At 39.7% G+C, this 71,744-nt stretch overlaps 2 protein-coding genes across 11 annotated transcripts; one reads left to right on the plus strand and one right to left on the minus strand.

The window, feature by feature from the left end:
• The first annotated feature begins 5,638 nt into the window (after positions 1-5,638).
• ABCE1 (ATP binding cassette subfamily E member 1) lies at positions 5,639-16,542 on the plus strand. The gene is made up of 17 exons (XM_041412176.1): positions 5,639-5,803; positions 6,112-6,197; positions 6,705-6,802; positions 7,190-7,307; positions 9,143-9,280; positions 9,410-9,479; positions 10,551-10,647; positions 11,598-11,687; positions 12,273-12,394; positions 13,043-13,264; positions 13,679-13,738; positions 13,823-13,881; positions 14,053-14,163; positions 14,254-14,396; positions 14,493-14,615; positions 15,656-15,767; positions 16,011-16,542. The coding sequence occupies exons 1-17, from the start codon at positions 5,701-5,703 to the stop codon at positions 16,056-16,058; spliced, it is 1,800 nt and encodes a 599-aa protein (XP_041268110.1). The 5' UTR covers positions 5,639-5,700; the 3' UTR covers positions 16,059-16,542.
• Positions 16,543-19,086: 2,544 nt separating this feature from the next.
• Positions 19,087-46,675, minus strand: OTUD4 (OTU deubiquitinase 4). Of its 10 annotated transcripts, none has more exons than XM_041412172.1 (23): positions 46,501-46,675; positions 43,075-43,582; positions 41,455-41,538; positions 38,531-38,581; positions 38,177-38,223; positions 36,429-36,501; positions 35,879-35,960; positions 35,509-35,653; positions 33,571-33,628; positions 33,071-33,188; positions 32,778-32,842; positions 30,999-31,099; positions 29,549-29,673; positions 29,253-29,433; positions 28,522-28,687; positions 27,568-27,688; positions 25,841-25,896; positions 25,136-25,294; positions 24,488-24,626; positions 23,400-23,479; positions 23,210-23,306; positions 22,472-22,512; positions 19,087-20,812 (listed from the first exon to the last, which is right to left on the minus strand). In XM_041412172.1, exons 2-23 carry the CDS (start codon positions 43,237-43,239, stop codon positions 19,586-19,588), a joined length of 3,381 nt encoding a protein of 1,126 aa, XP_041268106.1. In that variant the 5' UTR covers positions 43,240-43,582; positions 46,501-46,675; the 3' UTR covers positions 19,087-19,585. The 10 variants fall into 10 exon arrangements, 9 of the variants coding, with proteins under 9 accessions (XP_041268106.1, XP_041268103.1, XP_041268107.1 ...); XM_041412169.1 differs by having other exon boundaries at positions 23,210-23,324; XM_041412173.1 differs by having other exon boundaries at positions 23,210-23,479; positions 25,136-25,183.
• Positions 46,676-71,744: the final 25,069 nt, after the last annotated feature.

Genomic DNA, 71,744 nt, shown 5'->3' on the forward strand with positions numbered 1-71,744 from the left:
TGAAAACAAAAGAAGTCGGCAGGCCTTTTCTCAAGGATCATGGTGGTGTTTCCTGCCTGGAATGCACTTGGATACTTCACCTGCAAATTCCTGTGACAGTTTTCACTCCCTAATTTAAGTTTCCCTGCTGTGGTTCCTTCCATAAACTGCAGTCCTAAACCAGTGATCATGAAATACTTTCATTAGTTTCATTAGATTGCTAATTTATGGGTTCGTTCTCACGCATTTCACTTCATGTTAAGGGGAAACGTTAAAGATTGAGCGATAATTAATACTGCTCAGCACAAGCTAAACACACCCACTCGTTCTGCAGCGTCAGTATACTTGACCATATGCTTTCATGTTAACATATTTTCTTATTCATGTCGTGTCTTATGAGTAACATAATGATTTAATACAGTAGGGAAATCTGGGGCATGTCTAAACTTCTTTTTTTACATTGCCTCAGTTTCTAAAACAAATGTGAAAACCTTAAGCATAGACTAGTTCTTGTATCATTTACTGTTGTTTCTGCTTTGATACTTACAGATGTAGTGATCTCCCATATGCAGTTTGAAAACCTGTTTTACCTTTAATTTCAATTTTCTTTGGTTATTCTAGTTCTTGGCTTTATGGTGTGACTGTATATAGTCCATTGGCAGTGGAATTGAGAGGCAATTCTTGAGCTTGTTTTAAATGACAGTTGGAAATGCTGCTCATCCTCACTTCTTTCCACAGCAGTTCTCTCTGAGGTTTGATGCAATGTAATTTTATAAAGTGTTCACTGGTTTTGTGCAAAGTAACTAAAGCATGGCACAGTTCTGAACCCAAACCTTGCCTTCACAACTTTCATTGAATGGTCTCTGGTGTTGTTTCAGTCCTCAATTACTTATAATGTTTAAATTTTTCTTTGTTTAAGCCTGAAAAATTCAGTGCAATTACAAATCCTTCTCAGTCATAATTGCCTTGACATGGTAAATTATCATTTAGCTCTAAAGCCTGTGAAAGAAATAAGTATTAATGCAAGCACATTGCACGTGTTCTACAGATTGTACATTGCTGTTGCCTTCTGTGACAGATAGCAAGGTTTGCATGTGAGCAGCTTTTTTTTTTTTTTTTTTTTTTTGTAATCTGGTGTGTCAGGGTGTGCAGCAGCTGTGTCAGACAGCCTAAGAATACTGACCTGGAATGCTTGTGATAACATGTTTGGTGTCTTATTTTTAGACATGTTTCATTTTTTGTATTAAATTACATAATTGGACGTAATGGGCAGCTTTTGGCGTTAATGAATGATACTGACAGGGTTTTTACAATATTTTCTTTTTTCTTTAGCCAGCAGATTTTAGTCATTCTCTCCTTCCTTCACCTGTATTGCCAGTCCATTCTGGGAAGATTTTCTCCTGCCACACCATCATCCTTCAATAACTCTAAACAGCTCTTTACCCTAGTAGCTAGTAGCAAATTAGTATTTTCATACTCTGTTTTTTATTCTGTTCTGCTTGATATGGAAAGGAGAAGCACAGTCATGAAGTCAAAAGCTTCTGAGTACCAGTTTCTCCTGCCCCTGAAGTGCTGACTGCGCTGCTCGGTTACTGGTGTGCTGTACTGTAACGTTGCTGATCTGTGTTCAGTCTCCTGAGAGTTCTACCTCTGTTCCTTGGAATCTGACCATCCTATTCCATATGTTAACTTAAATGCCACTCAGTAACTGGATGTAAATATGTAACTTGAGTTCACTCTGGTTTTGGACAGTTTATTTGTTTCTGAGTTCTAAGTAGATATTATTATTTTCTTTTGTGGCCAGTAGTCATTGTAGGTATCAGCACAGTCCTGGAAATATTACAGAAGTTCCAGGAGTCACAATTTTTATTTTTTTTTTCTGAAAATGGTTAAGACCAGTAGAGAGTTTTGAATAAACTGACACTTCTGTCACATAGATGGGAGCAGAGTGGGAGGAGTGTGTGTCTTCATGCTGCTTCATTGCTTCTTTCCCCCTCCACATACTCTAATAAATGCTTAGTGTACCTGCTTAATTCACTGACCCCTTCAAAACTATTCACCACAGATAGGGCATTTTCATGTAAGTTAGAATGTAACTTACATGGGCATTTTCCCAAGTAAGTTAGCGTTAGAAAAATACCCAAACTTGGGCTGTTTCATTGCTTACCAACCACAGTCTGATTCAGCAGTGAATGTAAACTTCAGTCTGATTATCCCGCCAAGACTGTGGAAAGCTTGCTGAGGAACTTGGCAAGAGTTGCTTGTTTCAAGCCATATTTGCCTTTGGTGTCTGAGAGCAGCCCTGTCCCACTCTCCTGCCGTGGAGCTTCAGGCTAAACCCCGGCTGGAAAGGTGGGTGGCTGAGGGGAGATGTCAGGGCTGAACTTGGAGCAGGGTTTGGGGGGCTGCAAGGGCAGCCTGCTTGAGGCACAGCTTCTGGGGCAACCCACAGAACCGGTTCAGTGCTGTCTGCAGCTCAGGTGGAAGATCCACAGTGCCTGTCTGTGCAGGGCTAGGAGAAAGGGCTGACCCATGTTAGGCCCTTCCCTTGGGAAAACAGAGAGGGTATGATTCACCCCCAAATACTCTCTGCACTGTACATGGCAGGATTTTAGTGAAAGGCACTGGGATGTCTTCCCAAAGAATGTATCTTTATTTGAAATAATGACAACATCCAGTATCTGTCCCCAAGAAAATTACCCTGAATAAAACACCTTTATAGTCTTCAAAAATATGGCTTTCAGTTTGTTGTTTCCTATTGTATTAAAGTGAGAACTGCAGACTCATTATTCCATGCCTGTTTGCCTGGTCTACGGATGCTATTTCAATGTTCAGCCCTGCTTTGTCAGTCTGGTCTGACAATACAGAAGTGTTGAATCTCTTTTAATTTTTTTTCTTATGTTTACTCATTTATTTGAAAACATCAGCTGTGTTAATAGGACTTTCTGGCTTAGGAAATTTAAAATAATAAAGGGAAAAAAAAATAAATGTAAGCAGAAACTGCCACAATATGGTTGGCTGGGTGAGTAATAGTTGCATTCATTTATAGGTGATGAAGAATATCTTTTGACATTAGTTTAAAAATACTTTGGAAACTGAAAAAAGAAATAAGACTACCAGTTTTTAAAGGAACCACTTGAAATATTTGTACCTATGTTAGTAATGGATTTAAGGATACAATAACATCAGCTTTTCTGATCTTTGCTGTTGGATGTTCATCTTCCAGATATTGCAGTAGTATCTGGAGGATTCCTTCCAACTGAATTTTATAGAAGGGTAAAATTTAACGTGATAAATGTGCCATACACCCATTTTATTCTTGCTTCCATCATGAGTCTGCAAGTCACAACCTTTCTTCACCCAATAGCCATATGTAGTAAATATAGTCTGTAGACCACTGCAGGATGCTTTTGTTTGGTGAAGCAAAGATGAGCTGGACATCTGAAAACAAACTTCCCTTCATTAGAAATGTTGGAATCCTTTGGATGCAGCTGCACCTTTGCACTTTGTGGAAATCTGGAGTATTTCCTAACACTATCCCAGTTATATCACTGAACTGCTGATACTGCATTGAAATGATTTTGAACATGCATCATCTGTAGAGCTGCCATCCCTTTATTTAGTGAGATGGAAATGCTTTGTGCTTTATGGCATTTATTTTTACAAAAAAAAAAAGTTATCTGCAATATCTTAAAATCTTCCAAGGGCCTCATAAGTCAGTTTGTCTTTGTTGTTCTGGAGCTGGAGGGAGTTGTCCTTAGGTGTGTCTTGTTCATAGGAAGATAAAAGTCATTACTATTGTTATTTTCATTATTATGAGTGAATATAGTAAACAAAATAGAAATGTACCTTAAAACACATTCCACCTTTTTTTGTCTATCAAGTCTTAAATTTAAAATTCCCTGCCCTTCCCTCCATTTGCTGCAGCTGTAGGAAGTCCCATTACAATCCAGTATTTGTCAATGTACATTACAAAGAGCAAAGAGGGGCTGCCTCCATTTGCTGCAGCTGTAGGAAGGCCAGTATTTGTCAATGTACATTACAAAGAGCAAAGAGGGGCTTAGAGAGAGGAGTACGAGTCATCATTTCACTTCTTAGCATGCATTTATTTGTGATTTCAGGAATATTTAATCATCTTGTACTCCACAGAATTTTAGCGTTTTTGAGGTTGGAAAAGACCTCCAAGATTATTGAGTCCAGCCATTAACCCAGTGCTGGCTCCTAGCCTGTGTCCTTGAGGGCCACATCTACATGTCTTTTAAATGCCTCTAGGAATGGTGACTCAGCCACTTCCCTGAGCTGTCTGTTGCAATGCTTGTCCACCTTTCAGCAAAGATTGTTTTCCTGACATCCAATCTAAACCTCCCCTGGTGAAATCTGAAGCTGTTTCCTCTTGTCCTGTCTCTTGTTATTTTGAAGTAGAGCCCCGTCCTTCTCCTTTCACACAGTTGTAGAGAGTGAGAAGGGCTCTCTTGAGCCTCCCTTTCTGGACTTGACATCTGCAGCTCCCCCAGCTGTTCCTCAGACCGGTGCTCCAGACCCTTCCCCAGCTCCACTGCCCTTCCTGGGCTCGCTGCAGCCCCTCAGTGACTTTCTTTAGCGAGGGGCCCAGAACGGGACACAGCACTCAAGGTGTGGCCTTACCAAGTCCAGGGGGACAATCCCTGCCCTGCTCCTGCTGGCCACACTATTGCTGATCCAGGCCAGGATGCCCTTGTCCTTCTTGGCCGCCTGGGCACAGCTGGCTCGCGTTCAGTCACTGTCACCAGCCACTCCCAGGTCCTTTTCCACCAGGCAATTTTCCTTACACTCTTCCCCAGCCTGTGGCACTGCCTGGGGTCGTTAGGACCCAGGAGCAGGACCCAGCACTTACCCTTACTGATCCTCATGATCCCCATTGATCCAGCTTGGCCAGATCTCTTTGCAGAGCCTTTCTATGTTCTTTATAAAGAATTTTACTTATTTTTGTTGAAACCTGTTATAGGTATTGATACCCTGTTAGGAGATGCAGAAGGTAACTGTAGTTATTCAGATACTAATGAAACTCAAGATTAAAGAATCGAACATCATCATGAATGTCTGCTCACATTGCCTGGTTTACTTTTTATACTCAGTTACTAATTTTCACTTTGAAAACTGGTTTACATTTTACACTGTTTTAATCTTTTACTACAGAATACTGGCATGCATTATAAAGATGTAATATTAGAATATACATCGTAAATGTATATTCTAATCAAATCCTTGGAGTAATAGTTGTAGTCAGAATTTGACAGTGTGAAAAAGGGTGCTTTATACCAGGCAACTTGTGAAACTAAAATTTGGAGTTTTCTAGATTCTTATGTTCTTACTACAGTGTGCTTTTTTGGAAACAAATCCATTTTCAGATAAATCACAATTTTATTTTTACTCTGGAAAAAGAGCAGTGGGATGGAAAGATGATGTTAAAAATTTGTGCAGTTATCTACATATCAGTACCCCTGTTATTTGTATCTCTAACTTTGCTGTTTGCCATGTTGCTGAAAGGAGGAAAAAAATGAAATAATTTTGCATTTTTCATCTCTGCACTCTGCTAGTAATAACTTAGGTTAGATATGTCTGTTCTCTGTGCTGTCAGTAACCTGGTCTCTTATGGTTTTTTGGTTTTTTTTCCTTGAAGGTTTGGAAGACTCCCACTACTCCTTCTAATTGGTGTATGCGTTTAACCCTAAATTGTGCATTATGGCAGACAAATTAACAAGAATTGCTATAGTCAACCATGACAAATGTAAGCCAAAGAAATGTCGTCAGGAATGCAAGAAGAGTTGTCCCGTGGTTCGAATGGGTAAGAGATACAATGTAACAAGGTGTTGAAGCAATTGGAGACCTTTTAAATCAGTTCTACTCGAAGGAATGAGCTTTTTATAACTGATAGATTTTTGTGTATCATTCAAGCTTTTTTTTTACAAAACCTTTAGAAATATCACTAAAAGCATGAACACTTTTTAGTAATAGTGACACTTTTCAAGCCTTTGGGTAATATGAAGCTTCAGTGAACGTTCATCAGTTACAAGTTCCTCTGTGGAATTTAGCAGGCAGGAATTCTGATTCACCAGAAACTTTACTGATCTTATCTTAATTTTTTTTCACCAGGAAAACTTTGCATAGAGGTCACATCACAGAGCAAAATAGCATGGATTTCAGAAACACTTTGTATTGGTTGTGGTATTTGCATCAAGGTAAAAATTAAACTGCTTTATTTAAAGTGCTAATTTTTCCTTATTTTTCTATTATATTTAGCAATGCATATTGTAACTTCAAAAAGCAGTTTTCTGTCCTTTACTAATCAGACCAAATTAACTTACTGATTATAGAAAGTGAAGAAATGTGTCACTTGACTGAACTGGTTGGGTTGCAAGGTGTGGGTTTTGTTTGTGGCTTTGTTTTTGCTTGGCTTTGTTTGGGTTTTTTGTTTGTGTCTGTAGACAATTAGCAGAAAGATTTCTTTGAGAAAGGTGGAGAATATATGCAGTGTGCCTTATTTGTGTTGTAGTCTTGACAGTCTAAATTGCAGACTACTAATTTGAAAAATGTGGTACAGAACTTCCTTGGTAGGTTGACCATGTAAAGGAAATTTGGTAGAGGTCCATTTAAAAATGTAAATGCACAGCTGGGTGCAGTACAAAACATAGACTTTTGTTAATAAAATGTGTGCACTAATAATCTATAATTTATTTCAATTCCAGAAATGTCCTTTTGGAGCCTTGTCAATTGTTAACTTACCTAGCAACCTGGAGAAAGAAACAACACATAGATACTGTGCCAATGCCTTCAAACTTCACAGGTATTTTATTTTTCTAATATCAAAGAGACAAAGAATCCAAGTTTTTGATACTATAAACATAGTGCACATCAAAGTGTTCTTAGTTCTTACCCAGTAGCTTCCTTTTAGAATGTTAATTACATTTTTCTTATTAAAAAGTATTATAATGAAATAAACTAGTGTTCGGATTATTTTACAGAATCCCTGTTTAAAAACAGACTACCCTTAGGTATTTCTTATGCTCTTCTATTTTTAAGAAATTTGATATGATTTGGGTTAGATATTTGCAAATTAACAGAGGCTGTAATAATCAAAAGGTCTGAAAATGGGTGGCAACATTTACTTGCCCAATAAATGCTGGTGTGTGGTGGCATAAATATAACACAAAGTTATCAATGTTTTGTACAGGTTGCCTATCCCTCGTCCAGGTGAAGTACTGGGATTGGTTGGAACCAATGGTATTGGAAAATCAACTGCCTTGAAAATTTTAGCAGGGAAACAGAAGCCAAATCTTGGAAAATATGATGTATGTATCAGCAATAAAATAGAGTTAGCATTTTAGATAGCTGTTTATTTTTTTTGACTGAATGTTTGTATCTGTGAATGTGATAGATTTGTGGGGATGTTGGCACTTTGACTATTGACAGCCAGTGGCCTACTCCACACAGGACCAGTAGTAGGTTATTGCTAACAAGGGCCTTCTTGCAAACTGTATATCTCTCAAGAAAGATAAGGGTACTAATTGTAATTGTAACTCACAAAAAATAAAAATCAGAGGTAGGTTTCTTGAAGTGACACTTACGGGCTTGGGGTGGTTTTAATACCAGTCTTTAAAAAATGTCATGTTTTTCTCCCTGCATAATTTACGTGTTCCCATCAGGGATTTCCATTGCCCAAGTATTGAAGTTTCTTATAAGTTATCTTTGTTTTTATCTGAACAGCTCAAATGCCTATGAGCACTTACCATGTATCCTTGGACTGTCTTGGGCATTTTTATCTTTGATTCTTTTGAGGATTTCTCATAAAGTATGTTGTTACTGTAAGTTGTGGTTGAAGGTATTTCCCACTGTACAATTGAATACTGAGCTCTGAAAAATGCTTAGTTTCTTCGTGTTGCTAGTTACTTGGCAATAAGACTTTTTGACAACCAGACTTAAAAAAACTAGTAATCTGCTGGTATTCATAATCCATTGTCCTATGTGTTTACTCCAAGTCAAACTGCAGCCAGTGAGCAAAATACTTTACAAGGGCTTCTTTACCTAGCACTACTCCAAAGAGTGAATACATTAGAGAAAAGGCATAAATAATAACTATTAGGACTCCTCTTATCAGTATTTCACATGTTACTTTCTTACCTTCAGATTGCACGGGGACAGTTGAATTCTGGTGCACATTTTTGTCCTTCAAGAAGCACTTGTAAGAACAAGTGTGTGGACACTTTCTTCAGCAGTTTCTTTGCCTGAAAGAGTAAAGTTTTAAAAAACTGTTTATTCATGGCTGCTAGCTAAAGCTGCAAAGAAATAGTCATTTCCCAGCTACATTTTACATTCTCTTTCAAGTTTTGTTTATATTATTTTGTGGACTTCTTGTTTCAGGTGGTAGTATTGCAGAAATAGCAAAACTTTTGACTTTCTGAATGTGTACTTAATTGAATTACCATGCTTCCAAAATCAGACTTTGCTGTGAAGGAGCCATATCAGTATGACCACAGAAACACGTGGTATGAATTGAATCTTCCATGTTGCTTCTGCTCCAAAACTGATGAAGCATTTCCTCTGTGTATTTGCTTGGTTTGGAAATATGACTGTGTCAGTCTGATTCCATACTGTTTATCATCAAAGTAATTAACTCAGCACCCCTCAGAGTAGTACAGTGTGCAAGGGGGGACTTTTTCCTGGGCGATTGCTCTGAACAGTTCTTTTTATTTTCAATTTGTCATTTTTCCTTTGGTTTTTTTTTTTTTCCCTTCTGTTTCCTTGGAAATGTTTGCTAGAAGCAGAGAAAATTACCAGATTTGTTGCATCTTCTGTGCTAGTTTGTGCTTTTATCATTCCAGTCCTTTTCCTTTGGATTAGCTGTATCAGATAGCTAATAAGTGGTTACACTAATCCATGCTGTCATTTTTCCCATGAAGTTGTTTCGGTTCAGTAGCTTCTTAGCTGTGCAAATTTTTTTTTGAAGGTTAGTGAAACCTGGAAAAAGGAGGTCTCTAAACTTTGTTTTTAGAATGCTTTTGTGGATTTTTTGGTGTGTTCTCTTTAAAGCATATTCTATTTGCCTTATTGATTGGAATTTGAAATTAGGGTTTCTTATTATGTTTTTAAATGGTATAAGTAAACCCAGGCTTTAATTTTGTCACAGGATCCACCTGACTGGCAAGAAATTTTGACTTACTTCCGAGGATCTGAATTACAGAATTATTTTACCAAGATCCTGGAAGATGACCTTAAAGCTATCATTAAACCTCAGTACGTGGACCAGATCCCTAAAGCTGCAAAGGTGAGACATTTCAGCTGGGAGCTTCTTCTGTAGTACTTCCTATGTGTTTAAAGGTTTTATTTAGCAACATAATTCAGAACTGTTTGAAATTTTTAATGTTGGTTGGGTTTTTTATTGTTTATCATGCAGGGAACAGTGGGATCAATTCTGGATAGAAAGGATGAAACTAAGACACAAACTGTTGTATGTCAGCAGCTTGGTAAGTAATTTTGTACAGTCAAATTTTAAAGCATTTGAGAAGCTCATATTTACTGAAACAATCAAATTACCATAATATGATAGAACCTGTAAATTATACCAACTCAAAGATACAAAAAGTAAAGGTGCTTTAGTGTAAAGCCCAGGCCATGCTGTAATATAAATAACACAAATAATACTTTCTGGTGGCAGACTAGTTGATGCCTTCTAGTTCACAGATTCTAATGCAGTTTCTATTTCATAGTAGAAAGTGCTTATTTTTAAATCTGGAAAAATTCCACTTAACATCTGCTGTTCTTGCTTGCTCACAAATGTGGCAAAATCTGAGCATCCCCCTTTTTACACTGCATGTAAAAAATGTTATCCTGATGTACCACACTCCCTCCAAAAGCTTGTATGTATCTAATTTTAGTGGGAATAACACTGACTCCTGAGATTAATACAATTAATAAGAACATCTGCATCGTCCAGCCCTAGTAATGTTTTGTAGGTGTTTTGTATTTAGTTGTTACTAAATTTAGTTGTTGCTAAATTCACAATGGGATTGTTTTTGGTAGAACTGGGTAGTGAAGGTGGGGCTGCCATTGTGTCACCAAGAATGTGGGCTTTGAGTCCCACTTAATTTATTAGTGACACAGCCTATTCTTGAAATGTGTTCATTAAGCTGCTTAGAAAATACCTGCTTCACCCATCTCCTGTAAGATTTGAGGAACTTGATTTTCCTGAAAATCAGAACTCTCCAGCCAAGTCTGACAAGAAGCACTTTCAGAACTAGTATGGTTTCTTTTTAGGGCCAGAAATCTCTACCAGAGTGGTGGAAGAAGAAATAGAAATGTAATCCTTTGTGATAAGAAGCAGCCATGCAGCTAATGCTGCAGAGAAGCCATAGCTTGCTATGACTTGGTATTAGCAGTATGAAACTGATGCTGTATAAAGTGAATACTTGTTCTCCTTCTGTTTTCTTTCCCTCTCTGTAGAATGTTTGCTATGTTTATACATGTTTCTGTAGGTAATAAAAATATGGATTGTTGTGTTGGTTATCACATACCTAAAATTAATCACTTATTTGCAGACTTAACACACCTGAAAGAAAGAAATGTTGAGGACCTTTCAGGAGGAGAACTTCAGAGATTTGCTTGTGCAGTTGTTTGCATTCAGAAGGCTGATATGTATGTTTAATTTACTTCTGTTACACATTGCTTCTAATAATCTGTCTCAGAATATGGTCCTCAAATTTACACTTATTCTTAACAATAATATTTTGTTTGAAATTTTGACGTATATTTAAAAATTATTTAATAATGTTAAAAATTATTTTTAAAAATATTGCCAGCTCGTCAGCTGAAAGCCATTTTTACTTCATGTGTTATCTCTGGATTCTGTATACTTCTATTTACCCAAGTGGAAATAGCTGATTTCAGAAGCCAGTGTTAGATATCAGCATCACAACCTCATAACCTCTCCCTAACCCCTCCTAAATGGATCCTGTTGGACAGCACACTTCCCTTAGCCTCTCTGAATGAGAAAGGTACAGCTGCTTCCCCACCTCTTAGGACTTGAGTCCCTCCTCTCCTGTCTTGCAAGCAGGAAATTACTGTCTAATCTTTGTTGTTTCCTGACTCCTTGGGACCAAGAAAGCAAGATCAGAAGAGTTACAGGGTTTTGGTTTTTCTTGCTTTCATGAATTTTTAATTGGTTGGTTTTGTTCTGCTTGGGCTGCTGTTTTTTGGTTGGTTAGTGTGAATTTCAAGTAGGTTTCCTTGTTCAGTTTTCTCTTTTTGGAAAATGTCCTTCCAGGCTTCTAAAGTATTTTTGCACTTTTTAGTTCATATTAAATTTAGGGTAACTCAGAGTGAGTGCATGGGAATCCTAACTGTTGATTCTTGTAACTTTTGATAACTTTGTCATAACTTTTGGGAAAGTAATACTTAACTCACTTTCAAGTGGCAGTCTACAGAGAACAAAAGCAGGTGTGCACAATTCTCAGTTTTTGTCTCCCTTTCTCGGTTTAATGATTATTTTTTATTTCCATGTACTTAATGATTGAAATGTTATTATTATGCTTGAATAAGTAGAAAGCTTGCATTCACTAAGACTTCACTCTTCCTTTTGGGATTAGCTTCATGTTTGATGAACCTTCCAGCTACTTGGATGTCAAGCAGCGCTTGAAGGCTGCCATTACTATTCGGTCCCTCATAAACCCTGACAGGTAAATACAAGCTTCAGATGATTTGCCAGACTGTAGTAATGCATGACTGCTTACAGAGGGAAGAAACATCCAGTCCATCCCCTCAGAAGAGTTCACTTCTCAGTATGGTACACTAACAGATGTTTCAGATATTCCAAATCAGTAATATTCTATTCTTTTGCATTTTGGAAACTTATTTCCTGTAGTTTCTTGTCCTGTTTCAGAATTTTGTAATAAGGATGGGAAAATATTCATGGTTATGTTTCACCTGAATATTGCTGTCTCATCCCTTTCTCACAAAGATTTTTATTTTCTTAAAATGTGCTAAATATTTTTCACTCAATCAACATCCTTCCACTAATGTACATAAAGAAGCTTCCAGTTCACACTGAAGATGGACTTTAAATTTATCATTCTGGAGTTTATTGACAGTTTAAAAAATGCCTGTGAAAGGTTTGAACTCTCTCCTTTTTTAGTATAAAGTGAAGAAACAATATTAACTAAAAATCATGTTGATAGCTCTTGTTTATGCAAGACTAGAGTAAGAAAAAAAGAAAGATGTTTTGCATTGAGGTAAAAAAGCATCTCTCTGGCTTTGTTTTTCAGGTACATTATTGTTGTAGAGCATGATCTAAGTGTGTTAGATTATCTCTCTGACTTTATCTGCTGCCTGTATGGTGTGCCAAGTGCTTATGGTGTTGTTACCATGCCTTTCAGCGTAAGAGAAGGTAATTCTTGCTATGCTTCTCTTCATAAAGTTCCCCAAAAAAGACAGGACAAAATGCCAGTTTTCTGCTATATAAACGTCCTCTTCCTGTTACAGTTCAGCAATGAAAGAACTTTGTTTTTTTGCAGAATTTCTGTATTACATGATACTTAATTTGTAACTCAACCCAAAAGCCTTCATTTTCACTCGCTATGGACATAATTTTGATACTTGCAGGTGTTTTGTAAACAGTGGAGTTACACAAACGACCCTGTAAGTAGTAGAGAAAGGGCAGGAGAGAGGTTGCACAGTACAGAGGTACGTAGTGTTCAACTGAATTGACCCCACTTGTAGTACTGAGACTCAGTAAAAACTGGCTTTGAGAGAGTGAGCCTAACAGCAGGAGTTCCTTTAAACTCCACACACATCACTAACTGTGGGTTTTCAGGAAGAGCTGCTCCAGCCATTCTGTAGTTTAGTAAGGCTCTTCTGAATGAAGATTCAATTTGCAGTGTGCCTTAAAAGAGGAGGTCTTGTTGCTTCTTTTAACATAGCATTAAAAATCCAGCATTCTCATTATCTGGAATGAATTTGCTGCCAGGAATTGAAATTCATCTTGTTTTACTTTGTTGCAGACCTATTTTAATGATCTTTTTTCCTCCCATCACAGGCATAAATATTTTCCTAGATGGCTATGTTCCAACAGAAAATCTAAGGTTTCGAGATGCATCTCTGGTATTTAAAGTAGCTGAGACAGCTAACGAAGAAGAGGTTAAAAAGATGTGTATGTACAAATATCCAGGAATGAAAAAAAAGATGGGAGAATTTGAACTATCCATAGTAGCTGGAGAATTCACTGATTCTGAAATTATGGTGATGTTAGGGGAAAATGGTAAGTGCAGTTTGTGTTGGAAACTGCTTCTCCAGCCCTGAATATGCTCCTAAAGCTCTTCTTCATTTTGGGAGCCCAGCTTCAAAATTACTATGTTTGAAACATGTTGAGCTGCTTGTTTCCTAGTGAAGATATCACAGCATGATTCCCCTGACTAGGAAGAATGTGAAGTTAATGAGTGTTAACAGTGCCACTGTGTTTGTTACCTACTGTTTTAAAACCTTAGGTGGCAGTTTTAAGATACCTCTTAGTGCTGCCTAGTGCTGGAAGATCATACAGGGATTCTCGAAACAGTCTAATTTTAAAATGTATTCTTTATTAAATAGTATTAGTTGTTGTTGTATCAGTGACTTGTTAGAGGTCTAAATTACTAAAAAGTGATTAATGTGTAACTTGTACTTTATTTTATTTTAGGAACTGGCAAAACAACATTTATCCGAATGCTTGCAGGAAGACTTACACCCGATGAAGGAGGTAATTTGTTACACCCAAGCTGAAACCTATTCTAAGGATACTGGAAATTCTCTTATTTACATTATTAATTTTGTCTTTTTATAGGTGAGGTCCCAGTCCTAAATGTCAGCTACAAACCACAGAAAATCAGCCCGAAATCTACGGTACGTTTCAGCCTTATTTATTAAGTATTGTGTTTGCTACAAAACACACAGATAGAAATTACTTTGTGCCTATTTTATATCTGTATCTATTTAGATTTTTTTTTTTAATTCTGTTTCTGCTCATTTTCTTGTGGAGCATAAAACTGAATGGCAACATTTTCCTTTTGCTAGGGAAGTGTCCGTCAGCTGCTGCATGAGAAGATCAGAGATGCCTATACACACCCCCAGTTTGTAACTGACGTGATGAAACCTCTTCAGATAGAAAACATCATTGACCAGGAGGTACTAATTGCTTGAATCAACATCCTCACTGTCTTAACTCTCAACCTGTACGTGAACTAAGCATGGCCTTGTTTCCCCCTGCCCCACCAGGTTCAGACACTGTCTGGTGGCGAGTTGCAGCGAGTGGCGTTAGCTCTTTGTCTGGGTAAACCTGCAGATGTGTATCTGATTGACGAGCCCTCAGCATATCTGGACTCTGAACAGCGTCTGATGGCTGCCAGAGTCATTAAACGGTGAGCGCACGTGCTGGGCAAGGAACTGAAATTTGCAGTAGTATTACACTGAATTCACATTACTCTCTCTTCTTTTCTTCTTTCCCCTCATTTCAGTTTCATTCTCCATGCTAAAAAAACAGCTTTTGTGGTAGAACATGATTTTATCATGGCTACATATCTTGCTGATCGTGTGATTGTTTTTGATGGCATTCCTTCCAAGAACACACTGGCAAACAGGTAAGAGGTTCGTTGGGATTACTAAGCAAGATTGTCATACCTGCCTGTGGAAATTAAAGCTGCATCCAGGACTGTCCTGAGGGTTCTGACTTTTTTTTTGAATCATGGAACAGAAAATGGGATTCATCCTTACCTACAGGCTGCCTAAACCAGAGTTGGGGCAAGTTTGAGGAACATAACCAAACCCTCAAAACAGACCAGCCTTAAGCAACTGCATGATGGCTAAATAACTATCAGAAGAGATCAAGGAATGAAAAAAGTACCAACTGTAAACTACCCTTCTGAAAATAACTTTCAGGTGCATTAGAAGAAAGCAGTATCTGTATGCAGATGTATGTATAGATATATATATATACACATATATATGTGTGTGTGTATATATATATATATGTGGTACCTCTGTGCAGATGTAGTGAAGGGCAAGTCTTGATGTCAGCATGCATTTTGCATTGTTTTATTCTTTCAGAGCTCTCCCTTTTGGTATCTACTTCTGTTCCTGTAAATAATTTCATGTAGATTACAGAGACTTTTTGATGAGCAGCCTTATCAGAAAACAGGCTTTTAGAACAGTGAGTACTTGGCACAAGCTAGATGAAGTAAACACATTGGTCTGCCATGGCAATCCCCTCCTACCCTGGTGGTATTCCTTCCAAGAACACATCTGTTGGAATTCAAAAACCACAATCATTCACGGATATTGAAAAAGTTATGTAATTATCTTTGTTAGGTTTTACTTGTGGTGCAAGTGTTGGGTCTTTGTTTTCTTGAATGTAAATAAGTGTGCCAGCACACACATGTAGATACAAAATAAAAATAAAGAAAAGGTCATAGCTGGAAGCCACAATGAGATACTACTCTCATCTTTCAGCAGCATTAGAGACAGGGATTGACTAAAAATGTAGCATGTTGTGCTATGTCAAATACAGCTCATATTTGCATTTCCAGACCTGAGTGAGCTCAGGATGGAGATAAGAGTTGCTTGTAATCATAGGATATAAAACTTCTGAAAATACAGCTAAAATATTTTTCTGTCTCAACAGTCCACAGACTCTTTTGGCTGGAATGAATAAGTTTTTATCTCAGCTTGAAATCACTTTTAGAAGAGACCCCAACAATTACAGACCAAGAATAAACAAACTCAATTCCATCAAGGTAAGAGAGGAGCACCTTTGCAGTACAGGAGCCATGACTGTTTGATACAAAACCAGATTTTAAAATATGGAACAAAAAGAAGATTAACAGGGTAGTTCTGCTGTGCTGGAAAAACAGCATGTGAAACTGGTAAGAGTAATAAGGGAAACAGAAAGGAGTTTAGATAAGTGTATTTTATTTCAGTTATGTTCAAGTCTGCCAAAGACTGCTTCAAGTAATGGCGACCTTTTTTCTTTTCCCAAGGATGTGGAACAAAAGAAGAGTGGAAACTACTTCTTCCTGGATGACTAAATATTGAGTCCCAGCATCTTTTAAACTGGCATCTAGACATGCATATTGGAATCTAAACAGCTGTGATGAAATGGCTCAGATCAGGTTTTAGAACAATGAATCTTTTGGAGCTTAAAATCTCTTGCTGCATTTAACATCTGAGATAGTAGCAGTAAACATCCTAGTCTGAGTAAAACTGCCACTTTCTATATTTTGGTGACACAGCCCTATTTTCAGTGTAATAATTTCAAAATAGACCACCTTGAAATTGTGCAAATGGGTCTCCTGATTTTTCAAAATTGAAGGGAGGTTTTCAGTTCAATATATCCTACTCATGTACCAAGTACTGACTGAACTTCCTCATTTTAAAATAAATCTTTGAAGCTGTTTTCTGTATAAGATGGAAGTTTACTAAGAATGTCATGCTACAAGAGCGACTCCTCTTTTAAAAAGGTTGACTCTCTGGCTGAGGGTTTCAAAAATAAAATACCAACCTAACTTGTGACACTGCAGAATTTCTTCAGTTACTAATTCAGAAGTGTGTATGTTTATATGATGTCACACACCCTTTTCCCACACTGAAGGTAGCTACACCTTTTTTTAATCATCTGTCCCTGTGCATGTTCTCAGACCTAGTGAGCTGAAAATAAGCAGTGAAATAATCCTAAAGAATATGAACATTCTTTCCATTTATCCAACTCACTCTTCCATTAAGTTTTTGTATGGCTAAGATGCAGGAATTACTTTTTCATAAAGTAAAAAGCTTTGATCCTTACTATGACAAAAAAAAAAAAAAATTAAAGAAACCTTTTAAAAACTTACTTCCCTTGACAATAAGGTCCTTCAGGGAACCAGAAGGAAAATTTAAATATTCCTGCTTACTTAAGCAGACACGTAAAAAACAACTTTCAGCTGTGTCTTAAAAGGAAGGAAGGGTATTTTCCATTCAACAGTTTTCTTCCTTCATTGGCATGTGAAAAACATGATGAGAAAACATGGCTTTGTTCCTTGTTTAAATTTTTGCCTCAGAAGCTACAGAAAGGAGTGGAGGTAATTTGTGGGTTTTTGCCATTCTGTGCGTTAGCAACATGGTTATTTCATGACCTTGGCAGTACTGAGCATTCCATACAGACTGCCTCCCTCTGTCTTGGGACAGCAATGCACCTGTACTACAGCAGCAGAGGGGCTCTCTGAAGAAGTGCAGGTGCTGAGTACAGCCTTACACAACTGCACTGGTCAGACAAAAACTTCCAAAGGCTGACTAAACTTGTTCTCCTCTGCACAGCGTAACTCCCTTTGCACTGGAGTTGTGCAGTCTTCTCTGAATCAGTTGTAATAAGGATAAAATAAAGATGTGGTTCAGCTGTGTCACAGATGATTCTGTGCTGGATATTACATATATTAACAAGAGGAGCCTGCAGTCTAAAACATCTTGCCACAGGCCAGAGATTGGGCCAATCAGTCTACTACTACTCCTTCAGCAGAGAGGAAACCAGACTTACTTGATCAGCATCAGAGAAGATACAGCTACACCTTCCCATCCTTCACTGTCCTCGAGTAGCAAGGCACTGTAGGCCCAGGTGAAAGAAGTTGTTTATAAATGCACATTCTAAAAGCATATCCCTCCCAGTTACAGCCATGCCTCTCTTCCCCAGTGTTTCCCAACAGATTTCTGTAAGGAAGTATTACTTCTGGCTTCATTCTTGCAACAAAACATGTGATGAACTACCTGCTCTAGGACAAAATGATAAGTCCAGTGACTGCTGCACAAATTTGGGATAGAGCTAGAGTTTAAAATTCACCAGTAAACTCAACAAGTGGCCTTCTATGATTTGAAATACACAGAGAATCACAATGGTAACAACTAAATCCTTCAGTGCTTGCTTCATTCCCAACCTGAAAAAGTGAAGATTGCCTCTTTTGAAATCCTGAATGAAAAAGTATTTAGATTAAAAAAAGAAAAATCAAAAAGCCTCCAGCATGACTCCTACCCCTATGAACAAAGACTCCAAATGGCTTCTTTTTGTTTGCTGCCTGCCATATGCTGTTCATCATTTGCTGCTTACTACAATTAGCCCTTTAAGAACAACATTTCATTTAATGCCATTGCAACAGGTTTAAATACATACATATAATTTAGAAAGCAAGTGAAAAGACAAAACATTTATTTCAATTAGGGTTTTATACATAGCATGCATCTGAAAACAAATTCTTTATCATATAACTATCACTCTGGTTTCTGCACCAAGGGTGTACAATCTCAGACACAATGAATGGGTACCGTCACCTACACTACTGTATACAGAGATATAAAAATATACACAACAGTTCAATTTTACAGAGCAACAGAGCTGAGTGAATACTGTGCACACTGCACTCTCCGAGCCTGGACAGCTGAACATCCAGACTGCAAAGGCAACAGGAACACTGCGGAGATCGTAACTGGGCTCAGAAGAAACAGCATCAGAACTCTGACACAGTGTAAAAATATAAGGCAGAAGCCACTTTCTTCTGAATTGTAGGGAAGAGCAGAGCACACTGAGACTCCATTCTTGCTTTTAAAAGTAGTTCCAGCAAGGAGTTGTACATGCAAAACATCAACAGTGCAACAACAAAAGAATACTGAACAGTAGCTCAATCGTACAAACTTAAAAAAATGTAACATGTACTTTATGCATCTCCTCACAAAATATCTAGGATTTGTCAGTGCATTAGTGTTAAAGTGGCATTAAAAAAACTTCTGCTATTATAACAGATGCAGAATTATTTTGGAAATGCATAGCATCTACATTTTTATTGTCTTTGTAATTATTCAGTTGGCATAGGCACCATTCTAGTCACACCAGCATTAAGAAGAACTCATGGTGGAAACAGCCATTCTTATCAGTTCATACACAGGTATTCTTGACTGCTTGATTTTGATTTCAACAAATAAATGCTTTTTAAAATTCAAAAATATACCCTATGATTATGAAAAGAACTATATACAACATACCTAAGACACAGGGTTAGCTGGCTGCCATACGTGTAACACACAAGAGAAACATTCAAGTTTGACAGATATTTTTTCTTTTTGAGATGAAAGGCCTTTGGGTTGGAAGCATATCAGAGACAACAGTGCAGTAGGCTGAGAATTCCTTTAGCTCAGTTCAGAACTAAGGCATTGTATGATAAAATATACATTTATATTTGGTGCAATGTTACTGTCAATTTTAGAATCTAGATCACATCAAATGCTGTCATTTGTCACTCTAGGAAACGCACATACCCATCTTCTATCACAAACGGAAACCTTTGTGGGGAAAAAAATTATCAAACACTAAGCCTATTTTTTTTTTCTAATTTGACATTGAAGAAAAACTGCTAAGCCAAACAAACTCTAGAATCCCCCCAAGAACCCTACGGTAGGACTTGACATCCTCCTAGTCTTTACTTGCCAAAAATTAGCCCAAAATTAAACATCATTGAACTTCACTAAAAAGAAATTATGATTTTAAACTGCTACTTCAAATAACTTTTTGCTTAAATTTTCCAATTATCCACTCATTTTATGCTTGCTGCCCCCTCTGATTATCTCCCAGTGTTGCCCTTCTCCTGTCGTTCCTATATGGCTGCCCTCTAAAGTTTCTCTGATACTGGTAGCCGTCATCTCTGCTTCTGCTGGGTGGTCCTTTCCAGGCCTCCTCATTTCTTTGGAACTGGTATCCTCCCCTGCTGGAATAACCCCTGTCAGGTCTGGGCCTTCTGCCTCCTCCATAAGTCTGGTTATAGAACTGCTTGGATCTACCGCTCCTCAGCATGTCGGAAACCTCAGTGTCATCTTCAGAGCTCTCCTCCCTCGTTCTCTGGGCCCTGCTTTCCGTCTGCACATTCCCCATGCCCTTGGACTCTCTCCCTTTAGGAGGCCTCTCCTTCCGGCTGGGAGTGCCGGGTTTCAGTTCGTTTTTGGGAGGTTCTGCCAGCAGTGGCTGCGTGCTGGGCCCTGCCGTCGGCCTCTCTGGGCCCTGTGTCTGTGGAGGGCGATGCTGCTGCCCGGCTGCTTTCTGCTTAGGAGCGGCCGAAGGACACGTTTGCTCCAGCTGAGGTGCCCTGGCCGAAGTGTCTTTCGGGGTCCCTGCAGCAGCCACTGGGAATGGGACGCTGTTGGAGCCGCCGCCGCTGTTGGTCTTCTGGAGCTGCTCCGCGCAGTTCACTCCAGGAACTGGAGGGCTGCATTCTTTGCCCACGTACATGCTGGCAGAGGTGCCAACTGCTGCCTCTTTGTCCTCAGGAGACAAGACAAGATTAGGTCTCGCTACTGAATTCTCAATGAAACCCTGAACTGGGTAGCCATACCAGAAGTGAGGAAAGAAAGGAGGTGCTATTGGAACAGCTCCTAGAAAGTGATTGTGTCCAAAGGGCGGCTGTGGGAACACGTTTTTCCCTCTCAGGGACTCCTCGTAGTTCGCATGAAGAGCTTGCGCTGGATTCTCCGGTTCGACACAGACCTGTCCTTGACTTTCCGTCACCTGAGCTGAAGGTATGATCAGAGGCAGTGATGGAGATCTGTCAACCTGTGGAATCTGACCATTGGACCTGGCCTCGGTCTGGACAGCAAAGTGCCTGTTTGGTCGTGCGGTTTCGTTTTCGTTCTGAGCAGGAGCAGCCTCCTGGAACCAGGGGTTGTGTGGATACACAGGAAGGGACACGTTTGGGTACATTCTACAAGCAGCTAAATAGGCCTGGTGCAGGGGGTACAGGTAAGAATGGGGTGCCCACATGGGACAACTGTATGCCTGCAAGACAGCAGGGAAAAAAAAATTTAAATCAGTTATTTGGTCTTTTCAGTGTTCAAAGAGACATAAAAGCACATCAGTCATTTACTATTTCAAAACAGTTAATTATAGGAGATAAAAATGAATTTTCTTTACAGTGACTGCCCTCAATTCTAAATCACACGACTCTAGGATGGTGTTCTTATTTTTTGTTTTCCTTCCAAATGCAGTTAAAATGGGCAACAGTTATGACCAGTAAGAAAACTTAGTAACGATTTCTATATGGTTAAAGACTTAAAGCTTGACTTAGTAAGTCATGCTCTAGCTATGTGTTTGAAGAGAAACATTTCAAACTAATTTTCCAGAATCACACTTACTAATTGGCAATTTCTTCTACTAGACCTCACTTTGCAAAGGCCACTACACTGAAGTTGTCCACCTCAGGTGTTCACCACCTCAGGTGACCCTTTCCCTTTTCTCTACCTCCACATTAATAAAGTGGACTGTGTAGAAACAGTTCCTGGAGAAAACCATCCTGGAAAACCTATGCAGACCTCTGCAGGAGCCCCTTCCCTCTTGATGTGCAGTGGAAGGGTGTGGGCAGGGCAGGGTTTGGAGCAGAGCAGCAGACAATGCAGAGGATATTTCCTGGGCCTGCTGTACCCTGTGACACCAGCAGAGCAGCACAGCCACTAGAACGTGGGCTGGGACCAGCAGATGGTGCTGAAGCACCAAACGACAGGCGAGAACCTGAATAACCCACAGCAGCAGTAAGGAGAGTCCCAAGCAGGTCAGCTGTTTAAATGCATTGTGGTGACGCTTGATAATTAATGACTTAGGGACTTCTTATTAAGCACAGAGACTTATATTAGGCAGAGGTATCAAATTTGCAGTGGAAACTGTGCTGAATATTCCCTCTTTCCATGCATAGAAATGAAAGAATATCATTGCTATGGCCAAAGTCCCATGAAATAAGCCCAAGAGCTCTCAGCACCTTGCCCCAAGTAGTTTGCCTGACAGAAGGAATAAGAAGGTATAAAAGGAACATTTTTTTTGTACAGAAGGGAGGAAGAAAGCAAACAACTTTGCCTTGCCAAGCAATGGAAGATGTTGGGATTTGGCTAAGCCTCTTCCCCAACCACACATGCAGAGTTGCACCCCATTTACACAAACACACTACTGTAATTACTGAAAAGGTAGAATACTATTATTATTAACCTGAGCAGAAAGAACAGACACGCAGGGTACTTAAGGGAATGTCCCCAGGGAAAGATTTTGGGATCTGCACTGCAGTGGCTTTGCCAGTACACAGCCAAGTTTGAAGTCTGAGGGCATTTTCTCATTCCCTATGCATGTCATCCAAAAAAACCATCTTCACATTCACAATTTAATCTGTGACTTTGTAAAACACAATTTGCTGGCTGTGCAGCCACAGTTGGAAGCCAATCGGTCTCACTATGCTACTGACACGAATTTGATTTCTGCTGACTTGAAGTGCACTGTGGACAACTGCTGGAATCCCAGTTAACAGAACAAAAAATAAGGAAGTATTTGAAAGTGAAAGATGGATTTGAAATCTGCAGCAACAAATTTTCTGCACTCTGAGTACCAACAATTATTTACAAGCGATTTTTGTAAAATCAAAACAAAATGAAAACATAAGGAAGTTTGAAGAGTTACCTTCACACCAAGATTGAAGAAAAATCTAAGAATATTCTTATCTAAAAAAAAAAAGAGGAAGAATATTTATAAGTACCTAAAATATTTCATCTGATTAAAAAACTGCATGAAGTTCCATTTCAGTAGACAACACCAGTATTAAGTTACTACTTGCATGTCTTCAATTGATTAGTTGGGGTTTTTTGCCACAGTAAGGTATCTAGAACACAACAGCAGTTTAAATTTCAGTTTTAACAGTCTGTGAACTTCTAGTTTTTAAAGAAACAGTTCACTAAACAAACGAACACCACTATGCAGTCAGACACGAGATGTTCTTTATGGACATACCTTACATTCATAGTATGCCAAAATCTATATTTTCCCAGATCAGTAAGGAAATGCTCAACAGCTTCCAAGCTTTTAAATGACATGAGCAAACCTATTACTCTGACAGGAGCAGTTCTCCAAAGGTAATTCTTTACATGCACAAAACTTCAAGTTATGATGGGGTAAGCTAAGAACTACAAAATGATCCTACCAGATTTCCAGGTGTAACCACTTGAAACAGTCACAATGTTGGCAATGCAAACTAGAGTTACAACTCTATTCAATATTCCCTCCCACATCTTAAATCACGGAATGACAACTATCGGATCCTTGGACAAAGAACGACAACGGGACCAAAAAAAGTTGTGTTTATCTACATTTTAAGAAAAGAAGAACTATGAGAAAAAATGGTGTCAAATGCAGACTTCTCACCTTTAGGTAAGTCTTCCCCAGTACCGCACAGGGAGTAAGGAGGTGCAACGGCTCTTTCTCCCTTTTCATTAAAAGGGAATCCAGGGTATAGTGGATCCTGGTAGGGATTCAGAGTCTGAGGCAAAGGCATTAAAGGCTGGTTAACTGCTTGTAGCCACACAGGAACTCCAGCACCTGAAGCAGATGTTACCTGAGCCTGTGATACAATAGAGTCAGGTCCTGTTGCTGGTCCTGGCATCAGGGAAGAAGCAGGTATTTGGGTTGGAATACCTAGAGGGAAAAAAACCCAAAATAGATACATATATATGTATAGAAATAGAACAGGTATCAATGCATGTCTATAGATATGTATATTTAGATAAATAATCACAAACCGAAAGACATCAGAAAATCAGGATTCAAAATGCAGAGAATAGTTTTCAGAAAGAATTAAACAATTTAGCTAAGTTTTCCAGAAATAGCTAAAGTGCTCCCGTGTTTCTTTTTTAAAATTATGAATGCCAGAAGGAAATAGGAAGGAGATAAAAATGGGGAAACTGAAACTTTCATGTGAATCCCTGGAGTTCTCATTCTGACTTGTCATTTAGAGTCAACTCTGAATCTGAGCTTCGATCAACTGGGCTGCACATCTTCTGTCACAGACACAGTCAAGTGAGACAGGATTGTGACTGTCTCATGTGAACAAAGCAGGCTGATCTGAAAGCTGGTTCTTGTACCGAAACAGCAGTTGAGAGAAAATGCAGCACCTGATCTAATGAGCATTACTGATTCTAAGCTAACTTCACAGACCACAAGATATGCACAGCACTCCAAAACCCATTACACTGGCTTTGCAGCTCAGGTCTAAATGGATCTCATTAGTTTCATGCATACAAGCCCCAAGCTGAGTCCTCAGGAGTCAACCAAGGAGCCTATTGTTACATGGGACACACAGCACAAACACTTACCAGGTTTCAACATGCTGACAATATGTTCTACCTTAAGCAGATCCTCAAAACTCAATGCTATCCCACTCAAGAGGAAAAACAGCCAATTAAGTACACAACACTCTTGTACCTTCAGGTTGGGAGTCAAGCAAACTGTACATACAAGCAATCAAAGATCTGTCAGAACTCTCACTAGCTTTCAGCAGTGAGAAACTACATTCCTATGAATGCCTGCCTTTGGAATGTGAAATTATACGAGAAATGTCTCCTGGGGGCATCTTCAACTTAGTAAGAGAGTTAAAGTGTTTTCCAGGTTTAGTAATTTCTGATTTATGTTAGTATTTCTGCAAACCTGCTGGTCCATATGTTGCTGGCTCACTTGGCCAAGCTGGCACAATGGCTGGTACAGAAGGCACTGCTGGAGGTAAATGCACCTCAGAGAAGACTGGAGAGGGTGTTGGAGTTACGCTCGGCAAGCACTCGGTCAGGTTCTGTAAAAACAAACAAATCTGAATCCCCTCATGGCTGGTGACCCTGCTGACTCAGCCTTATCCGGACTACCACCATCCCCACAGGGAAGTACTAACTAGGAACATACGCAAAGAGACCTCAGCTGCATCACTGTGTGGAGAGATCTGCTCTGAGCTCTGTCCAGCCATGCTGGTACCACAGAGCCACCAGTGCTGGAATCACCTCCTCAAGCTTTCATTTAACTATCTCCCACCCAAAATAAAAGCCACCCTCACAAGCAATTACCAATAACCTCAGAGAAACTTGAAAAGGAAAAGCTAAAGAATTTAAAGGGAAAAGCACAGTTACCTTGATAGAAAGATATGAAGTAACCCCTCTCTCAGAAAATAATAGATTTACTTTTCTATCAAAGTTTTCCTTTTACAATCTTTATGCTGGACATAACAGATTCCTAACTGTAAATATGAAATTTTAGCATTATCACCATAGAAATGACTGTGTAATTAAAAGCCAGTATTGTAATACATACGTGGCTGTGATGAAGCTCCCCTTTGTCTGAAGTCTCCTGACTGGAAAACTTTGAAATCAAACAAACATTTCTTACTTGCTCAGCAAGAATCGGAGAATCTGTTTTAACTTGTTCCAAAGGAGATGAAGCTTTTGGATAACTCTCATCTTGACTATTCTTCTAAAGCAAAGTTAGAAACAACATACACAGCTAGTCTAATAGTAAGATTAACTTTACAAAGAGTTATTCACAAACAGTAAACCACACTCATACAAAGTGGGCTAAGCACCCATCACATATTATACTAGTGTGACATTTTGCTCATTGAAAGGACAGCAAAGGTTAAAAGCCAACAAGAGGCCATAAATCTTCACCGAACTTCAGAGCTCATGGTCTGTTAGCACAACAGCTATTGGCAAACATCACATCTTCTGTGGTCCCATTATACTGGAAGTACAGACTGTACTAAGCAATTACAAATCCAGATTTGTAAGTGCTCTCAATAGCCCAGGTTTGAGGACTCTGATTGCAGAGAAAGACTAAGTATAGGTTACAGGGCTGAGGAAAGCTGACAGAAATACAAGCCTCCAGCCTTAGGAGTATTTCACTAAAAGCTGTAAAGCAGCAGCAGCAATCACAGCTCTAAAGGCAGCTATTGCTCTGCTAATCATGTATCAGAGAAGCAATAACATTTAAAACAAAATTTGGTCTTTTCTTTAAGATTACCTCAGATGAATTTGGCTCAAGCTTCTGACTTAAGTGGATCTGCCTGGAATTTGACTCTGCAACACCAAGACATAACCTAGTAAATGAACCATTACACCACTTATGGCTATCACAACTTAAGCCAGTTAGTTTGTCTTTCCAAAATTAAACTTTCAAAACTAAACCTATACCTTAGTAGATATTACTTCAGAAAACTTAAATTTCCATTTTTACCAAAGATCAAAGCATCCTAAAACAAACAGTTATTCAGGCAGTAACAGAGCAGCTACTTCAACCTGGGTTCTGCAAGGTCTACAGGAGCTCTTTACTGATGTTTGGAAATCATTTCAGTGATGCCTGGGGAAAGCAGGAATGAAATGCAGCTGTCCCTTTACATATATTCATCCTAAATTGCTCCTAATGAAACAAAAGCTTGTACTTTGCTTAAAGGGAAAGTGCTCTGCTTGGCATTTTCATATTCAAGTATTAAGGTAAAAGAAGCTCAAAGTCTTGTCTACTTTTGACTGATTAAAAAAAAAGTTTAGAATGTTGCAGTGGATTAAAAGATCTAAAAAAGTTTTCAGACTGCTGCACAAAGTTTCATTCCTCAAGCACCAGCAAACACTTTGGTGGGGAAGACAGTGTTAAAAAACAGTCGTGACATAAAAAGATCTGAAAAAGTTCTTCACATTCTGGCTTATGTTCAGACCTGGCTACCACTGCTTGTCAATCACACTCATGCCCAGATTATCAGTAGTAGATACAGACTTTTTAAATGCCTGTTATATACTCTGTCACAACTAGACAGCACTATAAATGGAAACAGTATTGATTTTGAGAACTACTGCCAAATCCTCAAGCAGCAATAGGAATCCCTAAACACTCAGAAGGAAGTATACTTGATTCCCACAGGATTGTTAACCTAGTTTCACAAGAGGCAATGCAAATCTGAGTGTCACAAAAAGCAGAGAAAGCTGGACGTGCCATGCCCTTCAGCCAAATTCAGCATGACAGTGGAGCCTTCACTTTCTCTCCAGCTTTCTCTACGTGAACATTCCTTAAAAAACGTGAACATGCCTTAAAAATTCCTTTGCAATTAGCAGAGATTTAGGAACTACCTCCTCCTGGCACCTACAGCTTTCTTCTATTACTGCCATGTTCCACTTCCTCACAGAGGAGGAAAAGCTTTAAGTCCATGAAGAGAAGCTGAAGTGTTGTAACCGACTAGGGGGAGAGAGAAAACCCAAACAAAATTTTGACCATGTGACAAAGCTTTCTACTGTAAACAGGTTTGTTTTTCCAACCCTTCTGTACCCTTCTTTTCCCCTTCCTGTACCATGGCATGCTAATTCCTAACCATGCCACACTGAATACTTTTACCTGCTTCATAAATTACTCTTAAGGCTCCTCCCACTGGCGCGTTCTACCATACACTCTAGAATTTCAAAAAGGATCTAATTTAGGGTAGCTCTGATAAAGTCTTTTAGTTCTTCTCATTTCTCTTCCCATTTACTACAAAAATTCCAGCCAGGAGTCTACTCTCTCAGTACATTTCCCTGCTTTGTGAATGTGGCTTTCTTCACATACCACATCCTTGCTACCTCCAGCCCAGTTTAGTTTGGCATTGCTACTTAGGATAACTTTCCCCTCATTGCCTAAACAGATGCCCCATCTTGAATAAATTCAGATGCTGAATTTAATGAGCAAATAAAAAAAACCAGCCACTATCTAAACCCATTTAGTTTTACCTTTCTCCTTCTGATCTTCCACCTCTGCTGTCCACTTGCTGTTTCTTCTTTCACTATTTGATAACTTTTTCTGGTTTACATTATCCACAGTCTGTGTAGCAGCCTGACAGACTAACTGGTTCTGAAGAAGTTGACAAAAGCAGAAATATCACTTTATGTAATCAGTCCAGTGACACTTTAGCATCATCTGCTGTGATACTATTATGCATTCATGACAAATAATATTTATGTCTGTGACAGGCAGAAAGGGGAAGGGGGGGGGAGTCTGGCTCAGTATCCTGCAGATTCAACCCCTCTTTCTCATTCATTGCTAAGTTTTGCCTAGTGCCCTTTAAGAGCATTCATGTCACTAGCTGATGTGACAAAATCTATTTAACTCAGACATTAAATCACATCCTCCTCCTGCAGGTGAGCAAACACAGCAAACTGTTACTGCTCAGGAGAGAACAACCTCTGTCCCTTAGGCTTCAGACTTTCTCCTAATCATTCTTCCCAACCTTGTTCTTGTTTCTCTTTGCCCTAGGATTTAAACCCAAAAAGCCCCACACATCTCTAGAACAAACCTGTGTGGAGAATAGCTCTTTACCCACAGGATCTGCTCACTTCCCTGGATGTGCTGGGACTCCCACCCACTTTCATTAAAGTTGCATCAATAGAATGATCTCTCCAAAATCCCACAAATACAGATGCTCATGTGTCTCCCATATTTACACACCTAAAGCACTGTGTGGTGGACATTCAATTATTCCCAGGATAAACTACTACATGTATTTTCTTATCTTTAACATATAAAGCATTGGAGATACCTGTACTTCTAATTACAAAGCGAGTACAAAATTAATATCCCTGATTTTTGAATTGCAGTGTGATTCAAGGACAGCAAACCAATGGCTAATGAAAGGCTCACAGACAAGTATGGAAAGTGCACTGCTAATTACAAGGAATCCAGCATACATTGCAAAGAGCAGGAAAAGCTTGTTCATCCCGCTGCTGGATCTCATACAGGGAACGAGACTCCTCTATGGCCTGCTTCTCCCTGCGCTCCTCTGGAGACAGCCCAAAGTAGTTACAGTCCCTGCTGCCGTGGCTCTGCTCCTCGCTTCGCTCGCGCTCCGCTTTCCTGCGCACCGAAAAAGGAAGAGGATCGCTCGTTCTAAGAAATCTGCATCAAACCCAACACAAACTCGTGGCTTTCAGGAGAAAGGAAGATGTAAGTATGGAAACAGAAACTCTGCTGCAGCAGGCCAAGGAATCAGAAAGTCACTACCGACAAATGCAGGCAAAACACTCTTTTAATACTCCTTTCAAATGTTAAGTCAGAACACAAAGTAGTCCCCTATGACAGGTTCAGCAGAAGCTGAGGGAAGATCTTAGCCATGCCCAAGAAGCACTTGCAGCATTATTTCAGCCCCAACCAAAAAGAAAAACAACTACAACATAATCCACACTAACATCCACTTCCCAAGAAAAAAAAGTGGCTTCGTAGGCAGATTCTGCCATGGACAAAGAAAAAAAAAAAATACTTCCCATGCTTGTGTGTATTCTTTAGGACTTGGGACAATTCCTAAGCATTCAATGGCAATGTATTTCAAAAGAGTATGCTGGAAGCATCTGAAGCAGGTAGCTGGGCTTCCAGAAGCTCAGTTAAGAGTTCAAGCCAGGGAAAATGCTGTTTGCAGTTTTACCTTGCAGACTGGGAAGGATTCCTGCCCGGAGCTTTTTGCTCAGTTGAGGTCTGATGAGGTTGGGGCCCAGAACACAAGAACTGGTGCTGCCTGGTTCCCACAGTATGCTGAAGTCGAGGAGGTAGTGCTGACTGGGGTTTGATTGACTTGCTCTGATTCTTTGGCCCTCTGCACTCTGCATCTGTGAAAACAACGTGAAAACAGGTAAGACTTTTGCTTTACTCATTTTTTAAGCTCTTTGGGACAAAACATCTCACAAAGAAGATTCTACCACACAAACACAGGTACAGTCCTACCAGGCTGAGCATTCTGCCCCCATGTTGGGTAAAACTTCTTTATCTTCTTCCCTGGCACAGTGTTCCAGCCCTCCATAGGAGAGGTCTGTGGAAGAGGTTTAAGGCTCTTCAGTGAGACAGCATGCCTACAAAACAAGGAATTATGGAGGGAATAATCTCTTAAAAGACCAGACTGGGGCTTGCATAAATTAATACCACATGTTCACTAATACTGACAGATCTTTCCACTTTTGAGAACATTGTTTTCAATGGTCTTTGCCTTTATGATTACACTCAAGCAATGTGTAGAACAGCAAACCATTTTTTATTCCTTTTTACGTGAAACTAGTAAGATGACACAAACTTATCCAGTAAAGAACGATCAGCCATTTGTGAAGTGCCTTCAGGGCAAACAGAAAAAGAAAATGATCCCAAAAAGCAATATACTTAGATAAAAGCAATACTTAAATAAATTTATTATCAATGCTGCAATAGGTGCCAAGATTGAAAGATGTTACATTGATGGTGTATATCCCAGAACAAATACTGCCTTTTTAATTGAGGATGCTAGAGATGGTCCAAGCAACTGTTTACATTATTTGAAAGGTTATTTATATATTTATTCTATAGTAATATAATATTATAATACAGAACTATAATAATGTATCTGTTCTATATTAATAAAATAATGTAAATATATAACTAGTATAATATATTATATATTTACATTATTCAAACAGATTAAATTCCAATTTAAAAAGGGTTCAAACTGCAAGATACTCCTCAGATCTCATCATTCTTTTTAATGGTGATCAAATGAGATAAATGGGCATCTTTCTCATTTGCCTTGACTGAAAGTGTTCCTTCTTCCCGAACTACAATCAGTGTGGGGTTTTTTCACCCAGAAGTCACAGGACTTCTCAAACTGCTCTCTCCAACAAACAAAAAACCCCACCCCACACAACCAAAACCATCAAATCCACAAACCAACATCAAACACTTTTTTGTCCCAGATAGGGCAAAGATGATGCTGAGCTAAAGAGCAACTTGGCACTCTCTGTATGAAATCAGGCAGAGCTACTCAAGCTCCAGAGGAGCTCAGTGCTTTAGTGTACCTTTCAACACAAAAAGTTTGTCACAAATCTAGCATCTATTAAGTCCAAGCAACACCTTATTAGCCCGGTGTCAATCTGTTTAGGAATGAATCTTGTGCACAAAAATTAAAACACTACTGATGTAATTACTATTCCACTCTGCATCTAATACCCAGACTACTTGGGACTACAGAAAGAAATGTGAAATGATAATCAATTTCTCCTTTTTTAAATAGTATGATGCTTTTTTAACAAATTTGTGGTAGTACTGCTCCAAGTAAAGAAACAGATACATTTCAGGGACTGAAGTTAACTCTGAACCAAAGTAATGCCTTCTTCAGTTTGGTGCTCCCTTCCAAAAGAGATTAAGCACTCACTTTGCTCCAAGCTCTTCTACAAATACAACAACTGGCCCATTCTCTGAAAAAACTTCTTGAATATGGGCATTATAAAATTTCCCATTATGGTCTAAGCGCACCTGTAAAGAACAAGAGTAAGAAAAAAAAGTGGATTAGCTACAAAGATGACTGTGAGAGGAGCTAACTCTTTAAAATATCGACAATTAGAAAGAGAAATTTTCCTCTGGGCAACAGAAGACCTGAGAAATATACATCACAATTTAATAAATCAATCAAAAGCCAGTCTTTAATCCCTATTTCTTCTTCAAAATGAAATAAAAATACTATTAGAACAAACACTCACACAACACTAAACAAACAGCTTGCTGAGGAACCCTACTTAATGAAATATGCTTTTCAAAACCACATGAGAAAGTTAAAAGCAACGAGTGCAGCCAGGCTTTTCAGCTTTACTGAAAACACTCTGTCTCACAATAAAACTCAAAGCTTTTCCCTATTAAAATCCACTTCACTTCAGTGAAACGCAGTCTAATTAGGAACATAATGAACACCAATTACTTCAGGAGTTATTCTTCAGAAGGCTTTTTTAAGAACAATCAAAAAAAGTTGTTTAGACATGACATTAGTGTTAGTTGTCTGACTGACATTCTATGTTCTTAAAATTCTTCTACTGAATAAAAAAATGAATTTCTTAATGTTTCACGACAGTATTCGGCTTTACAGTTGTATTAATTTGGTCTAACTCTAATTTTCACTATTCACTTCATGTTTTCTTCCCATGGTTTTATACTATATATTTACTGTATTGCCACATACAGAGAAAATTTGACAGATAGAGTATGTAATTACCAGAACGTTTTCTTCTAATAATATCTGTAAACAAATACTACACAAGACAGCCTTAGGGTCTTAAATGCACATTTTAAGTCTGTACTATTAAGCAACAAATAATCAACTTGGCATTAGGTTGGTTTGGTTTGGGGGCCAGGGGGTCGAGGGCTTGTGGCTTTGTAGAGTATTTTGTTGCTGGGGGTTTTTTTAGGTTTGGAGACATGTTTTCCCTGCAGTTTAGTCACTATGGTTGATTCCATTGCACAAATAAAAAAGTACAAACTGAAAGAGCCCCTGTGCTGCATGATTAACCCAACTGAATATTTTGCCATTAATATTAATAACTTTAATAGATGGTCAAATGTCCTAGAAAGAAACACGTTTAGCCTAGTACCGCCGGTTTAATTAACACACTTAAGGAGACTGATCTGCAAATTCAGAATTTAATGGCAAACCTTGATTCTTCGTAAGCAGCAACACTTAATACAAATCTTAACAGAATTTGAAGACCAATTGTGTAACATGCTTGCAACACCCTGAGAGGAAGAACTTCCCAACACTTTGGGACCTGCAGTAACTAAAGCAAGCTGTACTTCATTACTTGGAAGTACTGGGATTTTTATCAAAGCTAATATACAAAGTGTAATCACTATTTCCAGTGTCAAACACAAACACATGGATATACAGTTCCATGCCTAACATTGAGGCTTCCAGTCATCTTACCACATACACTCTTGGAGTTAACCTTGTGAATTTTTAATGGAGCAAAATTGCACTGATCAGTTGTAAGTTATGCTGTAAGTCATGAACACTGTCAACAATTAAAGAACAAGTACATCCTCAGCTGAAGACACAAGCCCAGGGTATTTATAAAGCAGCAATATCAAAATAGTTAACAAGGAGGGAAAATGGACATCTTGAGCAAAATGTTAATGTGTCTATAAACTGCAATTCAATATTACTTACTTTACATTTATCTCCAATGGAGTATTGCATGCCAGCAGCAATAGAAAAATCTTGTTTTTGCTGATCTGTAAATACAGAAGCAGTAATATACTGTTAGTTTAAATATACCACAAGAATTACTTTCTTGATGCAGTAAAAATGCAAACCAGGTGTTCAGGCCCCAAATCTACCCACTGACCCACGTGAGGAAAACCAAACTAAAAACCCAAGCTGCCACTTGCATCAGTTCTTCAGGAGGGCTTCACTTCACACAACTTGCAAAAGCTGCACCTTTGAAGCATTCTGTTACTCACCCCATTTGGATCGGAGCCAAACATCATATTCAACGTTTCTGTAAACCAAGGGATCAAGTGATTTCAGAACCTTTTTAGGCAACACCAACGAGGTGGGATTCCCATTGCTCTCAAGGTGCTGCATGGAACAGAACAAAGTACTAAAAGGTCAACCACACAGACACGTCCAGCTTTGCATATTTCAAGCACATTGTTCAAGCCTTGTACTGAAACACAGAAATGTTGAAAATACATAGAGAATAAAGAGCTTTGAAAAAAAAATTAAATTGTGTTCTTTTAACCATGTCAGAACAAATCTAAGAACTAAGCAGCACTAAAAAGGACACTTATCCACCTCTGAGCACATCAAAAATATACATTACTTTCCAAAGAAATAGATAATTTTTAGGATATTACATGTTAGGAAAGCTATTAACTCAAGAGTCTCTCATGAACATTAAAATGAAAGATATAGCCAATACAATTTATTAGAAAGAAAATAAATCTCAATGGATAAATACCTTGTTGCCAGAAAGAGACTTCATTCCATTCATATCACTAACTGTTGTAGCTTTACTTCTGTAATAGGACAGAGGCAAGTTATGTTTTCATAATGAATTACATCATTACTAAGCCCTGAAAATCAGGTAAGACACATATAAAGAGGACAAAAATAGTGATACTGCCATTCTCTATATATTTTCCTGACAACAAGCATATCACAGAATATCTTCAACTTTTGAAGTGAAAAAGATGCCTAAAACAAAAACTGTAGTTTTCTTTGATAAAGAAGTAAAAATTTGGGTTTAAGTACAAATTTTAGGAAGTCCATCTTATGTGTGCTTTGTTGTAATTTAGAGGGGGGGGGGGAAAAAGCAAGGGGTGGAAGATCAGGCAAACAAAAGTCCTCTTAAAATTTTTGCAACTACTTGAGGAAAACCTTACAAAGGAAGACATAAAAAAAACCCTCAAAACCAAAACCTACTCCGTTAGTTAAGTTCCATCAGGCATTATAATTTACTCTTATTTTCTACACCTGACATCACCAGAAAAAAACTTTCCACAGACAAAGTTCCAAGTATTTTTCCTACAACAGTTGTAGGCAACTGTCAGCATTAACTTCTCCTAAAACTATTGCACTTAATAACAACATAATTCAAAAGTTTATATTCAAAAAATGAAAAGAATCTTCTGGAAAACTAGCTTATGAAACATGCTGAAAACAACTTTAGGACAAGCAAAGGATTTAGGACTTCATAAACTCAGCAAAGTGTCTGTAATTTGTGTTAACTGGGTCAAGAGTCACATACACACAGGCCAGCCCCTGCATTACAGGACATATGGTTTAAATCAAAAACATTGAGTTCCACAGTCTCCAGTGAGCACATGACCTTATTTCCAAAGGTGCTAAGGAGGTTAGCAGGATATTTTCTTAGGAATCCCAAAGATACAGGGTAAGGCTACTGCATTTGAATCCCAGGAAAGCTCCAAGAACAGAAAGGAATAAAGATTTCCATTAGCTGACATTTAGCTATAATAATTGTTTCCTCAGGCAGAAATATTTTGTATTGTAATTGGCAACATTCCCTAGCATTTTTTTTCCAAACACGAAAATAAGCTAATCCCTTTCCCAGAACTTTTTTTTTTTCTGAGATGATTTCCATTATCTTTCTTTCTGTTGTTTTCAACCTGTGGGAGAAACCAGCTCCCAACAGCTCAAAGAACTTCTGCCACATGCCACACAGCAGAGCCCTAGGGAAGGACAATCAGTGGGAGGAGGGGACATGATCCACTGATGCAGCATCAACTCTGCAGTTCCAGTGGAATTTCATAATTTCATCCAAGCCAGTTAAGAAGCCTATTAAACAGAAGAAAAACTGCCAATATGTAAGTGCAAAAACAGCACTGTGAATGACTGACTGTGCAAAAGGAGTCGGGTCAAAATCTCAAAGCTTGATGGAGCATCCAGCAAAAAGAATATAAACCCACTTCTTTATGATCCAGATCAAAATGGAGCATGTACGTCTCCATCAGCTTCATCTCAAGCAGGTATTCCAGGCCCCAGATGTGGAAGCCACACAAGTTGGATCAGATTCCTGTAACTCTACTCAGCTGCAGAGTAAGCCAAGTCATTCTCACAGACTGGCACACTGACAGCTCTCCCAGGGAATTCTGTTACTCTAAACAGGAAGAGGCACACGTTGCAATGGCAATAATCCATTATGTAAAGAGACTCAAAGATAGACTGCAGGAGGAACAGAGGAAGGCCAGAAACCTGTTCTTAGGTAAGTGAAGATAACATACTTCATTCTTCCACACTTCTAACTCTACCTCTTTGTCCTTCTTTCCTTAGTAATTTTTAAATGTTTTCAACACTGACTATTGGATTCTACTACCCACCAGAAATTCAGAAAATTCATTTAACACGTGTTCACAGGCAACTTTTCCATTTCACTTACCTGTAGTTGTCATCTTCCGAATCCGAAGCAGACACTTCACTGCTCCCGTTACTTTCGTCTGTCACACCAACAGCACTAAGTTCTGCCATGATTTTCTTTACATCCATATCAAACACCTTCTCATAGAGCAACTCATACAGCAGAGCTGGGGGAGAGAAGGAGAAAGAGCAAAATCAGTTACCAGCTAAATCAGTTTTTATTCCACCATTTCAGATGGTAATCATACAGTCATTGACAACTCAAACTGAAAACCAAGCTACTGAAAATTACTAAAATAAACTTCCATACAGAGCCTTTTCCTGAAACCTAACAATGACAGCTTCAATATTTTTGGTAAAAACATGTTTTTAACTAACAGCTTGATACTTACACTGGCACAGAGCAGCCTTCTCTGCATACTCTATGGGATACACAATATCATAGTGGTTTCCATTTGAGAAGCACAGCAATACCTATCAAAAAAAATCACACGGATGTTTTCAGCTTAGCATCTCAATTTTTTGTATGCACTGCCTTTAATTCAATTTAAGGCACCCATGTGCTTTGTTATCTTTCAGGATCTCAATGTATCAATAAAACAATCAAAATGTTTGGTGGATGCCCTTTAAATGAAACTGAATTTGAACAAAAGCCAAAAGAAAATTTAAGACAGAGATTGGTGCCTTGAAAATTGATTTTTACGCAATTTTATATTAGTAGGAAGATATGCCACACCCTAAATACATCCCATCTATTTAAAAAGAAGTGTTACATGTATTAACAGCACAACTACCTTAAACATGTACAAAATAAACTGCTAAAACTGAATTCTCAGAACATTTCATTGGGTTGAATAATCAAAGTCACACGCAACTACTTGCTGTTTATAAAGTAGTCTTACTTCAGCCTGTCACAACAGCCATGACTTTTTTTTTTTTTACCTTATCAGAAAAGCCATTTTCAGTTACACGTGAAGGAGAAGCATTTGGCTCCTGGTATATTATGAAATCTTTCCTGGAAAAAAAAATAAAAAAGTAACAGTGAAGAATTTATTTTAAAACTAGTATCAATAAAAATTTGAGCATTGAAGTCAAATTCAAGGGAGAAATATAACCACAGAAAACACCTAGTGGTTTCTCTGCTATAATCAATCTCTATTGTGATTTTAAACTTAAATATTTTCTCTCCCTCCCTTTCATCCATGATGTTCTCTTAGAGTTCTTTGTTTAACAGCCTGTCACCTCCTTCAAATTCTTTCCCACATAGGCAATAATGTTATCAGTAAACTCTGTACAACTACTCAGAAAAAGCAATTCTGAAAGGAAAAGAAGACCCACCCACTTCAGGGAGCAAAGAAAAATTTACTAGATAACCAACCTATACTTGTGAGAGGTCTGAGGAGTGAAAGGGAAATCAAACCTATTTGTACTGGATTTCTATCCTATGCCTGAAAAGTCTAAAAGCCACTTACTGGAACAGAACAGGAAATTCTTACTTCCCTTAAGTCTGCCAGCACACAGGAGAGGGAACAGCTCTTTTCCCCTACCTCCACCACTACTCCTACTTTCCCTGACTCTAAATTGCCTTTTCAATAGAAGCCTGTCTTCCCAAAACAAGCACAGCAGTAACTACTCTTGTGTGCTCACCTCTGCAGTGAAATTCTACATAAGAGTTGCATCTGTGCCACAAAACCCTCCTGATGCTTTCAATGGACATTTAAAAAACCCACTGTTATTAACCAGGATTTGTCTCTATTCATTTATCAGCTGTGGCCCTGGATAACAGTGTGGCACGACTGCAAAATAAACTCCTCCTGCTTAAGAGAATACATTTCTCATGGCCAGAAATACAACAGATCATGACCATCCAGTTTCTGATGTGATTAAGCACCCAATTCTGCTGACTTAAATTGAGTTATATCCCTCTACAGCCTGGCTCAGTGTAACCATCAGACCTTCTCACTAAGCCTCTTGAGCCAAGCTTTGCTCTGATTTTCAGCTGAGTCGCCCCCATCCATACAGGACATGCAACTCTGAGCTGGCCCATTCATGCCACAAAATAAAAAGATAGAATTCCATATAATTTCCCACAAGTAGCACTCCAAGTGCCCAAAGGTAATATTTGACTAGTCTGAGTCTTTCCTCTTATCAGCTGTCTCATCAATAGACAAAGCCATTAATTTACAGTAAACATTTTGAAATCCTGAATTTTTAATGAGTTTATAAACAGCAGACAGTGAAGATGCTGTGGATTACTCACTCCCTTGCACAATAATTAGAAAGCAGTTATAAATACTCAGCACATTGTTTCTCACTACTTTGTGAAGAAAGATTTAGTATATAGGAAATGGGTACAGCTCACATATGAGCAACAGGGCTAGTACTAAAGCCTTGGTGAGTACCAGGAAGAAAAGCAATTTTAACAGAAAAACTAGGATATTAAAATTAACAAAGTACAAACTGTATGAGATTACCCACTACTAGCTGTGCAGATGACATACATGGCATTCTTGCAAACCCACTTTTCTATTTTTATTTAATCTACTGACAGTTGCAATTCTCAAATATATTTATAATTTTACAGAGGATTATGATATGGTATAACGTAATTCTATCTTTGATGTTCCAACTGATTTACTAACAAAACAACAGAAATTATCTCAGTAAACCATACTGAAAGGTTTTCTTACTTGTACATAAGAGAAAGGGCACTTATTTCTACTTGTCCAACCCATTCCTGTATTGAAAACAAAAGAAAATTAAGTTCAAACCAATACACAATTATACCTCCTCATAAGCAGATCAAGAGATGCAAGAAATCGTTGTTGAAAATAAATATATGAACACTGAATCTGGAGTTCAGCAACACATAAAAACACAATTCCCCAAATCATTTTACAGTAGAGAGTACATACATAAAACTATATATTCACGTAATTCAAAGACGTAAGCTCAATCAAAAACACTTCAGAGGAAAAAAATCCAATTAGCCATCAGCTTCAACAAAAGTACTTGCTTTCTATCATAAATCAGGTCTAACATACCTGTGGATTTTCCAAACTTTTTAAATAATCTTCAAATGGCCCCTCTATGAACTGTATTAAAAAAAAAAAAAAAAAACAGCAGTAATTAGTCATTTTTACTAGTGCAGCATATGGAATCCCCAACCTGTGACCCTCTGTACCAATGGGCACGTACCACTGGAAATGGAAATCTCCCCTGCCCTCACAAAGCTCACAATGTAAATACAAAGGGATGTCGAGATGAAGGAACGAACAAACACACAGAAAATAACCACATGAACAGCTTTCAAAATCATTACACAAGTAAAAGAAACTAAACAACACCCCCACCCCCCCAAAAAAAGAAAAGAAACTCAGCAGCCAAATGGGGAATCTGGAAGAAAGCAGAGATGATGTGATGTACATGTTTATGGGCAATTTATCTAAGGCATGCAGAGCATCACTGAAGAGAGAATTGTGGACTTGAACTCAAACATCTTGTTAAATAAACAGCAATGGACAATCAGAAACAGGAGTCCCATTTCTGTAGCACAGAAGCAGTGGTAAGATCTAGTACAGCCAACTCACACAGCACTTTTTCCTCTGTTCTGTATCACCTCAAACTGTTTTTACTTTCAGCAAAGGATGCAAACAATCAGATTACACTTCAAGTGCCAGCCCAAGAAAGTGATCCTTCAACTGCACTCCCTAACACACGAGGGGGCCAAACTCACATTTGCCAAGAGGAGAGAAAGATGCTGCAGTAGCTGAGACATCTTAACTTTGAAGTGTTTCAGCCATACAGCCCACAGAGAGGCTGCTTTTAAAAATTGCTCTTTAGTCACTATCTGCTTGATTTACTTGAGATAAAGGTCCACAGAGGTGCAAACCAAGAAGGAAATCTCTTCATGAACTTGAGCGACAAGCTAGATGGCCTCTTTACCCACAGTGATTGAGAAACAAGATAATAAGGAGAACTGAGTGGAGTAGTGTGATTACAAGTTCTGCTTTAGCCATTTGGAAGTGAGAAGAACTATCAAGCCTGACTCAAATTTTTAGTTTACATAGAAGTAATCAGGTATGAAGTTAAAAAAGGTGGATCACCCAAATCTGATCACAGACAGCAGTTACTTTTTGTGTCAAAATTAAATGACATGAAGATAATGCACAGAGGAAGAAAGGAAGGACACCACGAAGTTCTCATAGGAAACTGTAGAGTTAGAGAATGAATGTAACACAGCAGCAATTCAAGATAACACAGCAGCAATTCAAGATAACACTGCAAGAGAGGCTGAGGATGGAAATGAAGATGGTGGCTACACTCCTGAAGTCTTGGTTATAACAGTATCAGCGGAAAGAAAGACACAAATTTAAGCTGAAATTATAACAATAGGCAGAGAGAAGAGGAACTCCAGGAAGCACCACCATGTCAATAGAGCATGAGGAGGCAGCAAGTAAACAGCTGAACCAGAAGATTAGGGAAAGAGGCATTTGTTGTTTATGCTGTTTGGGTTTTTTGAAGAGAGACAACTGGTATATTCCAGATAGAAAACACAAAGCAGGGTGAGAGGCAGCAAAGGAGATCAGCAGAGCTGAAGCAAAGTACCCGTGGGAGGAAGAACACTGGGAAATGAGAACAAATATGAAACACCTACTCTCACAAGGAAATTTCAAAAAGACTTTTCAGAAGGACAGCAAAGATGGACAGAGGACAGGTCATACCTTGGGATAATGTCTGAGAGGGGGAAAAAAACACTGGGACCTGGAGTCTGGGTGAGGGAGACCAATACAATACTAAAACCAGCTAGGGCTAATAGAGCAGTGATGGGAAACAGCAATATGGGTAACAACACACACTTAAGAGTCAAAAAGGGCATGGAACTTCAAAACATTACACAATGGAAAAAGAGAACAGAAGTGGAGAAGCAGATATTGGAATGAGTGGGGTAATTCTGGAAAGAAATGGATTAAAAAGTCAGTAGTGAAAAAATCAAGTAAGAAGAGAGGCATCCAAGAGTTAGAAACAACCAGAAGGAGTCAAGTCAGAGCAGCACTGTCCCAGAGAGATCTGCTGTATTTTTTATCATTAATTTCTGGTAACTTCCACATTTACGTGATCACTCACATTAGAGCTGAGGGTACTACGTCAGAAATTACAGCACAAAGACACACCCTTACTCCTGCTTTCTTTCTCTTCCCTATGCCAGCGCATACCAAAAACAGTCTTTGTATTTTGGGTCTGGGTAAATTTAGAACAGAAAAAGAGAAAAATAATCTTCTAGTAGCAAATCCTTACACACACTCACACCCCTTCTGTCTGTCCTGGAAATCAGAACAGTATATAGACTAGAACCCATATAAACAGAAGCACCATTATTAATAAATGATCTATTTGAAAGGAAGAAAAAAAAGGAATTTGTAATGTTAACACCCACAGCACTGACCAAGTATAATGAATATCAAAATATTTTACATCTATGGTTGATGAAAAGCTTAGTTACAGATGCTTTGGGAAAAATAAACCTACAGTGCCAATGCATAATAAACTGCAGACCCTGAAAAAAAAAATCACTAATCTGATCAGTCAAATCCCTTACATACTGGAAAAGCAATTAATTAGCACAAGAACATTTTACAACTTTTATTAAAGTAGGTATTATACTAAACTAAAATCCTGATTATAGTAGCTTCACTACAGACTATTGAAGATTAAGTTTGCTTTTCTTTCTTCCTTCATGAGCATTAAAAACTTCTCGGCCACCACATCAGTCCAAGGAATACACAAGTCTCTCCAGGCTTATGAAAATGAGTTACTACCACATATGTGCTAATTAACTTAAATAGCACCAACTGGCATTTAGCTATGATGAAAATTACCACAAACATAGGGAAGTGCAGAATATACCAAAGTGGAAGGAATAAAGTAACTTTTCTTAAATACTGGCCAAGAAAACAAAAATACTTACTGCTTCAAATTTCTCCCTATTTTTCCGAAGATAGTCTACACAAGCCATCCTAACATCAATGTGCCGAGACTGAGAGTGCAACACCTACAAAGGGAGAAAAGGAACAAGGTGACATTGGATCTCAGGAGTTTTGATGACAGGCCACAAATAATTAATGACTGCTGTCTAAATACAGGCTTGGAAATACTCTAGTTTTATTTTAAAGAGTATTTAATATGCATACTCATTCAGCAGCAACATCTTCAGGCAAGTCAAACCTCAATTACTTAATAAAAAATTAAGTAACTGCAGAATTCACAGGTTTGCTAAATTCAAACCTTCAATTTTATGAGGATCTATGAAGCAAATGAAAATCATTTATTGTTAATCTTTAACTGCCTTCTTTGTAAAACACTTCAGTTAAAACACTTCACTTCATCCATTCAGCAGGAATGGATGAGGAAGCCACCTACCAACATGCATTCATCCAAACGAAATCCATCTAAGTCCCACAGTGCATGTTTACCTTCTCTTCAAGAGGCCTGCTGGCCAAACACTTTTTTAGAAGACAGGAATTCAGTCCCTAAATGACACCTGCATTCTACCTCCTGTTCAAATCTTTACTGGAAAACTATTACTCTCATCACATGTTACAACCTATCTCAGTACAAGGTAGGGAAGTTCCAGACAATTTAAGCTGCAGTGTCTCTTGCAGTCCTTACAAACCACCCTAAAAATAAATCACTTTCAAATTCAATTTTTCTGAATGAAGAGTACACAGATGAGACCAAATTTGCAGATAAACACTTATTAACTCTGAATTAGACCTTACTTTCTTAAAAGTCATTTCTAACCTAAATGATTCCATAACAAGAATGGGATGCTAAAAACATAATACCTGAAAAAAAGTTCTATCAACCCTGAAGTGTAAGAGAAACTTCCTGTGTATTCATTAAAAAGTGTCAGAATCGCAATATATATTATGTAGATATCTATTTCCTTGAGGTAAAAAAAAACACCCACCACAATCAACAGTGTTTGCCTGCCTGAACTTATCAATTCAGTGGGGAAAAGAATTTTTTTTAGAAAAGTAATCTGTGTATAATTAGCACAGGAATCTGGGTTCCCACAATCAGAAGCACCAGAGCTCCCACTGCTGTTTGCTTGTACTTAAGACAAGATGACGCTGTCGCTTTTTTCCTTTAACACTAACACTGGAATGGGGGAGGGGAATTCAACAGGAAGAACAGAAAAAAAATTACTCACTTTCTCTAATTTTACAGTCAACTAATTAACAAAACTAAGAACATGGCTTTTCGGCTCTAAATTCTTTTTCCTAGACAATCTCATACCCAGCAGCTGTATTTCGATGTTGAGATCTCACACTGCAAAAAGCTCTGAGGAGGCAGTGGAAGGTCAGAACAGATAAGGATTTCTTGGTGGCAGGAGGCAGCTGAGCACACAGAACTTCTCTCACCTCGCGAGGTGGACATTATTTTTTTAAAGTCACGTTTTTCACTGGCACACGACTGCATAAGCTTAACCTATACCTGTCTGCGTTTTAACACTAATTACCACCCACTAATGAGATCCACTTCCCATGCTTTCGTGAGAAGGAGCTTTGTTTATGTAACCAGTTACCTGCTCGGCCACAGCCCTGAAAAGGCAGGAGCCATCCTTGGCCACTTTCTTCCTGTACAAGCCCTGAGATCGCAGGTAGCGGTCCATGGACGTGTCCCCGGGGGCGTCCCTGCCGCTGCCGGGATGGCTCTGCTCCCCTCCGCCGGCCCTGCCCGCCGCATCCATGTTCACCGCGGAGAACGCCGCACCCCTCCTAGTCCCACATGGCGAGGAGAAGCCGCGGCGCAGCTCCGGGGCCGGGCACAGGTGCAGCAGCCGGAGCGGGGGGCAGCGCTGGCCCGCCGGCAGCCGCAGGAGCAGGAACGGGAGCGGCAGGAACAGCAGCAGCCGGCTTCACGTTGTCCACTCGCATGTGGGGAGCGCCGAGGGAAGCGGCAAAGTTTCCTGCGCAGCCCGGACTCGCAGCTCCGTCACTGCCGCGTTTCCCCGGCTGCTGCGGAGGGCCGGGGGCAGCTCCGGCGGCTCCCGGTGCCGGGGGGAGCGGGCGCGTCCCGGGCGCGCAGCCGGCCTGCGGGCGGAAAACAAAAGGGAAAGGAAGGACACGTGCGGCCCGCCGGGAGGGAGAGGCGGAGGGCGCAAACAGGAGCGTAACCTGGCGCTTATTTTCACTTTCAGCCCGGGCGCTGCTGGGAGCCGTAGTCCCGGAGGAGGAGGAGGAAGCAGGAGGAGGCGGACACGGCGCCCGGGGCCGGGCTGTCAGCCTTGCTCCCGGCCAGGATCATTCCATTGCTTCTCAGTTTAAAACCAGCACCGGGGGGGGCGGGTGGTGAAAAACAGCATTAACCCGGTAGTGTGCGCTAGCAGCCCACAAAGCCAGATGTATCCTGGGCTGAATCCAAAGCAGCGTGGGCAGCAGGGCAAGGGGGGGATTGTCTCCCCCTTTATTCCCCTCCGCTGAAACCCCACCAGGAATATTGTGTCCAGCTCTGGTGCTCCCAGCATAAGGAGAACACGGAACTGTTGGAGCAAGTCCAGAGGAGGCCACGAAGTTGATAATGGGACTGGGGCACCTCCCCTACAAAGACAGGCTGAGAAAGTTTGGGCTGCTCAGCCTGGAGAAGGCTGCATGGAAATCATACAACAAACTTCCAGTATCTGAAGGAGACCTAACAGGAAGCAGAAGAGGGTCTTGGAACTGTAGTGATGGGACAAGAAACAACAGGTTCAAACTCAGAGGGTGGAAATTTAGGTTAGATATCAGGAAGAAATTCTCACTGTGAGAGTGGTGAGACACTGGAGCAGGTTGCCCTGGGAAGCTGTGAATGCCCCATCCCTAGAAGTGTCCAAGGGCAGGTTGGATAAGGCCTTGGACAACCTGGTCTAGTGGGAGGTAACCCTACACAGGGAAGTGGAGTTGGGACTAGATGATCTTTAAGGTCCATTCCAACCCCTTCATGTTCTATGATTTTGTCTGAAACCTAATCCACAGTATGTGGGCTATGTGTGTTTAGTTAGGCTTTGTTTGGTTTGGGGTTTCCCCTCAACAAATGAGATTGTAAGATTATTTTTTAACTCTATACATTTGCAGGAAAGAAGATGAAAATAAAACAGAGATAGTAAAAGAGGGCTTGATTGAAAAGGAGATTTTTAAAAGCCACAGCCATTCAATACTTTTAATGCATTACTTTTCTTGTATGCCACTCCTAGTTTTAAGAAGCCCAAACATTAGAATCACAATTGCATGATTAAATTTTGCTCGGCATTGTAAATGGGGCTTAGAAGGTTTTGATGCACAAAATGTGACAAGAAAGGATGCTCTTCAAACTTGTAAGGCAACTTGAATGGAAATGCTGATTTTTACTTTCAGCTGACAGTAATAAGCCTAAGGAGGGTGCTGACTTGAGATCCCTAAGTAATAATAGTAAGTAACTTATTAAACAAACACAAGTTTACAAGCCAGCCCAAGTCTAGTGCTCCACCAGCATCACACCATCTTTCCTAACAGAAAGGTTTGCCAGAAAGGAGTAAGAAACAAATGCCAGTTCCTGATATCTTTGTATCTGTAGACAAGGAGAACAGAAAGTGAAAGAAGTGAAAGCAAAGCTCTACCCGCAGCCAAGCCTCCAAGACACAGTGAGGCAGCACGGGGATGGATGTTTTAGACAAGGTAGGGGATAAAAATACCAGCAAGAGGCTGGAGGGAAAGCTCCAACTTCTCCCCAGAATATGGAAAACCTAACAAGACTGAACTATAAACAGTTGCTGCCACTGACTCAGCTACCACATTCACTCAAGGAACTCAGGGTAGCAGAGGCCTGCATGTGAGAGCTGCTTCTTCTGTAGATAAAAGTAATTTGGAAAGATGCTTTTGAGACCTATCAAACTGGTGACCAGTCACAGACTTTCTCAGGAATACCCTAAGAAAGGATATTTTTTTACTTACTCTATTTATCATGTTTAGAGACAATACTATGCTCTAATATTTAACAAATCTGTCTTCTCACATATTTCAGCCTTTTGTCATTGTGATTCTATAGGCTGGTGAGGGGAAAGGCAAATGCCTTTCATCACATCTGTTAGACTCAAGAATGCCTATACACACCAGGCCATTCAGTATGTGACAGGATGTAAATGTGGTTCTGGTAAGTGAATACACAGAAAATTAGAGCATTAAAGTTGTCTAGTTGTCAGTGTGCTAAAATCCTGCTCTTCCTCAGCCCCTAAGCTGATCAAATGATGATGACCCACAGAGTTTTTTGCAAGTGCTGCTATACAAGAATCAATGCATTTCTAAAGGGATTTAGCTCTCGATGAAGAAAGCTACTCCGTACACATATTTGCTAAGATTCAAGGAGACATGCACCCACCCAAAGGCACCTGAAACACCTCAGCACTAAAATAAATGCTCCTTCAAGATAAGAATGACCAAATTGTAACTCACGAGTTATTACAGATGTTCTAACTAGAGTTCCTGCAGATGCTCTAATTAGAGTTAATACAGATGTTCTAATTAGCCGGCAGCGTTATTAACACTTTCGACCCGCACTTGCACCACGTGCATCAGCTCCAGCCACGAGTTTCTCCTCTCACTGCCCCTACCCTGAATCAGCCCAGGAAGCTGACTCAAGCTGAAAAAATTTTTTCAGGAGAAAAAATAAAAAATCTAACTTTATCTTTAGACCAAGATTGGTTTTGTGATCCAGGTCACGGCCTGCCTGTCCCAACATCTGGGCCAGCAACCTCGGCGAGAGCAGCCCGGCGTTCCCCCGCCTCGCGCGCCCTTTCCCGGTTCGCCACGCGCCTTCTCCCACCCGCAGCTCGGGCACGGGCGGCTCGGCGGGGCAGGCCGGGGACAGACACCGGGGCAGGGGTGGACCCCCGGCCTCCCGGAGCCGCGGCCGCTGCCCCGCCGTGCCCTGCCCGCCCCCCCCCGGCACCGCCGCCGCCGGGGCCGCACTCCCGCTGCCGCCAGCCCATGGCACTTACCGGCCTCCTATTCTCCTCCCCACGGGAGACGCTGGCAGTGGCGGCAACGCCTCACGCTCCTCGCCCCGCCGCGGCCCCGGCACTTCAATCTCCCGCGGCGGCCGCTCCGCCCGCTTCGCTCCCGGTGATGCGCCCGCTGCCAGCCCCGTCCCGTCCCGCCCTCCCGCCGCGCCGATTCCCCCCCCCGCCCGCTGTTGGTTTGTCCCGCCGGCCACACCTGCGGCTCGCACCATTCGCCGCGCGGGGGGCCGCCGAAGGGGGGAAGAGGAGGGTGGGGAGAGCGCCCGGGCCCCGGGGCAGCGAGCGGGATGTATCGCTGGGATGCTGGGCTGGGATCCGGCCCTGTTCGGCTCGGGAGAGCCGGATGGTGCCGAGGCGAGCGGCAGTCGCCTCATGTCGTCCTCACCCGCAAGGCGCGCAGTGGTACAGCCTAGGAACCTTTCCTTCCCCTCACCCAGCAGGTCCCAGCGAGGGGCGGGAAGTGCCATGTGCCAGCGCTTCCCTGCGCTGTGCGGCCCGGCCGGAGCGCCCCGCTCCACCTGCGGGGCGCCGCACGAAACGTTTCTAAGCGGGTTCCTGGTGGATCCATTTGTTTCTTAGTGAGGTAGCAGCCCGAGGAATAGGTGTGGGAAAGGACAGGGGACACCGGCGTCACGCTGGCCTCAGGGATCACGCCACAGCCACACGGTTTGGAGGGACATCCCAAGCCTTGCTGCTTGGAGGAATCGCCCCTCAGCCACACGGAGGGATCACCCCACGGCCACACAGGTTGGAGGGGACACCCCACGGCCACACAGTTTGGGGGAATCACCCCTCAGCCACACGGTTGGAGGGCACATCCCACAGCTGGTTGTGCTGCCAGGAGGAGAAGCTGGTGCCCTCGGTACGTGTGTGCTGGCGCAGTAATTGCGTATACTTCTGGAATGTGACCCATATAGAAAGTGTATTCTCATATTCTGTTGGTATTCCTCGGAAATGGTCTAGCAGTCATGAAGAAATATGTGAAATCCTTGTAAAGAAATAGTGGGAAGGTTCTGTGTAGAGTAAGCAAGTGTGTAGCAAATTCAAATTCGATTTCTTTTTCCCCTGACTAAAAAGCTTATTCAGGCTGGAAGCTCAAAAGCAGCATGGCCAGCAGGGCAAGGGAGGGAATGCTGCCCCTCTGCTCTGGTGAGAACCCACCTGCAGTGCTGCATCAGCTCTGGGGTCCCCAGCATTAAAAGGGTGTGGAATTGTTGGAGCGAGTCCAGAGGAGGACCGTGGACAAGCTCAGAGGATTGGAGCACCTCTCCTATCAAGACAGGCTGAGAGGATTGGGTTTTTCAGCCCAGAGAAGGTTCTGGGAAGACCTTACCTGCAGCCATTCAGTACCTAGAAGGTGCTACAAGAGACCTGCATAGGGTTTTTTTTACACGGGCCTGTAGCAATAGAACAAGGGGACATGGCTTTAAACTGAAAGAGGGTAGGTTTATATTAGACACTAGGAAGAAATTCTTTACTCTGGGGATGATGAGGCACTGGCAGAAGTTCCCCAGAGAAGATGTGGATGCCCCATCCCTGGAATTGTTCAAGGCCATGTTTGGTGGGACTCCAAACAACCTGATCCAGTGGAAGGTGTCCCTGCCTGTGGCAGAGGTGCTGGAACTAGAACCCCTTCCAACCCAAACTGTTCTATGATTCTGTGAGTCAGCTGTCCTGGCCAAGCTCCCTCCCAGCTTTCCATGCACTTCCTCACTGGCAGAGCATGAGACACTGAAAAGTCCTTGACTAAGGGTAAGCACTACTTAGCAACAACCAAAACATCAGAGTATTTTTCTCATACTGTATCCAAAACAGAGCACTGTACCAACTACTTTAAAAAAAAATTAAATCTATCCCAGCCAAAACCAGGACATCATGGCAGAGGTGTTGGAAGTAGGTGATCTTCAAGGTCACTTTCAACCCAAACCATTCCATGATTCTGTGATTCTCTGACTAGCACTCAAACACATGATCAAGCCAAAGAGTTTAGGGGGCATTAATAAATAAATACTTCAAGCTAGCTAGCATGAATATTAATAGTGGTGATAAAGCCTAATACTTAAGGGAAGACAGTTTAAAAAAATAATAAGAGGGTGATCTGGTTATAAAACAATATTTTAAGTTGCCTATTTGCTTAGTAGTCCATGGTGAAATTTGTGTCCTGTCAAACCCCAGCCTGAGAGACAAAGAATGTTGGAGTTTGAGTTGTCCCAACCCCTTCTGAACTGAATCTGAACAGCCTGTTAAAAGTTTTAGTTTAATTCTTCCATGATACCATTTTATTTATGGATATCTGTGTGTGGACAAACTTGGATTTAATTCTGCTGATGAAGACTAGGCCTGGATTTCATGTCCCTCAGGCAGAATAGAGGTTCAGTTATAGCAGAATATAGTAATGGTTGCATTATTCCTGCATGCTATTTATAGCTGCCTGCATCTTTGTGCTTTATGTGTGAGCCAAAGGTTGGACACTCCCAGGATCTGCATTCCTTCAGTGTGTTTCAGGGAACTACAAAAAATGCAGTCTGCTTGACTTTGAAATAATCATCCCTTAAAAATTTAGTAATCAAGTAACATTTTTCCTTCTGGAGAGCTCTGGTCAAGGCCAGAATTTTAAAAGATTTAATGCCACATCAGATTCAAGGTGCTCAACATTCAGCTGGGCAGCACCCAAAAAATGATGGGCTGATGGCATGGGCAGCAGCTTAGTATCTCTGCACAACACAGCAAGCAAAAGAAGGGCTGGTATGAGTTTGTGGAATGAATTCCTGTGGGAACAACTAATTAATGCTGTCCCACATAGAATGAAAAAGGATAAAAGGGCTGCATGTGACACGAGGGTCACACTTCTTAGTTATACCAGAAGTACTATTTATGCTGCTGTGAAAGGTCTGTCTTCAGATTCTGGGCAGAATATCCCATTGCAGTCTCTAATTTGGGGAAGAACATTTTCCTTGGTTGGATTTCTTTTTTTTTTTTTTTTTTTAGACAAATGGTTACCATTCAGTATAACACAAATGACAAAAAGCATGTTGTGGTAAAAGCTGTTCCTTTCACCCTTGAGGGAACGCTTCATAAACTCTCTTGAAGATGTTGGTCTGAAGATTTGTAAAGTCAAGAGCTGCTGAGAGTTGAGGCAAGAAGGTATTTGAGATAAACTGAGGCTTTTAAAAGCTTTCAGAACTCATGAATGGTGGTACTATAAGCACAGAAGGAAGATGGCAGAACCATATCAATTTAAAACAGCATTTTTAGTGGTGTAAAGATAGAACATGAGTAGCTGGCTGTGAACTGGGGGCTATCACTTTAGGTAATGTGAACGGGTGGTACATTCTACTAAAAAAGTACTATTTTCACAGTTTCTTTATGCTGCCAGAGCTTTGTGTAGGGTCTGCGTGGCAAGGTTTTGGCAGAGGAGGCCCACAGGGGTGGCTTCTGCAAGAGGCTGCCAGGAGCTTCCCACACGTCCACGGGAACCAATGCCATAACCCTGTTTACAGAAGTAACTGTGTGACTGCAGCTAGAAAAAGCCAGGAGTCTGGCAGCAGTGTTTGCAGAAAAAATATTTCCTGTAGCTTGGAATGAGTAAACAGTAATACTTTGGAGGAGTGCTTTAAATCACTCGCCATGAAAATTAGTCCTAAGCCAGTGAACAGAAAAGTTTGATTTAAGTGGTTGTTTATATTAAATTACAGTTGTATTGTGTCTTAAAGACTGATTTTTCACTGTTTAGTAACCATTAAAATGTGCTGATTATGGTCTTCATGCATAATTTACCATTTCTTTTTGCTAGCAAAGAGGATGTGGTATAGTTACATACACCTGAGACATTTCAGATTTTAACATAACATCTTAATTTGTACATACATTTCACTGTTTGGGCAGATGAGGACTGTTTAATTTCTTTTTTTTTTCTCTTAGGTAGTTGTTACACATTTACTTGTGGTTCATCCCAAACTCCTAGTGGATAAATATAGGATTTGAAAGAAAATAATGAAGAAAAAACCCCTCTTTATAGTTGCTTTTAGTTGAATAAAATAAATGTATTTGATCCTTCTTCTTAAGAAGATTCACTAAATATGTTTTGCATTGAAAAAGCTTTAAGTAAAAAATGGAAGTATACTTGCAGGAAGAGCACGTGATTTGTTTGATCTCTCAGTCATTCTAGTGTGTAGAACTAGTAGAGATCATCCTGCATCTCTTTATGTATTTATGGATGGAAATAATGAAAAAAAAATCAGCAGAGGTAATCCATTTAAGTGAGCTGGTTGAATGAACAGAGGTGCTTGCAGAAAAAGACACTTGTCAGAAACTGGTTCAACACTTCAGCAAACCAAGGTTAATCCTTCAGCAGCTTGAACAGAAAGTCCATACTGATTGATTTTATTTTTATTATTTTATTTTAGAGACCCAGAGAAGTTACCAGGGAAGAACCATTTTTTTGCCTTACATTTAAATCAGGCACAAAATCAGAATCTTCCAGAATCCAGGTACTTTTCTTCATGTGTATGGAGGCAGTATGTGATTGGAGGACCCTGTCTTTTAACAAGGCAGGAAAAAATATCATTCAAATATATAAATCTCTAATATTGCAGCAGAATATTTATACTTTGAAGTGTTTTGGAAGGGGCAGCAATTCATAGCACTATCAACTTTGTTTAAAATAAGTGCAAGTGCGTGAAATTATATCCATTAATAAAATCAGCATAAGTCATGTTAGTAATAGACCTCTAGCGGTAAATAGAAAAAAAATACAAAGAGATGGACTTTGTAGGAGTCGATCTTGCTGAGTAATAAGATTTTTTTTTTTTTTTTTGGCATTCCAGCTCTAACCTTCTGTCGCCTCTGCCGTTTTTAGCCCCAGAACAAGTGAAAACGTGTGGCGTGCAGGGGCGGTGCTTTTCCTGTGGCTGACAAGCCGGGGTTGTAGTTCAGCCTTCGGTCGTTAGATGCCGGCAGCTCCCCGGGCATGTCGGGCTCTGGGTTTTCTGACGCGTTCAAGCGTCAGGAGACAGCACAGCAGGCACTCCGGACTGGTGTTTTGGAACACAGGCAGTGCACTCCATGCATGCTGTCCGACTTCAAAAAAACCCAAACCCAATCTCCCTCCCACTCTCCAAAAATCTCCAACAAAACAAACCAAAACCACACCACAACAGAAAAAAGGGGGTTTTGACTGAAAATGAAGGGTGCAGCCCGGCTCTGGAACACAGGGCTAAATAAAATAATGTCCATTTCTCTGAGCTCAGTCTGTCCCCAGCCATTGTGCTACAACAACTCTGAGGTGTAAATAAAGCAGCAGGGGTTTGCCAGGTTGTTCTCCCATTTGTTCTGCCTCTGCCAGCTGAGCACAGGCACAGAAATGCACTCTTTTGTTGGCTTGATGCCACGACAGGCTCTTTGTATGCTTTAGTGGCTCCCTGTGCTGTGGCAAGGTCAAGTCCTACTGCTGATGCGTGCAGGGCCAGAACTGCAGTATCTGCTTGTGATTAGGATTATGCAAAGGAGTGCCACTGACAGCACACTGCTTTGCTGAAAATACCTCTATGATCCTAGGTTCTGTCAGTGACTGCCAGCAATGCTCTTTGAAACTGTAGGTTTCCCACATGCTGTGTTGCATTTCAGTGGGATGCAGGCCTTCTGCACGTGAATGTTTCCAAGTGCAACATTCACATGCATTTTGTGTAAGAGTATTAATTCAGCTGATGGTGACACTTAGGGGCATTTAAACTGTGTAAGCCTCTACTGCAGAATGTTTTCAGTGATAAGCCAAATTAACTAATAATGCATTAACTGAAAAGGAAAACAATTAAGTAAGGCTGCCATAGTTAACAATGTGCAGTTCCTCCTTAACTGCAGACCTTTTAAGCCATTTTTTCATCTCAGTCTCAAAGCACAGAACCTTTTGAACAAGAGCTTCCCTATCCATTTTGTAGATGAGGAAACTGGAACAACAAAGTTTGATGATATGTACATGATCATGCAGGAAGTGTCTGATACATCTGGAAATGAAACCTGGGTGGGTTCCCGATCTCTATTCTCGTGCCTTCACTGCCACATTGATTTTTCCATTTGCTGTACAGCTTTTTATGGTAATAGTGATGTTGCCGTTTTTCACAAGACAGTCTGAGCTGGTGTCCAGACTAGAACAATGGCCGTGACAACTGTTTTCTCTTTGATAAAGTACCATAAAATGCACAGTGCTTTCAGGCAAGCGCATGTGTCAGCAAAGAATGCAATGCCTGTTCCTTGACTTAAAAGTTTCTTTTTTGAGCATGGAGTTCAGACTTCACAGGATGCTACTCCATGGACTTCCATTGTTTTTTTCTGAAGTCAGTGAGGCTGTAGTGAAGTCTGAATAAGTGAAGTCTGAATTTTGCCTTCTAGTTTCAAAGTAAGCATTTAATAATCAAGTAGACATCAGAGTGTATTTTATGCTGGCTTTTAACTCAATGATATGCAGCACTGCAGCTGAGAAGGCTTTCATTGCAGCTATGTCTCAGCTTGACTTGTAAGGTTGCTAAAGGAATGTCTTGTTCTCGTGCCATATTTGTCTTGCTCTTTTTCTTTTTTTTTTTTTTTTTTTTTTTTTTTCTTTTTAATTTGTTTGCTTTAGAGAACAGAACCAGACATAAGCATCTGTTTCTGAATTAGGTTGGGTATTTTGGGGGGGATTTGGGGGTGTTTTCACCCACTGTTACAGATGGTTTCACTAAAGAACATAACAGTTAACTGAGAAGCCCAAGGTGATTCAGTGAATTTACAGAACAGAACCAGACATAAGCATCTGTTTCTGAATTAGGTTGGGTATTTTGGGGTGTTTTCACCCACTGTTACAGATGGTTTCACTAAAGAACATAACAGTTAACTGAGAAGCCCAAGGTGATTCAGTGAACTGATCAAACTCCCTGAAAATGTTAAACTCTTCTGGCTCCTTGTCTTTGAAACTTGTCTAGCCACTAAATCATATTGGCTCCCAAATGAAACGAAACTTTGGGAACTGGAAGTCACTTTTCATGCTGTTTAATTGCCATTCTTATGTGGGAAAATTAGTGTAAAAAATCCTGCCTGGGAATGCTAGCAAAATTGTTTTCATAATGTTAAACAAACTCTTTGCATCAAATAATTTATTATCTGTTGACAGTAATTCACACAGGGTATACGCAGAAGTTGAGCATGTTTTACTGGACCAGAGCAGGAGTGTGTGAGGTGATGTTGTGTTGATCTGCCCAGCAGAAAACAGATGCTGTTTTAGAAAAAGACAACAGTTTCTGCCAGTGTAAAAACAAAGGGGAAGAATTCTCTCAGAAAGCATCTTTTCTTGTATAATGATTTTAAAAGACAAATATTTCCAGTTACTCTAAATTTTTCTTTCTCTCTATGCTTTTTTCCTTTCCCATTCTTTCTGTTCCAGTTTGGAAAGCGTTATGATGACCATGACAATTTGAGGCAGTAAGTGAGGAAAGGTGTGTGAGGAGAATCGGCTATTAGACTGATAGATGGTAAAAAATGACCATACTTTAAGGCACGGTGTGATCTGAGGAAAGATTTGTTTGTTCAGTATCTTATCTGTGTTTGTTACTGTGTCACCTGATGTAACAACAGGAAAAAAACTCAAAACCTTGACTTTTTTTTTCCATTTTTCTGTCCAATTTCTCTGCCCGTCCTCTGTTTTCAACTCCAAAAACAAATGGTGAAAACAAGTGGAGACAAAATATGGAGAAATTTGAAGAGAAAGGGAATGCTAAAACTTTTTTCTTATTTATTCACAGGGGGAGGGGCTTGTTTCCTTTTGGGAGAGGGAGATGATTTCTAATAGCAAAACATTACTTAAAAACAAATTAAAAAATGCTACTGCATTAATGAATTTTGCATATAAATTTATGTAAGACAAAACCCATTAACTGAAAATATATATCTCAGTTTAAAGCTGAACTTGCATCTTTGTGTCTTTTGGAAAATACCATTTTATTTTGCACACCAACTTTTAAAACAAATTATATGTCCTTCAGTTATGTGGCTTACAATGTAGTATTAGCTACTGATGTGAAGGTATTTACCCTCATTTCTTTATATTTCTTTTCAGTTTCTTAAAATACAAACTGTTTTATGTAAATGCTTCTCTAAAATGCTCTAAATGCTTCTTCTTTATGAAAATGTTTCCTGATTTGCTAAAAAAGGGAAGATAAAGAGATATACTCCAAGATGGAATGACGTAGCTATTGCATAATCAACTATTCCAGGATAACGATTCTTGCTTGGATAGGCTTTTCCAGAAGAAAAAATCGGTTTACTCCAAAATAATAAATATTTTTCCAAAGTAGAATTACTCTTCACTGATTAGGTTCCTATGTGCTGAAATAAACTACTTACCTGAGAATAGGTGTATACAAACAACCCCTTTGTAACAAATATTTTAGTTCGTTTTTCTGGGGCAGCTGAGGTAAGATGTCGGCATCCCAAGGTTTTCAAACAAGGGGAAATTATGTAAGTTTTGACTGAAACAAGTACCTACCTAGCTCATTGTATCATTCCTAACTCACTGAGACATGCAGTATGGAATTTCAGAAGAACAATAATTGGGAGATATTTCTTTACAACAAAATATTATGGTTCAGGTAGAGATTGCTTGACTTTTTGTTCAGTAACATTCACATTCCATTCTCTTCAACACAATCTTATTTACTCTAACAACAAACTCAGCTGATGTGTTTGGCTGGTACTGTTCACTTCTGCTCTGAGTCTTGGCCACTGGAATTTTTAACATTTCCAAAGGGATTTCCAGGGGTTACAGACTCAGGGCCCTTCCTGCTGACCAGCAGACCATCATCTCATCCAGATATTAGTCCAGTGCTCAGGCAGCAGAGTGGTGACTGGGAGGGAGACAGATAGTGTCTTCTCCTGCTAGATTAATCACATAATTGTCTGTCAAATTACTCAACTTTCCTCCACTGACACTGGAACTGAGACTGTCTCTATTTCTGCCAAAGAGTATTCCCCTATCTTTGGCTGTATTTTAAGCTTTTCCAATTTGTGCAGGCTATCTCTGCCTATTATTTTTCTGACATCATACATTTTGCTGTCAGTAATCCTGCAACACACAAATAATTTGTTTTTTATGTCTGTAATTTATGCTCCAGAGTTGAGTAAATTGCTGCAGTTCAGACCCAATCCAAAGTCTAATTAAGTCATTGGAAACATTCCAGTTGACTTCACTAGGCTTTACATCAGGCCCATAAGTAGTACTTGCCTGCCACTGAGTCAGAACTTATAAAAGACAAACAAAGCAGATCACTTTTTTACCATTCTTAGTCAGAAAATGCCAAGGTAAGAAAAAACAGTAAAAAAGAATCAGACTGTAGTTTAAATTGCAACTCTTTCAGCTGCTAGTCCTAAATAGTGTTTCATTCAATTAAAAAAAAAATAAACGCTATTTAAGCATCACTACATTAAAGGATTTTTGAAAAAGTTTCTTTTATTTATTTCTGGGTTTTTTTCTTGTATTTTAATTGCCTATTTAGTGGATTCTACATCATGCTAACATGAGTAGAGCTCTTGTGATTGCTAAATGTTACTTTTATTTTCAAAGTCTCATTTTATATGTTGTGGGCATCAAAGTGCTGCAGGTAACACCAAATGTGTGACTCACCTGATGAACAAGAAAAATTGAATAGATAAGTATTTATTATTTCCTCTACTGAATCCAGGTTGTAGTGTGAGAAACATGCACTCTTGCTCTTCCTAGTAATGCTAACAATTGTGCAAACTGTTAAACCTCTCTTGAAAAAACTGAACTTGAAATGTTTAAAAGAAAAAGCCCACCACACTGATTTTTTCCCCAAGGGTACAGCAGATTCTGTAAGGTAAACAAGCTGTAGCACTGTGCTGTGGGTGCAGGTGGCTAATTAGTGCTCATCCCTGTCTTTAATCCCAGGGGAAAGGAGAGAACCTTTTAAATCTCTCTATCAAAAATGGATGTAGTCAAGCTTGAAAGGAGGCCATGACAAGCTGACTGTGGAAGCTGTGTGAACAGTTAATTCAATTAGATCTTTAATGCAAATATCTTTGGAATACAGTTACATTTGCATATCCCTCAGCTAGGACTTAAGTCAACATTTTTAGTACATTTTTCATCATCCACTGAAATTAAATTAGTGAAATATTTGTGAAATGTAACTTCAGCATCTAGAAAACAACAGGTTAAAATTACATTTATTAGATAAATGAAAAAGAAGATTAACTGAGTTTTAGGGTGCCAGGGAAGAATCTGAAGAACCTGCCAGAATCCAAAAAGCTGGATTCTCACTATTCTAAACAGGTCATAGAAAGTCAGATTCACAGATTTAATTAGGTATCTCATTTCCTTTGGGCTTCTTAGTGTTGTTATAAGGATCTGGTTCCTAGCTTTGCAGCTCTTGGTTCTGTGGATGTTTCTCTCAGCATGTCCTCAAACATAGGAATTAAAGGGGAGGGGAGGAGGAGAGCTTTTAATGTTGGATCAGCTCTCTGCTCTGGTTTGTTACTCAGCTCTACAGACAATCGCAGTAGAACAAACAGGGCGTGGGCACAGGCGTGGAAGTGATCAGGGATGAGGAAAGGGGGCTGGAAGCACTTAGCTCTGCCCGTGTGAGAAGTGGCCTTGGAACCAGAGAGCCTCATTTCCTCAGGCCTCATCTTCACCACAAAGTTTTCCAAGCAAAGTTGCCTCGTGTTCCCACACGAGTTTGTAAGCTGGCAAAACATAACCCTTACTCTGGGTGAAACTTCCCACACCACAGCAGCCCGCAGCCACCAGCCACTCTGCTCGTGACAAAGCAGCAGTGGCATCCAGGAGCTCCTGCCACAGCTCATAGCAAACATTTTTTAAACAGTCTTTTTTTATATAGGGGTGCATATCTCACAGGTCTTCTGAGCAAAGCGTTCTGGTTATATAGATAATACCTATTGCTATTTTGTCCCATTTTTCTATGGAAGTGAGCCCTTTGCAGTCAGATTGTTTGTTACTGGTAGTACACTGTAATAATCTTTAAATGCTTTCTATCAAGAAAATCTTCCATTTAAAGACAACTTGTAAATAATAGTTATCAAGTATGAAATACCCAGGTTTTAAAAAAAGAGAAAATATTTTCTATTCCATTCACATCTGGGAATGAGAGGAACAAGAGAAAAAAAGGGATTTTCTCTCTGTGAGTGGGTTTCCAGAATCTAGTTTCATTTCATCTGGGAGACTTGTCTGTTGGTGTTGTAGCACTTACACTGTGTGTTGACTGATACTGCATTGCTTGGTAACTGTTTGGACAGGAAAAGCAATATAGTACAGAAGCAGAAACACCTGCAGTAAACCAGCTTTGTCCACACAACAGCAGGAAATCCTTGTGAATGCAACAAGTGCATGAGGTAGATACCATAGCAAAGAAGCCAAAACCAGGGTAAATATTTTGTGCCGATTTCCTTAAGCAAGGTACTTGGATCAGTTGCACTCTCCTGTGTTTAAGCCAACAACATGTTTCTTTTCTATGAACACTGACAGTGGCATGTGGTTATGCAAAGAGCTCCTCACCAGAGAAAGCAGAGGAACTGAATGAAAAGTCTGTTCCTGTTTCTCACCTCAATGTTCAATCAAATACACTAAATGGAGAGAATGGGTTTTATTTTTAAAACTTTATTAGCTGTCTGAAGAATGTCTGCTGCACAAATAGGATGACTGTTTGCATTTTGAAACTGTTTTTTTTTTTTTTTGCTACATCAGTTCAGTTCTAGAAATGCTCACTAAGATTTGCACAGGAGCATTCTAAGTCCTCACAATATCCTTATTTAGTGGAAATTGGAAAAACTAGGCCACGACATACAAATGTGTATGTCTGGACTAATACAGGCTAGGCTAAGGCTTTTACAAACTTTTGATAGTAATTCTCATTCTAATGGCAGGTGCTGAGAACTGTGTGGAACAACAGTCCAGTTTGGAAAAACAAGACCAAAATATGCATAATTTCAAAATTAGGAAGACTTCTGTTCTTGATTTACCTTATTACTCTTCTTTATGTAGTAGTATCAGTAAACACACTATTGTGGCAAATTTTATCCAAATCATAATGAATGTAGATCTCTCCTCATCCTTTACTATAGCTATATAAACCATTATTATCAAAGGCACAGAAAAAGCTAAGAAATCTTTTCATATTTCTTCATTGACTCCATCCTCATCAAAATATGTTATTGCTGCAGTCAGAATATCATTTTCCCTGAGATCGTAATTTACAGCAATTTTGAGTTTAAGACTTATTTTACATACTGTTCAGACTGGCCCTTTATTTCAACTAAAAGCCCTCATTCTGTGATTCTGTGATCATATAGACTTAAAAACCTTTTTCTGAAAAACTTCTAAAAATCCTTTAGAAATTACAATAGCTACTGTTGCTAGATATGGGATATAACACTATGGAGTAGCTATTTTATATGAAGAAAAGAGAAACAATGAAGAAGCAATTCAACCCTGCAGCACTAGCCCTTCTTTACTACCAAATAAATCTTTACATATACTTTCAAGCACCACTTCTATCTAGACTCTGCAAAATTTGAAAATAATGCAACTTTAGACTGAGAAATGTTGTCCCTGTCAGCTGTAGTGAGAATAATGTACAGGAAAAGGTGATGTAATGATCATATCACTTACATTATTCTCTCCCTAATGAATAATCTTCCACACTAAGGATGAGCTCACTTACTATTATTGGAGCCACATCTGTAGGCCACAGCACACTGCTGAATGTAGCAGAGTTTGGATGCTGTGTAATCTGCCTGTAGCTAACACTTTCCATTAGAATTGCAAAACCATTGTATGTACTACATATGGAGTAAATTTTTCTCATGAGGAACCGGACAGAATCAAAGAAACAAAGCTTTTATTTGCAGCAGTTGTACTTGGGATTCACACACTTCCTAAGCACAGCTATGTCTTTCTTTGAAAACCGGTCCCAGACTATTATTAGTTTGAAACATCTAAAACATGTGATGAATGTTTTCTCTTCTTGTTTCAGCCAGAGCTCACATGATTAGTATAGTAGTCTAAGTTTGATTTCAAACTAAGGATAGAAAGTCTGCTCTATTTCCATTCCTATTCCTGTTTGTACCTTCAATGCAGACAGTCTGTGTGCTCAGTTGTGCAACTGTGTAACTGACTTATGTAATGTGCTTTCTGTAAATGATGAATCATACTCTTTTTTATACCTGGTAATATGAGTACAGCTGGGAGTCAATTTGGAACTCAAGAAATAACATAATTAGAGCCACTGAGTAATGTAATTCAGTATTACAAATGTCTTGAATATACAAGCTTTTATTAATATTAATGAGGCAGGAATGGACAAAGAAGAATACAGTGTATGTAGAAAGTCTAAAATAAATAGTCTGTCCCATAGAATAGGCACATTCCCTTATGCTGTTCTTCTCATTTATCTAATGTAGTCATTGCACTGGGATGGAAGGAATACTGGGAACATTTTAGGCTCCAATTCAGGAAAGGGTTAAGCATGTGCTTAAAATGACATGTGTTTCTATGTGTTTTGCTGAGTGTAGTATTAGGAGCAGAACATAACAGACCAGATTCCCTTTTTGTGCTGGCAAGTGTGTGTGTCTGTGGGAGCAGTGTTTCTATAGGTAACTATTGATTTCTCATTTAAGTAGGAATAAAGTTTTCTCATTTCAGTGTTTTGGCTCAGTACTCATAAAATCGGTTAGAGAAGTCAATTTTCATAAAAAATTTTGAACTAAAAATATATCAAGGATTTCAAATGAAACTTGAAAACCGTTTCTCTTCCAAATATGGTCCTAGTAGTGGGATCTTCCCCCTTAGCTGTCATCACAAATCCCATCTAGACTTACATGTACACAGGCACACCCTTGCGTAAGCAGTAATTACACCATTTCAGATTTGAGAAGTTTACCTCCAGAGGTAGCGATGGCCCCTCAGGCTGCCCCATACTGACACTGATGTCCCCACTGTCACAAGAACTGACCCAGCTCCCAGCCCACTTCGACTCCTCCGTAGCACTCAGGCTCCTGGTGTTCCCTCGCAGAACGAGCCTGTGCTGTCTCTGTGAGCTCAGGTGAAGTCAGTGAGCTGCTGGCCTGATCTGTGGCCCAGATATGCAGCTCTGTGGGGGGTCCTTCCCAGGTGACTCCTGCTGGAAGCTGGGGCAGCTTGTCACATTTGTGCTGAGGTCTGCGCCAGCCTCAGGACTTGCCCAGCTGGACTGTGCTAATAGAAAAGTTCCCTGTTTGGATTCATCCTAGGAGGTACCATATCTCCTTGAGGATTGCCTGTTATCTGTCCCTGTGGTTATCTGTGGGAATGAAGCACCAACAACTGGCCTTAGTGGAAGCTGGGCCACTCACTGTGAGAAGGACATTGAGGGGCTGGAGTGAGTTCAGAGAAGGGCAATGGAGCTGGTGAAGGGTCGGGAGCACAGGTCTGATGAGGAGCAGCTGAGGGAGCTGAGGATGGTTAGCCTGGAGAAGAGGAGGCTCAGGGGTGACCTTTTCAGTCTCTGCAAGTGCCTGAGAGGAGTTTGGAGCCAGGTGGGAGTTGGCATTTGCTCCCAGGTAACAAGCGACAAGACAGCCTCAGGGTGTGCCAGAGGAGGCTGAGATTGGACATTAGGAAGAATTTCTTCCCCAGAAGGGTGGTGGCAGTGGTTCCGGGCGGTGGAACAGGCTGCCCAGGGAAGTAGTGGAAGTGTCCCTGGAAATGTTCAAAAAATATATGGTTGTGCCACTTAGGGTCATGGTTTAGTGGGGGACTTGGCAGTTCTGGCTTAACAGTGGGACTTGATGATCTTAGAAGCCTTTTGCAGCATTATCAATTCTGTGATTCTGTCATCCTGTGTGTAGAAATTCTCATTTGCTTACTAAAATTTGAACTGGACTCTTTGCAATGAAGTGACATTTTGTCTTCCTCTCTTATGCTTAACTGAACATCTTTCTTCTATCACTTCCATCACAAAGCATTTTAAACTTTAATTCTTGGGATCTTCCAAATTTACTAATTGGAGCCTACAATGCTTGCCTTGACACATTTCATAAACATTTTTTATGTTCTGTTTCTATTAGCTCTCTTTCTCCTAGCTGTCTCCTCACCATTTCCTTTGAGAGGCATCAAGATTGTTCCTCTGCCCTATTTCAAGACCTGAATAATTCTACAAAATTAATGCATGATGTCAAGTATGGGTAGAAATAAGCCATTATGTCCCTCATCACTATATTAGTCATTGATTTATTCAGCTCACTCTCAACCTTCATACAAATATATCACATCTTATAAAATTTCTGTCTGTTGCTATTTTTAGTAGACAAACATCAGCCAACAAAATAAACACTTCCATTCCATAGTATGAGATAGAATGGAGGAAAATATATTTGGTTACTCCTATTTATTTCAGTTGTCCAAATGGTTTTTTTTTTCTCTCTGTTTGTGTCTAGTCTTTGCCTGTGTAGACATATTTCTATAAATTGACCTGGAACAGGTCAGTTTTATTCTGTGCACTGCAACAACAAATGAAAGCATCAGCGCCTGCGCTGACAAGCCAGTGAGTAATTTTCCCCTCTCTCAGCCTGCAAAATATTCAGATATTATGAAAATACAGAAAATATATGTGTATTTTTTGATTACAATATATTTTTTCAGAGAATGTAAAATTTCTGTAATTGCAGCCATGGGCTCAGTAAAACAAGAGTACAGACAATTCCAGTTTGCACAAAGTGAATGGAAGTTTGTTTCCCAGAGTACAGCAGGTAAGGAAAACACATAAAACCTCTTTGTTGAAAAGGGATGATGTTTCCACATCTCTTACAAAAAGCGCTTGTTTTGTAGGTTTTCTTAGTTCCACTAAAAAAATCAGGCCTGAGAAGGGTGAATTGAATGCAAAATAGAAATAAAATTCTTTACTGTAAAAAAAAATTGTACGGGGGTAGAAGTAGAGTGTCCCGAGACTGGTCAGTCTGCCTTTTTATCCTTCAGTCCTACTTCAGCATTTACTGCCATGCCTCATTTCCTTTTTCAAAGCTGCAGCAATCCTTGAAAGGGATTTTTTTTTTCCGTCTTTGATTTGAAATTTTTGAGTCAATGCTTAAGAAACTGGTGAATGACTCGCAGGAACCATGATGAGGATGTGCTTTAGGAGCATCTGACACTGAAGTATCTGCCATGCAACCTGCAGTTAGTTGCCTGTTTAGGAGACTGCTTACTGCCTCTTATACTACATAGTAAAAGGCAGTCCAAAAAAGAATATAAGCCGTTGGAATTCTGGTGTTGCTGTAAAAAGATAAGTTCTTTCAAGCATAAAAATTATGAGTTCAACTGGATTTTTTTCCCTGTAAGAATCCAGATTAAATTAGTTTCTGAAGTAAATCTAAATGGTTTTGTTTGAAAATCAGATTGAAAACCTCAACATCTTGCATGATTTAAGTGCTTTCTTGTTTCATTTGTGTTTGACATACCACAAGAGTCAGACACTTTTGTGTTCATGTTTCAGTGAACACAGTACTCAGGATAAATCAGTATTTACACATGAAGCATCTTCACAGTTAATGTTAAAAGGCAGCTACTTCTGGGCTTAATTGTGGGTACTGGTTATCAGTGCAAAACCATGGGACAGCTAGGAGAGAAGTGAGGTTCAGCTCAATGGAATACGGTTACCCAGGCCAGATTTTCCCTATTCATCTTCTTTTCAATCACAGAGTGCTACAAGATGTCTCTTTTCCTGGTACGGAACCAGCTGTATCCTGCTTACATGCATGGAATCCTCTAGGCCAGGACACAAGGGATACAGTGTCCAGCTCAATCATGCAACAGTATTTGCCATGAGGAAACTGAAAAGGAAACTGAAACTCCTCACGATTTTCCCAACCGTCTCTCTAGGGCTCCTGAGAAACATTTCAAATCATCCCACCGTGTTTTCTCTCTGTCCAGTATGGACTTCTTAACCCAATGCCACTATTGGGAATATACAAGAAGATAGATTCTAACAAGCAAAATAGCAAACACTTAATGAGATATTTCACAACAACCAAACAACACACTGCATATCATTCTACGAGCTAAAAATCATCACATTTCTAATTTCAATTACTTTTTTCAAATTGTGCAATAATACAAGACTAGATTTGATTTCCAAATGAAGTAGCTTATTAGAACAGCTGGTTTCACACACAAAAGTTGTGAATATTAGCTTTGAGTGAATATTAGCTTTGAGTTCTACTTTTTCCAATGCTTTGAGATTCATGACTAATGTATGATTTGTAGAGAGGATGTTTTGTAGATTTTATTTAGCCTAATGTATAAATTTGTGATTGATTCTTAAGTTCACTACTGGTAAACATCTATTTGCCATCTTTGAGAACAAATGTTTCAAGTATCAGAAAATTAGCTGTAATTTTAGCTATATGATACATGGCTAAACCCAATACACCAAAAATACAAATATTGTAGCTACTGTTAAAATTCCCTGTATTACAGATAAGTAATCTGGTGTGCTTTTCTATTTATATGATGCATTCTGATAATTGGAAACTTAAATATATACATTTCAGTCATTTTTTTCATTTCACATTCCCTTTGTTGTAACTCTGCTTCTGACTGAGAAAGGATTTTTGAAGCCAATAGCACTGAAATCCATGCAGCTACTGAAAATATTCTCCTCTCTCCAGCTGCAAAGCTTGCTGCCTGGTGCCAGAGAATTAATAAATCATGTAAAAGGGACAGTTAAGGAACAATTTGACAGCTTAGGAAGCACTGTCAGCCCCTCTGCCCATGGGTTCCCTATTGATGTCTGCTCCAGTGGCCCAGCTCAGCGCTCTCACCAGATGTGATCAGCCGCATTTCCCACTCGGGGCAGTGGGGACACAGAGAGCCCATTCATCCCCCTGCGCCGTGCATGGGCAACTCCCACCCCCCCAGGCAGCTCAGAGCCCCATCTGGTAGCCATTCAGATCATGTGAGCCCAAATATTATTTGAAACTACTTCTTTCTTCTTTCACTAGGCCCCATTGTTGTGATGAGACATCACAGCTGATGTGAAGCCCAGAACTTATTTCACAGTACAGCATTAGCAGCAAACAGTATTGTGAACTTCTTCCAGCCTGCTCAGAAGCTTAGAGCATGCTTGAATGTGGAAATTGCCAAATTTCATCAAAAGTTTAAATAAATTGGTAGATTTAAGTATATGTAATATAATTTATTTCAAAAACATCTAGGAAAGGAACTGGATAATTATTAACCACTTTGGTTACCATCATCAAAGATAACTGGCAGTGAAAGGCATCTACATTGTAGTTCTGTCCTGGTGTTTAATGGGTTACACCGGAGTAGGAGCAGGATAAATATTTCCATCCCTGGGCAGCAGTATCTTTCACCTCTCATTTTACAAGTTGGCGTTATAGATGACAATTACTGCATTATAGATGACAATAAATGGGAGGAGCTAAGCATATTTTCCAGATACTTCTCTGACTGTCACTGCCTGTGAGTTATGCTACATTATGTCGTATTTAAACTTACTTACGTAATACCAAGTTCCCCCTAATTTTACTCAATTTGTCAATGAGATTGCTGTAGAAATAGATCTGAAAACGGGAAACATATGATATAATCAGAAGAGAAATGAGTCATATTTGCTGCCCTGAGGTCTAGCCTGACCTATTGACACCATACACTCAAAGATCTTAATTAGCTGGTCAATTGTAAAGTGCATCTCTTGGTACATGTGGAGTCTTCAGCTGTGTACAAAAAAAAAAAGGATTACATCAGCCTGATTTGGTTATGAAATCAAAGGGTAGGATTTTTAAGTAAGAATTTTAACTACAGGTTAACTAGAATTACTTGGATTTTAAAAATGAGACTTTATAAATACAGAGATAATTATAGTAGTCTTATGTGAAGTCTGAGAAACAAATGCCTTCTTTAAAAAAATAAGGTGAATTGAGGACCAGAAATTAAGGTTTACCAATTCAGAATTTATCTACCTTAGATCTTGCATCTAAACACAGGAAAATCTTCAGCTCTCCAAGTCCACTATAGGTAATAGTAGTCTCCTTGTAGACAAGGAAAGCCCTAGTCTACTTGCATAAGTGCCGAGAAAAAGGTCCTGAAATGGGTAACATGAATTCAGAGCTGCCACCGCCAAGTTTCTTCAGCAAAGCTCATGCTGACAAAAAGGTCCTGAAATGGGACATGAATTCAGAGCTGCCACCGCCAAGTTTCTTCAGCAAAGCTCCTGACTTTAATTAATTCCCTGAACACAAATTCAACAAGTCTGCTTTTCACTGAGGCAGATCTTGAGCTTAGAAGTGTCCTGTTATCAGATGCAGCTCAATGCAATAGAAAACCACTAAAAAGGTACAGAGTTTGCATCAAAACGAAAGCAAAAGCTCTTAGGATGGTAGTCCAATATAGCCAACTCCCCGTCTCAATTTTGATGTCAAATTGGGTTAATTCAACCCTATCCCAATCCTAAAGTGCATATGATTTCCCATGGTGCTTCAGTATATGACGCAGTCTTGCATATTTAAAGACTTTTAAGGCAGGATTAAGAACTGGCTGGCTCTTAGACTTCAAATATACAAGGGTGTTTCAGAGCACTCTACTGAACTGCTGTGAAACTTCAAGCACAACTAAACCCTGTTACACTTCACTACTGCTGGTGCACTTAATAATAAGCCACCAGAATCCTCAAGTCTGGTGCCAGGATCACTTCACTAACCTAAACTCAGGGCTGGTGCCAAAAGGAAAGATCCTACTCTGCCTGAAGGTATGCATTTCCACAGCCTCCCTCAGGCTTGACATAGGCATTAGAGCAGCCAGGAAACAGGCCAGATGACAAAATGGATGTGGCTTAAAACTGTCTCACTAGAAGAGAAGAATCCATCCCAAAAAAAAAAAAAAAAAAAAAAAAAAAAAAAAGTGAGCTGGAGTAGAATCCTTTCTGTATCATATAATGATCATGTGGGCTTTTTAAGACACGAGCTGGAAATCTTCCTGGCAAAAAAGGACCTGTGGGTGCTCAACAACCCCTAACTATGAACCAGCTGTGCCCAGGCGGCCAAGAAGGCCAAGGGCATCCTGGCCTGGATCAGCAACAGTCTGGCCAGCCGGAGCAGGCAGGGATTGTCCCCCTGGACTGGGCCCTGGTGAGGCCCCATCTCAAGCTCTGTGTCCTGTTCTGGGCTCTTCACTAAAGAAAGTCACTGAGGGGCTGGAGTGAGCCCAGAGAAGGGCAGTGGAGCTGGGGAAGGGTCTGGAGCGCTGGTCTGATAAGGAGGGAAGTCACAGAAGTCCCCTAACTGTGTGGAACAATGAGCAATGGCATGTGAATAGATTCTTTTTCTGAGAATGTTTTTGCAACATAAATTTGTTTTAAAAGGCACTGTAAATAAAAGAATATTATGCAGAGACCTATAAAAGTATAATTCACAGGACAAATGTTTCAATTGAGTTAATATAAAAAGTAATCTGCAATATTAGGTCATAAATGAAAATGAACCTATAGACACTTTTTTCTCCAACTACTCCCAACACCAGAATATGAGACACTTTGGCAGAGGCCTATACAAAGAATAATATCTCCTCCAAAAAGCTCAAGATAGTGATAGTGGGAATCCTACAATCCAACAGTGGGAACAGACTCATCAGTATTTGTATGGGCACGCACAAAGTCTGTCTGTGCTAAGCTTGGCTGAAGCCACCGCTATGAGTCACTCACAAATTTAAACAAAAAGTGTTGTGGAAGATTAAACAGAGACTGAATAAGGAGTTCACAGTCTTCACCATGTGTATTTAAGATCCTGTTCATTTTACTACAGATTGACAACATGAACAAAACAAGGGAGCATTTAACAAGTGTTGAAGAAAAATGCCTTCAGTGTTCCAAGTTTTACCTTATTCTCCCTTCTGCTCTGGTGTTTTTCACATACTCCTTGCAGCAAACTGAAGGCATCTAAAATAATTGGTTTAAAATGTTTTCTCATCAAAAACTTTCTTCATATTTCACCAGCTATGTTGATGTAGTAGATAACAAAATTTAAGATGTGTTATTTGGAATGATTATTGACAAATATTTTGAAAATTTAGGTCCCTTGCCGTCTTTCTTCCTTACTGAAGAAAGCAGAATACTGATCAGGGGTATCTCCAGGTTTGTCAGTGGAAGGGCAGTAAGATGGAGGATTTCTGTCTATATAAACCAAAGAGGTAGAAAGCAATAACAAGTGATACAATAGCTGTTATTCTGTTACTTTGCCAGTATGTGCTGGTAGTTTCAGAAGGATGCAGAAAAAAAGGGATTGATTCTTCACCCTTTCTGTTCTGGTTTTATAGATCCTTGATGTTCAAGGCCTGGTACTCATTTTTCATAAATGGAGGCTTTCTAGGTATCTAGAATAGATAAAAAATAACTACAGTTTAATATACTAAAAAAAGGATCCTATCTTCTTTGCCTTTTTGGTGACTGTCTAGTTAAGTTGGTACTTACACTGTGGATGTTTGTCAGTTGCCCCTCTGGAAGTAACAAATGCAGGAGATCGTTCCATTATCTTGTAAATTAAATTACATTCTAGTTAGCTGAGATGTGACACCACCAGTGTACTGCAGCACATAATTCAATCTGATTTCGTTTTTCTCATCTTTGTGTGCCACTTGTAAAATCCAGCTGTATTGCCAAGCTCTTCAAACACATTTCCAGCAGCAACATGAGCTGAACAAGAGCCTCTCATTCCTTGACAGACTCCTCAGGCAGCTGCGTGGGTGGCTTTGGAGTTTCTTTGTGGTCTTTCATGTGGCTGAGTTGCTGATGGGCTGTTTTGTCTGCTTTGCCCTCCTGGGTATCAGTTCCCTTTGATTTTGAGGAATTTACACATCTTTATCCATCTGAGAATATAGTTCTGGGTAAAACTCTCCTAAATTATGCAGAATCTACTTCTTTGTTAGAAAAGTGTATCTTCTAATCCATGACCTGGATTACAGTGGGACTGCATAAAACCTCAAAATGTGACATTGAACATTTGATTTAAATTATTTATCCATTTTTAACAATAGGCATCCTTATGACAACCTGATTATAGTTTATGAAATATCAACAAAGAAACAGGAAATAGAAATTAAATGCTTTCCTATGAAGTTTCTCAAGCTAAATTTTATGACTGCTGCATCCAAACAAATCATATGTTTAAAAGATGTTGTTGTGTAGAAACTGGATGGCACTGAATTGTGATTTTAGACAAACTGTCACAATTTTTTTTTTTTTTCTTTTGACTGGCTGCAGCTCCTGTCTGTTTAGGGGCACTGTTCCTCTCTACCTGGCTGCAAAATAGTACCATATGTAATCACATTCCCTCTTGCATTTGCTACTTCCCTACACATAATAGATAACACAGAATTAAATATGCCAATAAAGATTTTTTTAAAATAGTTAAGATTAGTCCTGGGCTCCTGAAAATCTTGGCTTTGAACTGCTGAAGTGTGACAAACTGTTAGATGTAAAACCTGGGAGTGTTTGTCACCACCTGATAGCCTGTTACCACTTGTTACTGAGCTGGACACTGGTTTTTTCCCTGAGGGTGGCTGTTTGTCAGGGAAGCTTTATCACAGCAGGGTTCCTGACACAACAATGTTTACCGTGTAGCAGGAACAAATAAGTGCTCCTGGCATCTGCAGATAAATATGGAGAATGTGAACAGCGATGACAGAAGGAGAATGTATTTATGATAGCTCAGCTAATTAGTATGATTAAATTAGAAACAGATGGGATAAACTGCAGCATACAGTCTAGTATTTTTTCTTGACTGTGAGTTATTTTAGTTCACAAGATATTCTGGGTGAAGTGGAAGAAGCCTCTAGACTGAACAAAGCACACTGTTGTGGTAAGTAGGATGACATAGTAAATCTTATTACCACTAAGTCCTAGGCTATATTGTTCTAAGTCTTTATAATCTAGAGATACAGGAAGCTGTCTGACAATAGAAATGGTAGCAGTGAGCATGAGAATATGTTTATTTCTCCCTGATAGACTTACTCTTTTTCATTGGCAAAACTTTATTTTGGAGCTCTGTTAAAATTATGATCCCATAAAGTGGTTTTATATTCCAAGCATAAATTTTCAATATACTGTTTTTTAAAAAAGAAAAAGTCACAGTAAAATAAAAAGCCCTACAGAACTGATACTGTAAATGAGAGTATAACACATCTCTGTCATATCAGTGACAGAGCTGGTTCTGTCCATCCATTAACTGCATAAACTGGAATTCATTGAAAGAGTTGCAGCAAAAAAGTGGGTTGCAGGTCTGCTTTGATGTGCCAGTGAAGCCAAAGCTTATCTCTGTCCATTTCACACCATGGAAAAGTTTGTCTGGTTAAGGAGAGAACAGGTGAGAGCTACCTAGAGATGTCTGGGGCAATGCTGGCCCACGGGAAGAAGGCAAAGCTAAGGTGAGAATTATGTCTGTTTCTGTCACAGATGATAGAGAGCTGCCACCTTTGTTCTCCATGGGAGTAGTTTGACCTTTTGACCAAATCTATCAACCAAATCCATGATAAAACACTGCTGAGCTGAGCATGGTTATTATGATTTGCTGCTTGGTAGGCATGGTCTCTTTTCCTTTCATGGAGCAGTGTAGAGAGCAGAGAGGAAAAATGGGATCCAGAACTCATTTCTCTGTGTGAAAGTGCCTCTCAGTGCTTCGTCTGATAAATAAATCAATTTGCACTCTGTCCATGCACCTTGTAGAAGGGAACTGCCTTGAGCCACTCTCTGGGCCTAAAAGAGGTGAGGCATGGATGAGAAAAACAGACTCATCAGCTGCTACATCAAAAAATAGAAAGGAATTAGCAGAAATTTTATACTACAGTGGTTCTGTCTGTATTGATGATAATTCCACTATCTACCATACAGACTGTTAAGAGAATATTGCTTTTCAGTAATGGTACAAGGCAATTGGATTTGGATCTGTCAAATCATGGCTATATGAGATATTCAAACACACCATCTGAGTCTGAATTTTTCAATCTGTTGTAGTGTTTTTTCAGGCAGATGTTGTAAATGATCTATAAAAATATTAAAGGCAGGCAAAAAATCCCTTATGGTAGTTTTAGTGTGATGTGGAATCCACACACATTTGCTGACACAGACACTGAAACTGATATGACTCAGCAAAGATCCTGAAGTAACTTGAAATGATTTTCTGCTGCCATTTGCCCACTTCTTGGCTTACAGCCTCAGCCACACATCTTATTAGCTTCCCAGAAATCTGTGAAGTATAGAGCTCTGATACTTTCCCTCAGCCACAATGAGACGTGAGTGCTTTAACCATTAGTCTCCTTTAGCACACCAAATAAATACGGTCTAGTGAATTTGAATTAGGAGACTTGTCAATATAGAACTGCAGCACCTTGGCAGTTTAGAAGTAAAATTCCTATGATGCTCATAAAGGAACTTCAAGGAAGCCAAAATTTTGCTTTTTCTTTTAAATAAACTTGTCTATATCACTGGTGACTTATCAAGTGTTGCTTATTGAATGCATAAAATACTGTCTCCAGTTCTGGTAAAACATGCACACTATTTTAATCAATATTGAAAGTGGTTATCGAGAGGATTTTGACTGTATCTGCTGACAGATAAATGTGCATGAATAATGTACACAGATATGCTTTTACTGCTCTGCCAACTTTCTCTTCTGTAAGCATAGGTGCAGCTAATACCAAGTAGCTGTACAGAAAGCAGGTTTTTGCTCCTATTGTCCTGAATTGCTTGTATATAAAAATCTAAAAAGCACAGTCCAAATCATGGTCTTCTACTCAGCAGCTACATCAGTGGGGCCATATTGTTGAGGAACTGAGTTAGAGCTCTGTGATAAAATAACACTAATTTGTTTCCAGCCTGATACCTGCCAGCACATGAAGTGGCTGATAGCTGGTGATGATCTACTATGAAAAATCAAATTCGCTTCCCCTCTGTCCTCACAGTGAATTGCTGACAGGCTTTCTTGATGCTCTCCTTAAAGCAGAAAAGCTGCAAGTATTTAAAAAAAACCACTTATTCTTGAGGGAAAATAGATTCTGAAAAGCAGGGAGTCAGTGAGCATAAGGCTGCTATTTGGAAGCAGTTTGCCTCAGCGTCTGTGTGCGTCCCAGCAGTGTGAGGAGAGGCAGGCTGCTGTGTGTCAGCAGTTTACCTCATCAGGAA

The sequence above is a fragment of the Onychostruthus taczanowskii genome, unplaced genomic scaffold (genome assembly GCF_017590055.1).
Source record: "Onychostruthus taczanowskii isolate IOZ18803 unplaced genomic scaffold, ASM1759005v1 scaffold38, whole genome shotgun sequence".
NCBI lineage: Eukaryota > Metazoa > Chordata > Aves > Passeriformes > Passeridae > Onychostruthus > Onychostruthus taczanowskii.

Excerpts from the sequence above, each read along its gene's own strand:
- OTUD4 (XM_041412166.1), bottom strand. The coding sequence starts at position 43,239 with ATGGATGCGGCGGGCAGGGCCGGCGGAGGGGAGCAGAGCCATCCCGGC. Across the intron at positions 35,654-35,878 it reads GAAGGCTGCTCTGTGCCAGT|CTCTGCTGTATGAGTTGCTC; the intron begins GTAAGTATCAAG and ends TCTCTCCCCCAG. Across the intron at positions 29,434-29,548 it reads GGGGCAGAATGCTCAGCCTG|ATGCAGAGTGCAGAGGGCCA; the intron begins GTAGGACTGTAC and ends TTGTTTTCACAG.
- ABCE1 (XM_041412176.1), top strand. The coding sequence starts at position 5,701 with ATGGCAGACAAATTAACAAGAATTGCTATAGTCAACCATGACAAATGT. Across the intron at positions 12,395-13,042 it reads GCCTTTCAGCGTAAGAGAAG|GCATAAATATTTTCCTAGAT; the intron begins GTAATTCTTGCT and ends CTCCCATCACAG. Across the intron at positions 13,739-13,822 it reads ACTTACACCCGATGAAGGAG|GTGAGGTCCCAGTCCTAAAT; the intron begins GTAATTTGTTAC and ends GTCTTTTTATAG.